The sequence below is a fragment of the Haemaphysalis longicornis genome, unplaced genomic scaffold (assembly GCF_048455015.1).
Source record: "Haemaphysalis longicornis isolate Haplotype H1 unplaced genomic scaffold, Haemaphysalis longicornis Haplotype H1 scaffold_3, whole genome shotgun sequence".
Lineage (NCBI taxonomy): Eukaryota > Metazoa > Arthropoda > Arachnida > Ixodida > Ixodidae > Haemaphysalis > Haemaphysalis longicornis.
This window is the reverse complement of record NW_027526335.1, coordinates 105,029,565-105,101,653: the sequence shown is the minus strand read 5'-3', so window position 1 is coordinate 105,101,653 and position 72,089 is coordinate 105,029,565.

Sequence of the window (72,089 nt, the reverse complement as noted above, 5' to 3'; positions counted from 1 at the left end):
TCAGTCAGCGCATCAACTTTCGACCATCGATATGCTCAAGGGGGTCTTACCTGTTAAAATTACCGTGGGACTTGTCAGTTCATGACCCACAAGCTAAAAAAAGTATCATGTACCAATAAGAAAACTTTACAACTTCTTAAAAATATCCCTAATGGCCGAGTTTGCTTCTTTTAGAAATATATCACTTCTTTACTGAAATAAAAAATAAACAAGAAATACGTTTCAATTGGTTTATATAGTTTTCATTAGGTAACGCTATCTGTCTAGCAAGTGAGAGTTTTGTGTATTTACTTCAGTACAGAAGTCACATATTCCTAAGATAAGCAAACTAGGCCGTTGTGAACGCTTCTATGTATTTCTAAGACATTTCGTATTCGTGCACATTGCTTTTTAAGCGCATGGGTCAGGAAGTTGTAAGCCACATAAGAAAGTTAACAAGTGTGCCCCCTTAACAGGACGGCTTCTCCCGCTCTTTAATTATCTTGCTCTGCGATTCTTGCAGCGTTACTGAATCACATGATGGTTAACATAGCCCTACTCGATTTCAACATATCAAAAGCATTCCATATACACACAGGAGTATTGTCCAAGGTTTGTTAAAATGGTTGTAAAGATAAATAGTTTCAATGCATTCAAGAATTCACGATAATTTTTCTTCCACTGCATTGTGCGTACGTAAAAAAACCGTGAATTCCACGCCTAAAGCAGCACCAAAGTCCGTGCTTTGTGGCCTTCCCATTGGTGCCTCGAAGAAAAGCACTATCGAAGTGCAACTTGACGAGAAATTACGGCCCCGTCTTCAAAGCCCTGCAAAAATCGAAAAGACAGCCATGAACAGTTGTGTTGACCTAGCATTCACCAACACAACAAATGATGCGATAAAGCATAAAAGCGTGCCATCAGTGACTTTTCAGAACATAGGGGAGTTTTAGTTAGTATATGAACAAAAATCGCTTATTACAGTGTCTATACTAATGGGCAAAAATAATTTGATAATCAAACGGGTGCCGTTGACATTGCGCCACATTAAGTTATTCTCTTGCGATTTCTCTTGTTATCTATTTGTTATTTTGCCATGAAATCCAAGCCTTATACGTTCCTAATTCACCTCCGTATTACATTAATGCGGCGTTTGTCAGCAAACCCCCTTATGAGATTTTGGGCTGTTGCACCCTTTGCTGCGGCCTCGAATCATTCTTGCGGTGGTTGTACAGTTAATCCTGGATGTAACGAACCTCTATGTAACGAATTCTTGGATTTAACGAAGTTTTTCAATTCCCCATTGCCACCCCTATTGAAGCCCATGTGTTTGCGACATCTAAGCAACGAAATGTCGCGGCGGTGAACCCTGATGTGACGAAGTCGGCGCTCTGATCAGCCATTGTTTTTTTTTTACGTTTACTAAAAATCGGCCGGAGAAACGTACTAATTTACCGAATACTAGCACTACCGTAACGAGCCAGGAGCAATAAAAACGTCTGGAATCGCCTAAACACAAAATCCGTCGGGCTGATGATGATGATGATGATGATGGTGGTGGTGGTGGTGGTGGTGGTGGTGGTGGTGGTGGTGGTGGTGGTGGTGATGATGATGATGGTGAACAAAGGGGCAAGCACAATACCGCGGCTAACGTAACAGTGACTTCTGGTGCTGCTTGTGCAGCATGACACCACACCAGCTAGCAAGAGTAACTACCCTTCAAATTTATTTTTTGCGCCCGCACCGCAATTGCCCATTTCCCCGAGCGAGTGCGGTTTCGTTTGTAGACTTAGGGGCACTGACACAAAAATTTTGCATCTTGTTTTTTTTTTTGTTGCGATAAGTAGCTAGTGACCTACTTATCACCTGTAGAAACCTCATTTGCTTCAGCGTGCAACCGCTGTTTAATTAGAGGCATTTTGAAGGCGGCCAGTCGCAGTTTCTGTTTCAGTGGGTGCCGCGAAACGATGGATTTTGTGTGAACGAAGCTGACCACGTGACCGTCGGAGGGATATCACAGAGCAAAGCTGCCGTAGCCCTGTCGAATCCGTGTCGCCGGCAGTTTCTTCCAATGCCCCCACGTTCTGATCTCGTGAGCCGCTTAATTAAAAAGCGACCGTGGTCGTGACGAGGCGCTGCGAGTGCAAATGCTGCCGCTGCTAGAGAACGACGCGCGCTGGGAGCAGCCGGCCGGTCTGCCTACAGGTCCGCCTACAGATGTGTTCGGCTTAGCACTGCGGCGGATATTCGATTGCCGCTCTCGTAAGCGGTGCAGATGACAATTTTTAATGCAACCCGCCATCGCATCATTAACTCCTTTCTCATATAAACTGCCGTGGTTGGGACTTGGGTGCAATTTCGTGCAGCTGTAACAAGCTATCACTCGAGCTACCGGCGCCGGCCTGGGCCACTTCGCGGCCGTGGCCGCCGCCTGCACAGCGACCGTGCGGCTCGCTCAGTGGGCTTTTCGTGTCTCCGCGCATTTTCGCGTCCAATGTAAATCAAAAGTAATAGAAAAAGAGTGCCTGGAATCGCTGTAGAACTTTGGTCGCGGCAAGCTGCCCGATGAGCTGACGAATTCACGGCGCCTCCGCCGCGAACGATCGGGTCGTCCGTTCTCGAGAGCAGAAGCTCCGCCCTCCGGCCCTCCGATTGGAGCGGCGAGCCGGGCGAGCCAGCGAAAAGCGCCGGCAGTGCGGAAGCGGCAAACACAAACTCGTGACGTGTGTGGATGTTGTTTATTTACAAAATACCCACGGGATGTCGATTGCGCGTGGTCCTCTGCTGGCTGCTCGGTTGCGTTTCTCACACTTTAAAATTGATTTTAAATATGTTCTAGGCTGTATTCGCCGCTGATATTTTGCAGATGATGTATATCTGTCCACACCAATCTGTTTCCGCAGTTATCTCGCCTTCAAAATTTTGTGTCAGTACCCCTTTAAGTTTTGAGGTGCTAGGCCGTCCTGCCGACGTGTAGTTGCACGTCTCCACTTCTATCGGTGGTATCGGTTCGTCGGTGATGAGTGATGCTGTTAGAAAACGAAAAGTTGTGTATTTTCATGAAAAGCGCACAATTTTGAACGCCATCTCCGCAGGCGGGAAAGAAGAACGTCGCTGCCCGGTGCAGTGTCCAAGCTAGCCCCCTCTCAACAATCTTGAATGCGGTAAAGAGCATAAAGTTCGCAAAAGGGCACCCTTTCCGCATAAGTTCGGTCCTTGTAACGCGTTAAGGCGCTCAAAAGTGTCAAAAGGCAAAAGTGATACTTAAGTTACGCTTGTTTAAACGGGGGTGAGTGACCTTGCTTCTTTGGAACGCCGTGTAGTGCCTAAGCTCGTGCGAAAGCAGGAGGCGCAACTCGCGGAATTTTTCTCTGTGAAATAAATACATGAACGGTTAGTTCACTTTCACTGATTTCTAGCATTTTGGCTTCGTTTCTGCTTTAGTCCTGGGAGCTTTAACTCGAAACCTGCATGTAACGAAAAATTGCGAACTTTGTCACATTCGTTACATTCATGTTTAACCGCATATCTAGCTGACGAAGGCGCAACACAAAAACACCAACGCACAAAAGCTTCTGGCGTACGGTAGTAAGTGTTGCCAGTAATAATGGTCGTGCCTTGCTGTGCGGCACGTCCCATGAAACGAACAGCAAATCGGATTTGAATAGTTCGAATAAGCTCAAAGTACCGATGAAAGCTGCGTCACTGCGTATTGTGAAAACGCGAAAGCTGCTCGACAAAGAAAGCAACGCACTATAAGCCAGTAAAAGTTTACCAGGTTTGACCCCCCGGCAAAGAAACGGCGCCGAAATCCGTGCAAGCACAAACCCGCTCAACTCTTATTAGTCTCTCCTGTTCCCTGAAAGCGAGGGTTTCCCTTTATTTGTACGTTATTTTCAAGAGTGGCCGGGATTAGCCAGACCAGAGCATTTCTCCGTTATACGCCATTGCTGTATCCGTCAGGATTACTCGCTCGTCGTATAGGACACAGAGGACCGGGCGGGCAATTTGCATCGCGCTACACGCCAAGGATGAGGTCAAATAATCTCGAAATTCGGTCACCCTACAGCGGCCTGGCGACGATGAGGTACGATATCTGCCCCGTTTTATACGCCGGAGTTCACTGCCCACCAACCAGTTTGGCTGAAAGCCACAGGGCATGGGCGGTCAACGCGGCGACTGTCGCCTCGTACCGCAGCTTCCAGATCTGCCATCATAGCCCGATAGCCGCCATTATTAACGATTGTCCTCTGCTACTGCGACGCATGTTGCGTGGCAGGCTGCCTTCGCGTGTCCTGCTTTCTGCAATAATTACGTTGCTTTCTGCTCTCTGTTCGGGTTGGTGTTGTACTTTACCCAACCATTAGCTGACTGGGCCAGTATTTATGCACAAGAAAACGAGTCCTGAGATTTGCCAGCAAGCGGTTGCAGTTTTAGTTCAGCGAAGAACGACACATCTGCACTTTTCTAAGCATTGCGTCAGCGCTGGTCTGATGCGGTTCTGAACTTCCTTTTAAAGACGATAGTCTCTTGTTGGGCTACATGAACGGGAAAATTTCTGTCTGTCTGTCTGTCTGTCTGTCTGTCTGTCTGTCTGTCTGTCTGTCTGTCTGTCTGTCTGTCTGTCTGTCTGTCTGTCTGTGTCCCTGGATTCAGCCACCAGACCAAAGTTAAACAGATATTGAACAAGGCGTTTATCAATCCACAACCATTTTTTTTTTTCAGGAAGTCTGCAACGGCCGCAGCAGCTGTACCTAAAATCGACACGAAATACACAGAAGTCCGCGTAAGTAGCGTTGCATGCCCACCTAAAAACTGCCAACACCCATCGAGGACTGAAGCAGGGATGTCCTATGAGCCCAATATTGTTTATGCTTTACATGGCAGGGTTAGAAAAGAAACTAGAAGAAAGTCAATTAGGGTTCAACCTAAGGCATAAGTTGCAAAGCGAAGGGGTACAACAGCGTACTCTTGGAATGTTACACGCAGACGACATTGTTCTTTTAGCTGATGACCAGACCGATGCGCAACGACTCATAAATATCAGCGGTTAGGAAGCCACCGACCTCGGGTTAAATTTTAGTGCAAGAAATCGGGAATTATGGTTTTCAATGACACTAGCACTAACGCAGTGTCAGTCCAGCATGGCGAAGTCAAGGAACATAAACATTTGAGAGAGTGGATAAACGAAGGGGATACCTACTTAAGAACTCACGAAGAGCAACTTCCGGGCAAGGGAAAGCGAAACGCAGCTATAATGACGCATAGGGCTCTGTGGGGGTATAACAAAATGAAGTAGTGACAGGAATGCAGAAAGGTTGCTGGTCTTACATTTGCGAATGCGGTACTCGGCTTAAAATCACACGCTCTAGCAGGCTTTGAAGTGAACCAGAGAACCGTAGGCCGTTTGGCCTTAGGAGCCCATGGAAAAACAACTAAGCAGTGCAGGGAGATATGGGCTGGGCGTCGTTTGAAGTTCGAGAAGCGCGGAGTTAAATATGTTTTTAGAGGATGTTGAGAGCAATGGATCAACGTAGGTAGACACCTAAGGTTTTTAGTTACCTATACATGAAAAGCGTGGACACGCAATCGCTAAGGAAGACTAGAAGGCTAACGATGAAATACGGAAAGAACAGGGGAAAATCCATGACAGCAAGGTAACTACAAAATGGCCGCGTATCTGCTCCCTTCGTTGAAAATGTCGACGAAAGACGATAGTCGTCTGCCGCCCTTGCCAAGTAAATGCTTTAGTTCTCTTTCCCGCCCACCTCTCATGCTGTTGCTCTCCCATCTCGTTACTCCTAAGATAACAAGCTTGAGGTTTACTGAAGTCAATTTAAATTTACCGCGTTCCACTGCTCGAAGTCGGATGCCTCGATGCCAGCGCTGCCGTACGGCGGAGACATGCGTGAATCAAGGCACTGTACTACAACGTTAATAGAACTACGTTGCACTACTCCACGAGCGTTCCAAGCGGAACGTAGAACCTATCTAGTGGAACCTTTCGTTGCTGTTGCCGTTTGATTTCTTAAATGCTGCCAGGAGGTAGCGCGACAGTTTTCTGCAGTTGATGTAGTATTTCATTTGCTATCGCAAAAACAAAGCATCCATGAAATTTCTAATAAAGGAACACTGCAAATATCACTTATGCATTGATTTTCTGCCTTATGTTTGATTGATTGATTGATTGTAGGGTTTTAACGCGCCGACGCAATGCAGGCGATGAGGCGCGCCGTAGTGGAGGGCTCCGGATTAATTTTGACCACCTGGGGATCTTTAACGTGCGCCGAAATCTCGTACACACGGGCGTTTTTGCTTTTCGCCTCCATCAGAAAAGCGGCCGGCGCGGCCGGGAATCGAACCCGCGACCTCGTGCTCAGCAGCGCAACGCCTTAGCCACTGAGCCACCGCGGCGGGTCTTATCTTTGCGTAATATCTATCTTTTTCTTTTTAAACAATATTGACAAGTATGAACATTGAGACCGGACTTCCACGTTTAGAGTGGTTTGTGTGTATATAAGACTATTGCGCAGCTTCTGTTTCTTTTGGCTCTGTGGGCGAATCTAGTCACATACAGACACAGACAAATAGACAGACGTACAGACAGACCAAAACTTCCGCGTTTGAGTAGCCCAAGAAAGACTATCGTCTTTAAAAGAGGCAAGGCAGTCAGAAACGAATAAATGGAGAGAAAAAAATAGAAGATAAAAGGTCGTTAGAGATGTACTGGGCTGAAAAATTGGACATCAGAAAGGAAAATTTCTACGATAATTCCAAGGGCAGTGCTTTGCTTTTGAAGCGTAAGCTACACTGGCCGAGGTTGAGCAGTTTCACGTGGGCCGTGAAAGCAGCAGTAAGCATTTTAGCAGCAGTTTTAGCAGCAATAAGCATTTAGCCACAGTTTTAGCAGCAGCAGTTTTAGCAATCGTTTTAGCAGAAGTAAGCATAATCAGCTAATCCTAGACAACCAGGAAACCTACGAATAACCAGCTGAACCTTAGCTCACGCTACGTATACCCTGGCGTAGCCGAGCTAAGCCACTGCTAATATTTTGAGGCTAGGGCAGGTTGCTTGCGAATTAAGAGCTGGGGTATGTGTGATCTCCAAAAAGAAAGAGAAACTATGCGTCACATAGTGTTAGAATGCGAGGATATTGTAACGTGGCGGCAGAGCAGATGAGACGAACCATGGAGAGGGTGAACAATCTATTTACAGTATTTACATGGCGTAGATCACACAGCCAGCGCGGGGTCCGCCAGCACCTTCTTCAGCGTCGTCGTCGTCGCTAGTGCTTACTAATGTCGCTGAGGGGTATTGCCCACCGCTATGTCCCGTGACATTATCCATACGAATCAACATAAGGGAAATATTCGGCTTCGCGAGAAGCCCTAGGATTTAAGGGTAGCACAGATGGGGTTAACTTCAAGGCTGTCGAGGTGACGAAAAGAAGATTAGAATGCTGGTGGACGAAAAGCAGAGAGGCGAATATTGCCCAGGGCCAGGACAGCTACCACCTGAAACGGGAAAATTAGTATTTTGTGCCTAATAAGTTTTTTTTCTATCTGCCATAAGAGCAGCGCTAGTATTAAACAGAGTTAAAACATAGGCATATTGGGTTTTTTTTTTTTGGTAAGATGACATGTCATCACGCCACTACAAAGTGGATAGCACATAACTCATCATCTTCATCATCACAATCATCATCATCATCAATACTCAAAATCGCACCAAGCCTACCCGATGACGCCTCGAAAGCAAAACTTCCACTCCAATTGCATCTATATCGAAATTGTTGATACGATTTCACTCTCTACAACAGCCAACAACAGCCTCTTGCCTGAATGTCGCTGTCTTTCGGAAAGATGCTGTAACGAGCTTGTCAAAACAAGCTGAACCAGTGCGAGTTTTTAATGTTACGAAGACTAAAAGATCGCCAAAGGCAATTCAGGCACAGTCGTAATGCTGCAGCTTCCACGCAGTGTCGACAATAGGCTCTTGAACTCCCGGGTTCTCCCGCCGGCCGACAGATGGCAAACATTTTCCGGGCGAAACGAACGTGGAGAGGGAACAAAGGGCCTTGAACTTCCATAAACGTGAGGCAAGTCCAGCGGAGAGGGAGAGAGGGCGCACGCGTGGACAGGGGTGGAGAGGGACCGGCCGCAGTCAGTGGGTCAGTAAGCGAAAGGACGAGGCCGCTGTAGCACGCCCTCTCCCTCTTTCTCGCTGCGTTGTTTGCGTCGGGGAACTTCCGAGCCGCTGCATCACGCCGGGCCGCGTGAAAGTGGCGTGGCGTGCGCCGTCCGCGCACTGAGCTGTGACACGACTGTGGCTGCATCGGCCTTTGCTTTCACCACCTCATATAGGTGCCTTATTGCCGGCTGTGTGGGAGATTGTTTCGGAAATTACCTATAAAGTATAATTTGAGGAACTGTTGAAAACGTGCTGATGAGCTGGACAAGAACAAAAAAAGAACAGACTAAACAGCACTGTACTGAGATTTAAGCTAAAGGAACTCCTGACCTGAGACCACGACAGTCTCGTCCGAACAAATGGGTTGATCATACTGGCTATTATTTCGCGAAAATATCTTTTCCGGGTGTCATTTCGCAACAATCCTTTTCGCAGTACTTCAGACGCACCTGCGCTGAGGGCGCTTGGTTAGAAATCCGGAAGACTCGCCCTCATCAGCTATGCCTTCACATTGATTGCCGCGTGACGACTAAATATCTCACTATCGTGGTGTTGTGGTGGTGCTATAAATAGAAATGTGGTCTCTGGAATGTTTCGTGATCAATTTTTTTATTCATCCTGCATTAGTGTAAAAATATTTCTGATGAACGCACACCTGGTACTTTGTACGATCATTCATCCATGTCCAGCATCATTTATAAGATTCGCATTTACATCGAGATTTTGTTTCAAACGATAGAAAAAAACGCGAGTGCTCTATTAAACGTTTATTCTCGCTCTCTCGTCAGTGTTTCGATAAAACAGTTCTTGCTCAGTAGACTCTTCGGTGTTTTGTAGTGAAATGGCGTCAAAAGGCACTATCGTTAGCTCTAGATAAACACTGCTAGTGAATACTGGCGCACTCGGCAAAAAATGAGCATAACCAAAATCGGCATAAATGGAGTTTGGATATGCAAACATAAGCAGAGTTTGTACGGATTAAGAATTAATCCGAAGGGGATATCAACATCGTCACCACATCACCCTCCTCACAATTATCACTATCATCATTAATACACCAAATGAAATCATGTGCCCTCAATTGTGTTCATCCGGTGCTGCTCACAGGGCCAGTATTCATGCTGTTCTATGTTCAGAAGGATTTCTAGTTGGAACGGCACATGCCAAAGTCATACCTGCCTCATTTGAGGCGAGCCGTAGGGAAGGACTAGGGATTAGTTTGAAACGCCTGGCTATCTACAAGGTGTGCCGTACTGCCATACTCCGGAGCCTTTTTGTTCTGACTCGCCTTCAACGCGAAAATGTCCGCCATGGCTGGAAGTCCAACTTATGTCATTGTGTACAGTTGAAACAAGAAGTAAAGGGAGCCCGGCTTCGTAAAATTATAATATTTCTATTTTGCGAGTTTGCCTGCATAAACAGAGTATGTGCGGGCGACATTTGCAAGAATTGATTTCTTTAAAAGTCACTTCGAGTTTGCTGGTTGGGCACATGGCGGAGAAAACTCCTCCGAATCTAAAATCCGTGCTCAGTTTAGTTTTTGCTTCACCTGTACATCACGATGTTGAACCATACCGTTATCGAGCTTTCGTGTACTTTTTTTTGTCTTATATCGATGGGATCACCCCTGATCGCTCAAAACCAGGGTGTCAAACCGGAATCGAACCGAACGGAAAACCGGAACCGCACAGGTATTTTTGCCGGAAGTGAACCAGAACCCGAAACGTTATTTAAACCCGTTGACGCTGAAACGCGACTGAACAAAAACGAAAATAACGGTTACCGGTTCACGACGAAACGGTTAACCACCTGCTGTTGGTAATGCGCAGTCCTTATTGTTCGGGGTATTCTCATACAGCCAATATCAACTTCGCAACCTCTCACGCTCATTTCTCATTCGGAGCGCAATCACAGCAGTACCAACTCTCTACAGGTGGTCACAACATGGGGAAAGTTATGTAATGTGCCAATGGTATGCTGCTGCTGGTCGTGCGTTCAGGGTGCAAGCCTGAACGAAAGAAATGACACTTCCGGCGTCCTCAAGGCGATATGAAACATCGACGTTAGCCTTCCTTCACTGCGACTATATAAAAGCAACCAGGCAAAGCGGCTATAGAAAGTGAAGCGACTATATAAAAGCAGTGAAGCAAGATTGCTTCACTGCTCAACGGCGAAGGCCCACACCCTAAACATGACTCCTTGTTGCATTTCATAAATTGCTTTAAAAGGTTGCGCAGCAGGAAAGTGTAAATACTTTACATGTGTTATCCGCAAACGTGGTTCAGTGTCTAAGCTGCTGGAAAAGATTGTTTGCTCGTCGCCCATGGAGGCTGTTTTTCTGGCTAGATGACACACAAAAATTCCTCTGTGTCCATATCTTGACCTTCGTTAAACAATCCCCGGTTGTAAAATTTTAAAGACGATAGTCTGTCTTGGCCTACTTAAACGCAGAAATTTGGGTCTATCTGTATGTCTGTCTGTCTCTGACTCGATTCAGCCATGCGGCCAAAGTGAAACTGAGTCTGCGCAATAGTCTTATATACCCACAGCCAAGTCTAAACGTCTAACTCCGGTGTTAATGTTCCTACTTCTCAACATTGATGAAAAAGAAGAAGACATTACGCGAATATAAGGCCGAAAATCAATACATCAATGATATTTGCAGTGTTCCTTAATTTAAAAAATTCACGGATGCTTGGTTTTAGCGATAGCAAATGAAATACTACATCAACTTCCGAAAAACGTCGCCTGCTGTTGCCAGCGCTACCTGGCAGAATTAAAAAAAATCAAATGGCAACGGCAACGAAACGTTCCATTAGATGGATTCCACGTTCCGTTTGAAACGCTTGTGGAGTAAGGCAACGTGGCTCTATAAACGTTGTAGTAGGGTGCCTCGATTCACGCGCGTCTCCGCCGTACGACAGCGCTGGGTTCGGGGCACCCGGCTTGGAGCAATGGAAAGCCTTAAATTTAAATTGACTTGAGAAAATCTCTAGAGTGTTATCTTGGGAGGAACGAAACGGGAGAGGAACGGGATGAGAGGTGAGCGGAAAAGAGAAGGGAGGCATTGACTTGTCAGGGGCGCCAGTCGACTATCGTCTTTCATCCGCATTTGCGACGAAAGGTGGAGACACGCGGTCATTTTTGTCTTCCGCCCTGCAATATACCGTGCGCCTCGGAACGTGTGTGTTCACTGGATAACAAAAATAAAGGGCTCATCCCATGATTTTAATTTATTCCGCGAAGAGTTCGTTCAGAAATCATTTGGGCTGTTCTTCACTGCCTTCAGTCATCGAATGAGCACAAAACCAAGAGGCAGATTTTTCTCCAGAAGTTCCGTCATTTGTCCGACCTGCCGCATAACCAAAGCTGTCATCAGTGCGTGTATTGCCTGGCATAATGGGTAATTTTGGAGGACGCGTACAGCGGACAAGTCTGCACTGGCCATCTCTAGTCTTACGTAGACGTCAGAAGTTTGCCAAAAAACTCTAGTATGTAAACTCAATACAGCTAACAAGATCATTTTGTGAATTATTGCTACAAAAACACAATAATGCAACATGTTTTAAGGCATGCGATGAAGAACAACCTTGACTTTAGTTTGTGAACGTCGAAGAAAACCCAAGCTGGCCTTTTTTATATTGGTTTAAAATAAAGTAAAATTTCCGAGTTATCTGCAGTCCAGAGAAATTTTTTTCAAATTTGACCATTTTTGTTGCACGAACTCAAAATTATACAAAAAAATGGGAAACTCTGCGAAGGTAACACTAAAAATGTGAGCCAACTGGCTCTTTTTGATGCAGAAAAACAGGACTACACATTTCGGCAATTTCTGAAAATGTTTCATGTTTGTTTTTGATAGGAACAACTCCTTCTGGAAACCAGAAAATATTTACATTAAGTATTTTAGAAGAATGTGAAGACTCGACCGAGAGTATCTGCGGCGATAGCTGCAACAGGTCGTGTTTTACGGAGGTAAACGTTGTGAATTTCGCACGATTCGTAACGTTTGTGTGACCCGAGCTGTCATTGAGATTTTTCTTCTATAAAGGGAAAGATCCTTAGCTCTCCAAATTCACCTTACATACCTTAATCACTCTGCGCAAGAAGCTGCACCATATTTAAAAACGCCGGCTGGACACACACCTGTTCGACCACTTGAAAACATCCCAAACTAGTCTCTAAATTACATAAAGGCTGGGCGAGAAAGCGGCAGTAAATAATCACTACTTAGTCTGTTTTCTCTCTTATCGGGCCCAAGTGTTCGAAATTGCCTTTGAAATTGCACCGCTGTTGTTGGGAAAATTAGTATTTTAAATTCTTGTTTTTATTTTGTTTTAGCTGTTGCTTTAAACTACTGAAGATCTTTTTGCTACTTCGCTGATAATTCAACACATCAAACCAGTCCGCGAACCATTTCAAAGTTCCCGAACCGGTTCGCGAACCGTTTCGGCATGTGATTTAGTCGGACCGGAACTGCACAGGAACGAAATGAACTTGCCCGAACCCGAACCGTAACCGAACCCCTATTTTATTTGTTCAACACACATGCTCAAAACAGCTAAGAAATGTGGGAGGTGACATGAAATTATGCGCCGGCTCATGTTTCCACTTCGAAATTACGAATGTATGGTTGAATGCCGCGGTGGTACGACGAAAGTACGATGCATTACACAAAGTTCATTACACGTCCGCAGGATGACGGGGCGAGGTGTAAAACAGCTTTGCCAGCTTAACAACTTTCTGCTTCAATAGATATGTAACCAGGTGATCACTTTTCGTGCCACATCTTGTTTTGCATCGGCTATCATGTATTCTATAGAACCGACATGAAGTCGTGTTGGCTTCGTTATCAAAGAACAGCAACGTGGATGTGCGCGACGTATATTGCCAACGAGTAACAATCAGCAAAAGCTACCAAGCGTACACGATCGAATATGATACAAAGCCACCAGACCACGATTCAGAAAGCTGGTCGACTGGCTGTCTGCCCCGGCATTAGTTGTCCTAGGATGCGCCTATGGGCAAGGTGAAGGCAGGAAGATCATGCATGAAGATCATGCAAGTTGACAATTATAGGTAGCATTTCGCTGCAAACCAACCAATTTTGAGATCCGAAATTCGCAACACTGCAGAAGCTACTCCATCCAACCTTATATCGTAATAGTGGTGATAGTGGTGGTGGCGGTGATTCTGTTTATTAACGGGCTTACCTAGCCTTGCGTGGTATGCCTGCAATTGCCCCCCCCCCCCCCCATCAGCATCTTTTTACCGCTATGCGCGGGAAATTACCAAGAGTCACTGAGGCTTGTGTCCCTCAAAAACCGGAGGATCAGGCCCGCAGAACTCCAAAGCAAATTTCAGCACCTTGCCCGTACTGATGAACCGCATATACCCTGCGGAATACGATACGCTCTGTCCGCTTTGCAAAAGAGAGAAGGGCACCCTGCCGCACATCTTGGCAGAGTGCACAGAAATCAAGACCCCCCCCCCCTCCTTCCCTTCCCCTCAACACTCCCAATATCCAACCCCTTGAGCGATGGGAGACCTTGCTGTCCAGCCCCGCTTTGCCGACTCAGCTCGCACTGACAGACAGGGGCCAGGAGCTGCTGGGAACATATGGGTCCCTTAACTAGGGAACCGCCCCGTCTGGTGCCAGCGTGCACCACCGATTTCTTTTTGGGCTCAGTAAAAGTTGATTCCTCCACCTCCTCGTTACTTCCACTTGCAAGAATTTATTCCACTTGCAATTGATTGATTGAATAAACGTTTATTGAGACCAGCGGACGACGTTTTTAGGCGCAGTGACGTGGGCCTCTCGTCGTCCCGGGAGTGGTGTTGCTACTCGGCTAGGGACTCAAACTCGCCGTTGTCGGCTCGCGAGCCCCATGCCTTTCGAGTGCCCCCAAGACCTGCTGGACGACCCATAGTTGTTGTAGCTCATAGGTGTAAGCCCGTACGGCTTCTTCGAGTCGTGGCTGGATGGCTCCTGATGTAGTTGCGTTGGGGTGCTCGGTACATTCCCATAGGATGTGCGCCAGGTTGGCCCTTCCCTTGCGACAGTCTTGGCATTCGACGGTTGGGTACGTCTCCGGACACATGTGGTTAGTAGTGCAGGGGTGGGTACCGATCCTGTCTGTATACGGCTTCTGTTCGACTCAGACCCGGGTGTGGGGGCGAGAATGTTCTGCGGGCCAGTGAATAAGCCTTGGTTATTTCACCGTAGTCGGTCATGCGGTCCTTTGTGCCGAACCATTCCACCGAACGGCTGGGGGAGGCGCGGTGGGTTAGTGCTTGCGCGGCCGCGTGTGCCGTGTCGTTGTGTTTCGTGTTGGTCCCGGACACATTCTCGTCTTCATGGGCGGGTATCCATTTGATTTTAATATTCCTTGGGCTCGCTGCTGGCCAGTGACGTAGTATGCGCGCCGTTTCCGTGCAGATGCGGCCCTTGGTGAAGTTTCAAACAGCCGTTCTGGAATCGCTGATTACTGTCGTGCAGTCTGCGTCGGTGATGGCCATGGTGATGGCCACTTCCACTTGCAAGAAAAATTCCCTACAATCAAGTTTGTTCGCGCGTGTTTGTTTAACATGAAAAGCGCGTTCATATTTATTGGACACTCCGGCATCTTAATGTATAAAACTCTGTTCAACATTAGCGAAATTAGGTACATTCAGGTTCAGGAAACCAAATACAGACCCACTGCGTATTAAAGTTGCCGCGTAGGCTGCTGCGGTAAGCCCGGTAACTTGATAAAAAGGTGAAGGACTCGACCCCAACACACACAAAATGCTTGTTCCGAACGATGGTGACGTGTTTACATGTTCTACCTACCAGAGTCAGGCTAGAAGTAATCAAAAATATTTAACTACCCTTTTTACGAGGTGATGTCGCGCAGCGAGCTGCATAGAAAGCGGTTTGTTTGCTTCTTGAAGGCCAGGCAGCTATGCGCATTCATTCTGGTGATGACGCTACGCTTTGCCACAGGAAAAGTGGAAGGGTCCCTAAATATACTCGAAAGAAAGTAGATTTTCATCCTGAGCATAAATTACATGTATCAACTGCTTGGCTGTAGTCTACCCGTCACGATCGGTCCAGCTTTGGTGTCTTCCGGCCTTCCGCATAGAAGCCACGTGCATAATTTACATTGAAATTCTCGTTACACGTCCATGTATCAAAACATTGCCTCTAGAATAAAGTTGGTCGTAAAGGCCACACGCGATACGGAAACTATCGTGTAGGGAAGCCAATTATTCTACCCGAACATGCAAAGACCATGCTCCGCCGTGTCGTAGTAGGTAAACAAGCAGTTCCACACCTATCAAGGTCCTTCTTAGGATTAAGTTCTCAGTCCAGCCTGGCTGAAGCCGAAGTACTACGATTTCACGGTTCCTCGCTCCGCATTTATATTTTCCGTCTCTTGGCAGGAATCTGCCTCGCCGCATGCAGTCATCGGTCAAATGCGTATGCACTGCGTATGCATCGGAAGTGTCTCTTGGCACAGGGGAAACCCTATTGGTGAATTTGCATGCAAACATCCGCATCGAATACGATTTGGAAGGGTGGGCAATCTGTTTTGTTAAACAGGCGCCCTCTCCCCACCTTTTGCGCGCAGCCGCGAAACGGTGCGTAGCACCAGAAGCGACAAAGGTCAGATCCTCAGACACCAATCCCAACGAGAATCCTCTTCGCCCGTCCACCTTCTTCCAATTCTTTTCCCTGCTCCCTTTCTGCCGAAACCCTCCGCGCACCATCCTCTCCTGCTCAATAATGCGTGTAGAGGCACCGGAGAGCGCCAAGGCGAGCCTAGGCGAGTTCGGAGGCAACTGTATCATTTATAGGTTTATAGGGGACCCATGCGTCGGGCACACGCCCGACTGGACTTGTTCCAAGACGTGCTGCGTGCCACTGTTGAGACTACCAGCTTGCCTACTGTCCGCGGTGACTCCCTCCCGCTCTCTCTCCGCTTTTCGTGAACGGTCAAGGCTGTTTCATTATTAAAGGCCGCGGCTGTGTACTTTTCCTTTTACTCGGATGCGGAAACCGCGGCGAATTCTCTTTTCTCGGAAGCCGCCGCTGGCGAGTGTGCACCTCAGCCGGGCAGCCTTGATCGGTGCTTAGCGTACTAAAGCCGGGGGAATGTAAGAACCAACAACATGCCAATGATCCTGATAAGAAGCAGCCAGGGCGAGGGAGAGGATGTTCGTAGAGGCGGCGATGGGGAGCGGGGGTGTGACTGGAGACTGTCGCGATGTAGCGTTTGATATATAACGCTTGTCCATAAATAAATATCATGTTTTCGTGGCAGTGTCTCTAAGCTTCGGTGTGGTGTGAACGTGACGCAACCGCTTGTTTCTGATGTAGCGGAAGAGGTAACATGTTCGGAACGCCTAATTTTTGGTAAGGTGTTGGATATGCACGCACATATCCCCAAGCCAAGTTTTATCCTGCCCGGCCTTTCAGGAGGAAAACCGGAGGGGTTTCAGAGATTAGTTGAATGAGCATTCGCGGAAAGATGCATGCCGATGAAGCGAAGGAGGAGGATAAGGCGATCACTTTTACTGAGGAACAAAAAAAGAGATATACTGGGTGCGTCTTCAGTTCAGGAAGCCACGCGCTTCCGCAGCCCTGGCGGCCCGGTTGATCAGGCGTCGCTGGTCCTCCGCGTGCAAGCTGGTCAGAGCGCATTTCCACCTTTTAGGGGATGAGGAGTACATAGGATTGGGATGTATAGTGGGCAGAACCATACAGGATGGGCTGTTGCGGCGGGGAAATTGCAAGAGTGGCAGATGTAGGAGGAGAAGGAGGAGCAAAACATTACTAACAGTGAAGCCTAGCAGGTTAGTAGGCGGGGTACTCAACCATTGTCACTTAAAGCCTTGCTCTTCTTTCCACCTACCCCTACCTCTGTCATTGAGACGGCAGGCCACACCAATAGAAGAGGTAGGGGAAGAGGAAAAAATAACGAGGTTTTAAGTGGCAGTGGTTTCAACAGTTTATTGTAGAATACTAGGCAACGGAGTTGATAACCCTTTTTGCCAACGCTCCCTAATGAAGTACGTCCCCAATGGTTAACGATAATGCGAAAGTTTTTTTAATGCCCATATAATGTGTTTTTTTTTCTGCAAAGATGAATAAGCATCCCATTTCTGGGCGAATCAGCCCAGAAAAGCTCATTATGTGATATTTTGCTTTATATAAAATACGTTCAAGTTTCACGTTATAAAATAAATAAACGAAGATAGCCACTTCAACTAGAAGCACAATTAGAAAACATTTTCCTAAACGTCTTGAATTATCCGCCTCCCCTGTCGTTCAAACGTGCTGAGCTGGAAGGTGTTTTCGAACCTTGATTTAAAGACTTACAGGGGGTGCTTAAAACTTTGTAAATATGGGAAGGCGAAAGCCTAGTTGGGCCTTATGTTGGTCTACGGTGGCACAAGGCCTGTGAATATGCTGCGGCATCGCAACTTTATTGTCGGCAGTGAAGTCGCACCGGTAGCAGGTGACGTCGCATGCCTGGGCGTAGAAGGTAGGACAAAGCGTTACTGGTGACGAACAGCCGACGAGAAGTCATTTGGTTGCACTTCGTACTTTCGCATGCCAACTTGAATTATTTTCGCACTCAGCTGTCCACGTCCCCTCTATTGCCCCCATCATCCCTGTACCTGCCCCTGACTACAGAACGTGACCCACTGTAGGCGGCAGAGGCGTTATCACGACCCCTATTTTGTCAGACAATAACGCGTAGGCTGGTAATGGGGTACAAGCAGCTCTCTCGCAAGGCAGACTGGAGTGCCGCCTTAGCATCGTGGTCCTTCTTGAGAAAACGGGTCATGCTTTATACCCCGAGAGGGCCGGGGATTTTCATTCAACATTCTGCGCACCGAATTGTGACCTGCCTCCTCAGGAATGACGCAGACCTGCCTCTGCTCAGAGCTGTTTAAAGAGCAGTAAACACGTGAGTGTGGTGTTCCAATGTGTGCGTACCCCTATCAGCTGTCAAAGTCCATTATGTTTCTACCAACTCCTTAGAAGGCAGAACCATGGAACTTTACCCTTTTTACGAACCCATTCAGGCGACGAAGGCGACAACAAAGACAACAACGCGCGGATTTTGCTTCAGGAATACGTGCCAAACACTTAGAGGTTATCATCATCACCACCACCACGGATTTCGCTCTTTTGAAAGGATATTTACGTTTGCCGGAGCTTCAGAGGCCTTCGAGAAACACCAGGGAACTAGAACTTGATCACTATAGGGTGACGTAGGGAGTAAACTGATCCTTCTAAGCAAAACTTAGAGGTCCGAGCAAGTGCGATAAGTTTAGCTCATTTCATTCCCGCGAAACAAAATGTGTTTCATCGTGTTTCCGTTTTGAGGAACGAAGCTGCCTGTGGATTAAAATTATAGAAAGGCAGTTTAGTCGTCTGTTTGCGAACACAGGTCAAATAAAGCCGCGTGCAGTGCTAAAGCTATCAGCAATCTGAAAAGGAAAGAACAAAACCGCAGCTTTTCACAACGCATCACAACGCTTCACAAATTCAATTCTGTATCTACTTGCGGTCGTAATCCTTCGGTGTATAATGTTATATTTAATTCGGATCCCAGGTGCGCAAATCTTTCTCCAATATCTATGTTCCTAAATTCCAATCCGAGACGCTAAGCTCTATTTTAGATCCTTGCACAAATTCTTTTTTCTGGCTGTCACAAGAACAAATTTTGCTGGCGGTTGCCTCTCCGGGAACGTAACGGTAGATGCTAAACGTTTTTAATTGTACTGTAGGAGAAAGTGATAACTACTGCAATCATTCTGTTAAGTAAATCCGCTACTGATTTAAAGATGACGACTGATATAAAGAAAGAAAAGGACGCGTTGGGAATTTTTGTCTGGTTTCGTTTACTTTTATACGAAAAATATTAAATCCCTGCTGAGCGCTGAGTGGACCTTGAAACCAAATTTAAGCCTGCTGCCGAATTTCAACGGCAATTTTCTACTGTTGTGCAATACTGATTTACAGCCGCAGAAAACGATCCCTCGCTTTAGGTCGAGCCGCAGGAAACACGTAAATAGAAAAGGAAGAAACGTGTGAAGTCAGTGCAAGTTTCTCGTAAGTCGCCTTTATGTGTTCTGGAATGGTAGGTGCGCTGTACAAATTTTTGTTTGCACGACTCAGGACGACGCAACAGCTTTGCAATGATAGAAAACGGCAGCTGTCCGCACCATCAAACGCGGAGTTGCAATCTGCGACGCAGAAGAAAAATCAAGCATAACTATACCGACGAATGCATTATCAGAGGTTAATTGCATAGAGGTCCCCCAATCATTATTTTTCTGCTAAACACAAGTGTCACCACAATGAATTCCTACCGAATGGTGGGTTTTGGATGTTCACTGGAAACCTTTTCGGTATGTTTGTTTCCATTGAAAGGAAATTTGTGCAGTGTTTTTCTAAAATTCATGCATATCAGAATTTTGTTGTAACTTCCGGAAGTAAATTGCTTAAGAATGTCTATTTCTTCATTGTGAAATTCAAGTTCGGTCCAGAATGTTGTTTCCGCTAAATAAGGGTTTCTACAAGATGTTCTTGCTACTGTTACTCGCAGACATATACCGTAGCAATATTTCTGCTGTTAAATGTAATTTTCTACAGCGTATTGCTGTCGTAGTGGACTGCAAATTTCTGGTATATGCTGTTACTGGTGACGTTTAAGGAGAATTTCTACAGAATCGGCTGTTGTTCCTAAAAAGGCTTTGTACGAAATGTTCTGTTGAGAGCATATTAAACGCAGAAAAATAGGTTTAGAGCCGAAGGGTTCTCTGTGTGTTATTTTCCTGCAGAAAGATAACGTGAACTTGAAATGCGGTTCGCAGCCGTCCTAGTAAAGGTAGCATAAGGTACCCTCAGTGATTGCAGCCTGGGTTTGTTACGAAGACGTAGGAGTGCATAACATTGTAGAAAGAAGGTTAGTTGAAATAAAAGAAGCAAATTGAACATTGGACGTGAACCACAGCTGCACGCACATACGTGGAAAACAAAAAGAAACCATCAAAACTCTTGAATTTTTCTTGTTGTAAAACGTTGAATTTAAAAGCAAGCCACGTTGGCTAAATGGAAGAGGCGGAAGACGGGGGGTAAGGGGATTACAGCCGCTTTAGGAGGCCCGTCTTCTTCCCAAAAGCCAGGAGCGATTCCGGTGAGCCTAATGCGGGCCGGATGCAGGTCCCGTTGGAAGACACTATAAAGCGAACACTATAAAATAGCCCGAGTAGCAGACCATTGCAGAATTTCGCATACACCTTCCTGTTATCTTTTTAGGGCCTCATCCAGTTTTAAGACTTGCTAGTTCTAAGACATGCTGCGTAACTGGCAGATTCACTTACTTGTACACAAACTGCACACCCCTTCCAATTTATTACCAGTCCAACTAAATTTCATGACAGCTCCACGTCACGTTTTATATTCCCCTTCCCTTTATTTCTCCGTGCTCGCAATAGTTATTTTATGTATTTCCTTTTTGTTTACACTAATATTTGAGGTGCTGCTACACTGCTTTTCTTTGTTTTTTTCTTCTTAGTGCGTGGGCATCACTCTTGCACTTCTTGGCTCTGCTGACGAAAAACGGTGTCCCCAAAGAAATCTAGCCAGAACACGACACCTAATTAACATTGTCTGCGACAGCCTAACACCTAAGATGGCTTCAGTTGGGGGGGCGGGGGGGGGGGGGGCAGCAGTTGTCGAAGCTCACCGCCAATTCAGCAATTCCCATGTGGCTACGAACGGAGGTATGCGGCGGGTGGACGTCCCTCTTAGTATGTTATAACACGACGTTAGCCCTAACGTTACGCTTTGGGGTTTAACATCATTAACCGGTACCGCTGCTTGGCCTCAAATGAACTTGATGTCGCTTAGCATGTCGTTAGTCTCAACGATATGGTCATTTACGTTAGGCTTGAATACAGTCCTAACAGCATAATCATTCAGGTTGCATGACCATTGAAGACGATAACAACCGTCAGGAGCTCAGTTACAATTCATCGAATTCCATTTGGCCGCGTCAACATAACGGCCCACAATTCTCAACATCCACTAGCTGCACTTGCCAGGGACGATTACAGCAGCCGACGGGGCCACTCTGAAAATTTCATTTGGCAGGGGGCTGAATTCCTGCCAACGTATGCATTCTCGAATGACGAGAGAGAAAGCTTAGCGCCCCCCTTCACTTTTTGATTTCTGATTTGTGAAATGTTTAAGTTTTTGTGTGTTTTAAGAGCGAAGCTCTTTAGCAAATTGTAATTTTTCGAGCCCGCATTTAAAAAGGCCAAGAAAGTGCCGAGTGCGTGCTCGTGAGCGCGGGCCTCGGGGCGACCACAGGGCAGTTAACAAAACCAAGAAAATGTCCAGTGCTCGTGTGTGCGTGCCTTGAGGCAACAGCCCAGCGTCCTGGGCGCCCGTTTGTCAAGCCAAGCATACGCACTTTAGGGAGATTGGCCAAGGTTGCGGCGACCGCTCGGCAGTTAAAAAAATCAAGAAAATGCCAAGCGCTCTTGTGTGTGTGCCTCGCGGTGACCGCCCAGCGTCCCGTGCGCATGTTTGTCAAGCCTAGCATACGCACCTAGGTGGATCGGCCAAAATTAGTAAAAAAGAACGCAAGCGTTCGCCATAATCGTATCAAAACTTGCTCGTAACAAGAAAGACTCCAGCTTTCACCGTATTCGTGGCAACACTTGCTCGGAACAAGAAAGAGACGTCATAGCATACGCCCCTTCCTGGGTGACGTCTAATGATTACCACTTCCAAAAAATGAGAGGAGCTCCAGTTAGAGTATCAGTGATGTAGTAAAGGTCGTTGCGACAGCGGAGAAGAAGCAAATCGGCTGCAATCGTGGACTTACACCATCATGATGGTCATGATGGTTGCGTACAGCTTCGCTACCTTCCCGTCTTACGCGTTAGTGTGAGTTTCCTTCTTTTTTTTTTTTTTTTGCTCTTGTTGGTGGCATTGGTAGTTTCATTGAATCAGGCGGTTCTAGCCTCCAAAATATGGTGTTCAGCGGCACCAGTAGCATAAAAATTGCTATAATTTTTTAAGTGTCTGCGAGTTCAGTAAACCGGAGGATGTCAATATGCAGTTGCAACACTGAACTGAAAAGAGCCCCTTTAGGGAGATGTCGTCCACCGAGGTTTGTGGGGGTTGCTATATTCCGCATCGCCGTAAGCAAGATTTTGCAATCTACAGCCTGCTTTTGGCAGCACATTATGCAGTGGTGCACATCTCCTCAAACCGCACATTAGTAAATATTCCATCCAGGCTGTCGTTTCACGGAACATGTTCGTACGCTACATGGCAATGGTGCATCTGCTCTTGTTAGCACCATGGTGCGCCATGCTTGATGTTTGTGGTCCCATACTGCCTTGAAATGGTCGGCAAGTTCTCGTGGAATAAAGTTTTATGATCTAAAGAAACATTTTTCCACGAGCAAACGACAGCCTCTTGCGTTCCATGCGATAAGAGTCTTGCTGGAGTCCAAATTAAAAAAACTGCCACTGAAACCCGATTTCAAAACCCCTACTGATGAGGCATTGCACAGTCCGCTCTGAGCGCAGGGAAACCTTTTTTCATGGGGTTACCACGCTGTAGTGCTGCTTTTGTATCTGTCCAAAAAGCTAAGTTGGTGGAATGCAGCCAGGACTGCAATGCACTCGCTTTTTTGTAGTGTAAAGTACGTGGTCTGATCGATCAGCCCAATCAACCTCTGCGACTGGAATGGCATACGCGATGCTCTGGCTCCTCGGTGATGATAAACTCAGCCATACGTAAATATTTGCAAAGAATTCGGAGATACGTTTCCTCTAAGTTTTCAAGGGCTGGTAGTGCTATGGAATTTCATGTCATTGTAAGTATGGTCGTCGTTATTGCGTTGCTGTACGGTCCAGACCCTCTTACCTTTCCGTTGATTAGGAACGCCGAAAAAGGAGAATATTTATTTATTTATTTATTTATTTATTTATTTATTTATTTATTTATTTATTTATTTATTTATTTATTTATTTATTTTAATACCAACCGCAGGTTTACCTTTTGCGCTGAAGAGGTGGTTGAAATCAGAAATGTAAAAAATTATAAAATTGTTCTAGGTAATCCGCACACGACAAAACTCCCAGACCATCTCCACTAACATGAAACCTGAGGAGGAGCGAAGCATGCAATGTATATTGTATTCTTGGCGCCTTGGCGTTTTTACACACGCAGATGAAACCGCAACGCGAAATCTGTTGAGGGGTGAAGCATGCAGTGTATAAGCGCATTCTTGGCGCCTTGGCGTTTTTGCCCACGGCGAGAAAGCAGTTGGGGGCAGAGGTATGCAGCTTTGCTGTAAAAGTCTCGTGTCTTTGCTACACGAAGCGTTCTAGCGCGAGGCATTGGAAAACGAGTGTCCCGGTGTGTTCTTTCAGTACGCATTGCGTTCTAGAGTGAGGCGTTGGAAATCGAATGTCCTGGTGTTTTTAGTACCGTGCCTACATGAAACTACGACCCCATGAGACGCCGGCAGTCGGAGCCACTAAGGTGCTTCGCCTCTAATATTTATTTATTATACCTTACAGGCCCATTGAAGAGCATTGAGTAAGGGGGGTTACATTTCTGAAAGAACACCAAAAAAAATAGTGGGGAAAAAGAAGAAAAGACAAGTACACAATATAGAGTTTGGGTAATCGGCTTACAGACGTAAATGAAACACATCATTCACGTTTCTAACAGACAATGATCACAAACGCACAGGGTTTTTGTGGAATAAAAAACATCACAAAAACACAAATACAAGGGGGAAACACCCATGAACAGTAACAATAATATTCTAGCAATTCATCATTACACAATTACTAGAAAAATATCGGTGCAGATTATCGCTAAAGCTATCATGACTAAGTATGGATGCAATTTGGTCAGGAAGATCATTCCAGTGCATGATTGCTCGAGGCAGGGCAGATGAATTGAAAGCAAGCGTCTTGCCAAAAATTCGCGTGAAACTGTGACTATTATGAAGGCGTCGTGACGTACGTACTGGGGCGTTAAGAGGAAGTGGGTTAGGTGTGACGCGAACTATGTATTTATGAAAAAGGCATAATAGCGCGATAGTGCGACGGGTATCTAGCGGCTGAAGTGATAACTCTTGTTTGATTTGGGTAACACTAAGATGACGGTCGTACTTGCGTGTAATAAATCTGGCGGCTCTGTTTTGAATAGATTCCAGCTGGACGATTAGGTAGTTTTGGTGAGGGGACCAGATCGCCGACGCGAATTCTAGCTGTGTATATTGCATTCTTGTTGATCTAGCCAACAGCGTCGCCTTGTCGTGATTCCCCCATCCTCAGCAGCTGGCCTTCAGTCTACAACTACCGTGGCCCTTGGCCTCTGCTGCACTTCCCCTAGAATTGTCCCTCCTGCTAGCATAAGTCGGTTACAAGCATCAGTGTTCCTTCTGGAGCTGCGTATTATTCCCTTCCCTTTGCGACCTCCGTAACACGCTATGGCAAAAATCCCACCCTATGACACAATCTGTGTAGAATGTAAGGATATTGCGAGATTGTTGCTGCGGCGGAAAAACCGAACCACGGAAGTCACGCAGGAAGGTGATAAAGGATTGCAGTCGACAGGGAATTCACAGTGTGAGCTGGGCATGGAAGTGGGTTTTCCCCGACATCGTCGTAAATGTTCCGTTGTTGGACCCAACCAAGACTTCGTATTATATATCTCAGTGCAATTTATTTTTGATTGACGGGTCTTTGAACAATAGGTTCTATCATTTATATCTTCTTGAGCCACTTTTCTGCCGCGACAGCGGTAAATATGAAGAGTTACTACAGGGAAAGCACCACGAGCGTCAATCACGAGAAACCAGTGCGCGCAGTAAGACGTCTGGCAAAGTCTCACGTACCCACAGAATACCACGTACCAAAGAGGAGTATTGGACTGCACTTTATGAAATGGCTAGTCAATTCAATCATTTCACCAAGCAATCATACACATAGTCACTACGTTATAGGTAAGCAGTGCAATAATCAAAGCGGCCGGGTCAGTTTTATCGTCTACTTTTGAGTCCAACAGCATTAAAAAAATTGCAGGCCAATCCACCGTGCGGGGGTGTTTGGCCAATGAAACGCACCGGTGCATTCCCAACGGATGACACATTCGTTGACAATGGGAGGTCTATGAACGACCGCCGCTACGTTATTGATGGGCTTGGATCATGTGCTGCTCTGTGGCTATGTAACACTGATATTTGCGGATCGCACGAAATAAAAATGGCGCAGCTCGCACTTGTGCTGCACGGCTGGAGACACCGAAGAGCTGGCGGCCCGTCTCCATTCGTCAGACACCCGGCTGTCGCACCTCACATAGGTTTTCGAACGTGTTGCTAAAAGTTCTCTATGACTCCCAGGCCAGGATCGTTTTGCCTGTACGCTTACAGATCTCTCCCAAAGTGGACCACATTAGCACGCGCTAGAACCCGCAGTAAGTGGCTTCGCTAACTCGGCGTCTGTAGCGCGAACTCGGCATCTGTGCTCCCCACTTCGGGCGCAAACGCACGTGAACTGGAGAGCAGATGTGCACGCGAGAGATCATGCCACGAACGTTCGGCAGAGTGTTCTCGATGGTGGAGCTGGCCGACGCCGGGCGCTCATGCCCGCTTGAGCTCGGTATTTTTTGGCATTGTTTTTGCGAGTTCCTCGCGTGACACAAGCCCACGCGCAAGCCTGGACGATGCCGGGCACTCCTCGCGGGGCGCGCGCTCATTAGCGCTCGACTGGGCTAAGTTTTCTGTTGACCCTCGATGGCAAAAAGAAACGCTTATGCAGCTCTGCTGTTAAAACGTTACCATCGCTTCCTAAAGAAAGTTGGGAGAGTGCGAAAGCTTTCTCAAATCAGAACTGCGTCAAGAGGGCGTCAAAACCCTCGCTAGAAGTGCATCCAACCTTTGCTGATAGTTGTTCCAATCGATCGTGAAACCTTCAAAGACCCAAATTGCAAACGAAGAAGGAATCATGCAACGATTTTTTCTCGCACTAAGCAAACGCATCTACGAACGATCTTAGTGTATACCAGCGCGCAGTTTATGAGATAAAGATATATTGTTATACTCCTTCTTCCTGACTGATGCGTTTATTTTCTTATACAGAACCGTTCCTTTTAGCGATTTTCAAGTAACCGTTTTGACACAATGGAAGTCCAGTTTCACGCACTCGCCGTGTGTCCAGAGATCTTATAAGAACTCTTAGTTCGACCAATCGGTCTGTGGGGAAATGCACAAGTCTTTTGACAGGATGTCATCGGTCCCATTAAGAAAGCTTTCGCTTTAAAAAGCCGGGAAGTAAGCGTTGGTCACTAAACCTCCAGGGAATTTGTTCCCTCGCACAAAACAAAAAACTTCGGGACGAGCTTTGGCGAATACACCTCCGCGGTTATGTGCTGTGGTCCTTGCTAGGTTCAACGGGGTATCGCCCAAACATTGTGCCTAACGATGTGCTAAGCAACATCAAAGTCATTGCACGTCATGCTGCAAGCATCTACGAGCGTTGTCAGGCCTCCCAGCGCAATGTTGGGCCTAACATTTGGAAATTCCTGGTGAAAAGAAAACGCGCATGCTCTGCTTCGGGAGGGATATGGCTATGCCACGCGATGAAGAGGCGAAACACAGTCTTTCGAATAAAAGCTTCATTTCCAGCTGCGCGAGGCACTTTCGAAGGGGATGACACGTGAGGTGGCGCATACTTTTTTCTCGCAGTTTCCGTTGGTGTGTGCACAATATTGTGCCGCTGAAATGTAGAGGTAAAGGATGCAGGTAAAATGTTCCTATGATGTACTGAATCTGAGATCTCCAACTATTTCTGCGTCTATGTCTCAAGTGTGCATTCTCATTCGCGCCGCTAGTCAGCATCATAACAAAGCAAGAAAACTTGAAAAGAACTCTGCTTCTGAAAATTTCCCTGGAAAGCGTGCGTGAAGATGAGCTTAGCCAAGCGATTTCGCTTTCGTTTCGGTTCATATTAAGCCGTTTCGGACAAAAATGGAGGTTGCACAAAACCAGCAAGAAGCATTTGATAATTTGGATATTTGGCAACAGAATATTGTTATCATGAACCGTAGTTTTGCCGTAAATATGTGCAAAAACTATCAACTTTGGGACAATTACCTTTCTCGAGAAAATCACAGTTGTGCCTCTCACATGGTATACTGCACACAGGGCAAGCTTCTACATTCAGTGCTAATTTTTTAGGAAGACCTTCCTGATCAACCACGAACTATTGTGTGACTTGTCATAAAGATATGCGTCTAAATACTGTCCATGCATCATCACCACTTCCTTACAGTGTGCGCCGGTTGCCCAATCCCCTCCGCCCAAAAGTTTCAGACAAAGGAAAAATGAGCTGCAAATTACTACGTCAACGCTATTATTATATATATATTGCGCGGTTGGATTGCGATGTCCAGCTTCATTATTCTTTTTCCTGCTCTGCACGTGTCGGCAATTACTCAAGGGGCACTGAACTTTTCAGCAAGGGTTATATCACGCCATTCTTGCAGTATGTCTCAATGGCGCGCGCTTCCCTAGTGTCAAGCGAGAGAAAAAGTTCTTGCTTGCTGCAAACTTCACTTTTACACCCTTGTTCACGTTTCCGCATTGTCGATGAATTCTCCGATAACGAGGTTTTGATCCAGCGGACATCGGTACATATTTTGCCCTTACCGTCCAGAGTTGCAAGTTTTCCGGGGATCTTTTCAAACTGTTGCTCGTTTAAAAAAAAACCAAAAAAACCAGGGCCATCTCCACTAACGTGAAACCTGGAGAGGGGCGAAGCATGCAGTGTATAAGTGTATTTAAAGATTGTAAGGCTCTTTCTTGCCACACGGCGCGCGTTGATATACGCGAAAAAATTAAACGAGCTATGATGAACGTTTTACTGCTGGGGCTGTTTTTATCGATTTTTCCAAAGCCTTCGATACCATTAATGACAAAATTCTTCTGCGCAACCTTCAATCATTTGGCATATCGGGCCAACCTCTTCAACTTATTGAAAGCTATGTAACCAACCAAACACAAGTTCTACAATTTAACGGAATTTCTTCCTCCGCTAAACCTATTACAAAAGGCATTCCCCAAGGATGAATTCTGGGCCATTTAATATTTCTACTCTTTGTGAACGACTTACCTAAATTACTTAATCACATACAATGTATCTTATATGCAGACGATACTACTGTGCACACGCCCCGCAAATATATAGCGGCACTCCAATACCAGCTTAACAAAGACCTGGGGCGCTATTTTTTAGAAGGCCCGAGATAGCTTTCTCCCGAGTTTTCAGCTGCTCTAGTTAACAAAGTAGGGATAGTACAGCATCCGATAAACCTCAAGCGACACCGGCGCAATCGCGCGGAGCACGCTTGGCATTATCAGCGCTCCCAGTTGAGGCAGCTCACGTTAAAAAAGCACGGCTTGTGCGAAAATCAACGTGCAGCGCCGTCTAGAATCGAGCTGCAGTTTGCACTCCATTCCGTAAAGTAGTTAACCCAGCTATTCCTTTTAAAACTCAAGCCTGACACCAGCCTTCTTTTAAAGCTTCGCCCTCTAAAAGCGGAGCGGGGCGGCTCCTATTTTCTCGGGGTCCTGTTCTTCTACTGAAATCTGTTTGCTACGTGGTTCGAGTGTGCCTCCAGTGCAGCTCAACGCAAGCCCACACCAAGTAAGCAAAGAAGTTCACTGTAGCGAAGGGAACACGCCCTTCTGCGGACTGTCAAACGTGACTGGCTTTTTTTACGTGCGGATGGCGGGCGTAGTATCAGTCATCGCAACAATGTAGCGTGTCACGAGCGTGTTTCAGCATTTTGCGAGTGCGCTTTAGACGCGGAAGTCGTGTTATATATGTCGTCGATAGCGTTTTTGCTTTGTATGAATACGGCTGCCATAGGAAAATCTTGTCTTCGCCGCTCCTATCGTTCGGACTAGGGTGAACTCTTCGTTCGGACCGAACCGCCCCCCCCCCCCCCCCCCCCCCCCCCCCGCGACTGTGGCAGCATTTGACTGACGGTGGCCTGGGGACTTCGATCGTTCATAGTTCGCTGGTAAGCTTCGTTACCGGAGCATCAAATGCAAGTGATTTCGTGGCTGCGACGCTACCCCACCGGCGAAGTGGACGCCATGGCAGCCATTGTTGGGTGGGGCTTCGGTCGCTAAGCCGCTCCCACGAATGGGCTCGGTGTGTGTGATTGACGCGAAAACTCGGAGGAAACTCGGGATAGATATTGCACGGCCGAGTTGAACTCGTAACGCTCATGTCGTCGGCATCTGTGGCGTGGTTGCCACGGTCGGGCATATATCTATCCTGACAGAGTTTTTTCTTCAGCTGATGAGCCATTTGAAGCCATTTATCGTCTCTCAAAAGTACTATGCTTTGAATGTGCAGCCACCTGGCGGCCGACCCTTTTTGCGACGGCTTTGAGGTGGCTTTCGCTCCATGACTGCCGAGGAACAAGTGTGCGCGCTTCAGTGTTACGCGACGGGCACCGTCCACTGACCGCCCGCAGTCGACAACCAGCTGATGTGTGCGCAATGGATTACTGCAGACATGTTTTTCGCCTTTTTTAGGTAGTTCACCGGACATGGCTTCGGCAGCTTCTACCATGCGTTTATCTCTCTGCAGCCAAGGCGTACGCTTCAGTCGCGAATACCCATGGAAAGGAGGTTTCAATCGAGTAGCCGTGTTTCAATTATCGTCTGCTCGAAAAACTTTGCAACGTGGCGTTGCATGACCGTGCACTTCATTTGTCGTCAGCGCGGCAGATGGTTTCTCTTGAGGCGTGGGGTGTCACACCATTTTTGGGAAAACTTTACTCTCAGGATGGTATATAATCAACGGCGTTTGCCTATTATCGGAGGCAATCTTTAAGTATTCCAACGGGTTTTGTCCTGCGTGTTTGTCGTCTGTCAGGAAGCGGAGCATGCAAAGCTTGTGAAGGGAAGAGCTGAAACCCAAAGAAACAGCGTGACACCAGAAGGAGGGTGAAGGTATAGAGTCCATAAAAAAAACTAATGACTGTAGAGAGCTTCGTCGAACAAGAGCTGTGAAGAACAAAGTGAAATAAAGGAAACAAATTTGAAAAGCTGTGGTTGTTGCTATTCCTTTCTTCGTAGCGCATGGCCAATTGGGTGACTGGCCCGCAATAGCAAGGTTTCAGAGGCGAATGGGCTCGGTTTTGAAAATTCACAAAACTGAGAATTGGAAAAGTAAAAGTTGTAGAATAATGCGTGCCACGTGACACGTGAACTTGATGGCACATGAGAAGGACAGGTGCAAACCAGCCGCGCAGAACCTCGATTATAAAGAGGCTGTGGTGTGTGCCAGTCTTGCTGACGAGTTCACTGCGAAATTAAAAAGCAGAAACTGACGCAAACACGGTATAGCAGAAAACAAGCCGGTTGAAGTAATGCCGAAACTCATGCCGAAAGACAAAGAAATAAAATCGAGAAAAAATACGCAAGTGTAATATGTCAGTTAAGAATTATCGCAAGTACAATTATCAGTTGTTGATAAGTATCGCCAAGCTTTCGCCTTCAAATTACGTAAGCAGGCTTAAGTGCCCCTAGGAAATTTTGTATCTAAAAGCGGAAGGACAGTTTCGATAACACCGAGCGTCAATTACTTTGAATATGGCACGTTTCCATCACCCGCTTTCTTTTTTGCAAGTCGCATTTAGTCACGTGATTCCATTGTCTGCCACCGACGGCAGAAATGGGAAGGACCTGTTTCTTAGGACGGCAAATTTCAAACAGAAAGCTCATAAGAACGACTAAAATTAAAAATAATTGAACTTTAGTGAAATAAGGCTTAATTAAATGCAAGCGCGATAAAGTAATGTAGTTGGATTTGCTTGCGCCCAGTAACCACCAGTGCAGACGTGGAGAGAACGCAGTGAAAAATGCGCCATGCCCTAGTCGTGCCTCCTTGGAACGCGCTTCCCTGGACCGGTTACGTCACCCCTGTAATCATCAAATAGCATGAATTGCATTTTTAAAACGCTTGAGCTCCGCCTCGAAATATTATCATTACGTTACGCGGGCGTCGGTAGAGCTCGTGCTTCCCGAGTTCCGCTCAGTCTCGGGCCTTCTGGAATAGCATCAGTGAATAACGTTAACCTATGGCACCGCCGTAATCTTTTTTCGCATGAACGGTACTAAAACCACTTTTATATTATACTACTGCCCTCAAACTGTAATAAAACGTCACCTTTAATAACAATTCACAGCCATATTCTGTAGGTCTCCGAGACATCCAAGTTCCTTGTCGTCATCCTGCACAAGCACCTGAAATTTAACTACCATGCCAATTCTCTCCTACAAAAACTTTCGTTTGGAATTCACATTATTACCAAGACACGTGCGTACTTTCAGACTCATATCATCCGATACCTCTATTATGCTTACATTCAGTCACCTGTCATATCGCTTGCCATATTGGGAAAACACCTACACAACACATCTTGATACACTCCGACGCCTTCAAAACCAAGCCGTCAGAATAATGACATTTAGTCCATTGATTTCTCATTCCCAACCTATTTATCATCACTCAAACATCCTTGCCCTTCATCAGTTATTCAGCTTTAAACTATTAGTAATTATGTACACTCATTTATGTGTAAAGCACACATATACGGAGTCACTTTACCTTGCCAATACTAATTACACTAAATTTTCAATGCCCAATAACCTCTTACCTAAGGCTAGAACTAATTATGGGAAGCTCACTACTGTATTTGCTGCCGTATCAAGCTGTAATTCCTTGTCCCATGACATTAAAATATCCTTTAGTCAACGCATATCCATCACCATGCTAAAAACTATTTTGTTCAATGTTTAAACGATCTAACTGCCTAAGACCTACTTTGAGTTGATCTTGTCCTTTATCCGTAGCACCCCGTATTATTCAATTGTTTATTTCGCCTTTTTCTGGTTATTTATTGTACGCATAATTTTTTTCTTTATTGTGCCGTTTGTCACCATATTTTGAAAACCAACTTTTATATTCTGTAACACATATTATTTTTTTCTATTTATTGTACGCATGCTATCGTTTTTCTTTATTGTGTCCTTTGTCAGCATGTCTGGAAACCCATATGTATACTTTGTAACCTGTTATGTTCGTGTGACAATACTTATAATGCATCAGTTTGAGTGTTTCTACACTGATGTTGTTTTTCACTCGTTTTGTACTAGTCTAAACCACTGAACCTTTTATCGCACAGTTACGCCACCTATTAGATATAGGAGGTCCCCCCTACAGTCGCCGTTTTTGGGACCTCCTCCTGCAATGTTTTGATCGTGTATTTTATCTTTATGCTGGGATAAATTCAATCCAAATTACGAAGACGGATGAGAAGTGAAATTCGAAACAGAGAGCTGCAAATTTAGAGATAAAGCGAGTACGGAGCTAAATAGAAGCAAGCGCACCAGCGCGAACGAAATACGAATGTCCCTGCGTGTTTTTTTAGTACGCGTTTTTGCCCATGGAGATGAAATGCTCTAGCGCGAGGCATAGGAAAACGAGTGTGTCGGTGTGTTCCTTTAGTACGCGTTACGTTCTAGCTCGGGCCGTTGGAAAACGAGTGTCCCGGTGTTTTGGTACCTGCTGCTCAGATGCTTCGCCCCTAATATTTTAACCCGGTAACAATTGGGCTAAAATTATTAGCTGGCTATATACCTCGACGCTGCGTGGACTAAGGACATACAGGCCCCGGAAATTCACAGAGCCATCGTAAAACTTCGGTTCCTCGTATGACGTGAGCTTCAAGGAAGGCATGGGCGCCATAGAAGGCACGCAGAACGGCATTGGTCGTCGGCCTTCCGAATTCTCATCGAAATGCATCGGCCTCTCAATAAGCGATGCTCACACATGATCCAGCACCAATCACCCAAAAATCCCTAGCCCTCCGGCTGCATGTTTGTAAACACTGAGCGCAGCCGGTCTGTTTACAAACATTCCCGTCACGTTCTTTTCGAGAGGAACCTCCGTACACACATCCCGTTAACGGCGGCCGCTACGCACGGTGCCCGGTTTTCGATTCTTCTCCTATCCTGTTAGCGGCGGCAGACGGGAGCGTGTGTGCGGGGACGGGCCGTGAGGGGGGTCCCCCAGTGAACTTGGAGGAAGTAGGGCCGCCCGACTGACTTCTTCGCTCGGCCTGGCTGGGACGGCAGCGACGACGAAGAGGGTGCTTGGTTTGCGGCGCCTCCTCGCCCACGTTGGGGACGCCCACTCTTGCGAGCCGCCACTATCCTCAACGGCTGCGCCTGCGGACCGACCGACGCGCGGCTGCGCCGAGACGCCGCTACGAGAAAGCACTGCACGTGTTTCTCTTGGGACTCCCGCTTCAGGGAGAGCTACGCCTTTGGACGGACAAGCGAGGCCCTTCTGAGGATCAAAGCTACTGTTCGCAGTGCGTTCGCCACTGACGTTCGAGGCCTGTTGGCTTTAATAACAGCTTCGCTCTTTTCCCACGAATTTCGGGCAATCCTGGAGTGTCGGGCCTCTCCCGGAAGACGTGTCGAACCTCCACTCTCCGAGACTCGCACGTTGGGCCTTTTTGTGCGCGTTCGCTACGTCCTCGGTGTGCAAGTGCTCGTCGACTGTGTCCTGCCTAAACTTGTGACACCGTTTCAACGTTTGAGATTGTGCATGTGAGTGACACGTTCTGCGACACTGGTGGCCGGTGTGGTGCGTTGGTTTCTCTTCTTCGTCGACTCGGGCTTCGGCACTTTCTCCGGAGAGTCGCCTCGGCGGCACGTGCGCGGCGACCCCGAAAACCACCGATGGCCAGCGGTGCTTTGGCCGCTGGGCCCATGCTCGGTGTGACGGAGTCTGGACACATGGCGCAGACACCTCCGCCATCGCTCCACCACTACTCCCACGCCTCACTCGGACTTATGGCGCAGCAGCAGATGCAACAGCAGCAACAACAGCAGCAACAGCAACAGCAGCAGCAACAACAGCAACAACAGCAGCAACAGCAGCAGCAGCAGCAACAAGCTGCCCATATGCAACAGCAGCAACAACACGCGGCCCAGATGGCGGAGGCCCAACAGCAGCAGCAATTAGCCGCCGGCTACCATCTCGGCGCATACGCTGGATACAACGGATACAGGTGAGTTCACGCCGGCCGATGACCGCGCGGCCTCGAAACAAGAGAAACCGTGCGTGAGACTAGGCGGGCCATAATGAAACCTTCGCAATGAGTAGTTTCTTTTTTTTTTTCAACTTATGGTTCATTTATCTTCCTGGTGTTTTCTGTGTGGCAAAAGTTATGTACAGAAAAGTGGCATGTCTGTCTGCGATTTTCAGTTATTAATACTGACCTCAACAGCTTTCATGCGCTCCTCTCGCGTGTGCATGTGCCTGTGTGTGCGTGTATGTTTGTGCATGTAAGTGTGTGTATTTATGTGCGCGTGTATGTGCGTGTTCATGCTTTCGTGTTGGAAGGGCAGTGAGGTTAACATGCCTACCAAACAAACAAGCAGTGGGTGGCTGTCCGGGCCCTTCTTACTATATGGTGTCGCTTAGGCGGAGCTACTGCCGGCAGCTTCCCGCAAAGCTAAGTCCGCATCAGCAAACACTTACTTGCAACCACCCGGACCATCCTTTTAGTATCGGCAGTACAGCCTCCGCAGAACTTTACGCACTCACAGAACCTGCCTATTAATCCCCAATTTAGGTGCCAAGCACCCACCTTGATAAATTGAAGGCGCGCCTCCCCGCGTACGCGACGTTCCGAGGCTCCAAGGAGAAGATAACGGCCGAACGTTCTCGAAACGCGGTGACACACATCGTGACCGAGGAAAAAAGGCAAACGCCAGGTTCGGTCCAGCTGCTCGAGGCATTTATTCGGCTCGGTACAACGCTTGTGATCGACGCAGTGTCGGAGCTCGCAACCTTGCATGGGTGTCTTTGTCGGCGGCGGCCGAGGAGACGCTGCAATTAAGATGCGTAATTTCGCTGTCACGTATGCATTGCGCGGCCGATGTCCCGCTGCGGCGACCCACCTGCTTGCCCAGAGGCGAGGTGGAAAACCCGTAAGCGGCGAAGCGTTTTAATATTACTTACCATACATGCCGCGGACACGGAGTCTTTAAGGGCTGCAACGTCCTGCTGAAAGTAGTAAGAATACACAGGCTCCCATTGATTGGTCTGTTCGGAATTCGGATGACTTCTCGGGCAGGGCGTTGTGCTGGTGGAACTGAGGTGTGTCGCGGGCAAACATTTTATTTTTATTTCCTGTAAAGAGAGAAGAACATTGATGCATATTCCACCTTTTTTAGGTATTCCGGAACATGGTTCCAATGAAGCTATCGCTATAGCTTACGCTTTTTCGACAAAATTGAGTTTTGTCAGACTGCGTATGCGTGAATCATGAACGTAAAAGTTTGTACGGTAGAATTGGTTATGTCTCTAAATTGCTCTCCCCACGGGAAGAAGAAGCTAGCAGAATCGTTCGTCGTTAACGAATTTTCCGATTTTTATTTCACGTCAAACACTTATCCAACTCCACACAAAGGTACCCGTTATTCTTTCTATCATCAGAAGCCGAATTTTATCAGCTTATATTCCAGGCAGAAAATTAACCCTACAAAAATATATAAAATGGACTGAACGGGGTTCAATTTATTTCCACGGTTGGCTGATTTAGTCGGTCGCTTGTGGGGCCTTCGGGGACAGCTGCCCATTCCCAGAAAATACAGGGCAAGTAGAATATATACGGACCCTGAGAATAGACTGGCGGGGAGTGTTGCGACCGTGTCCTGTCAGATTGGTTACCGAGACAGACAAAAAAAGAATGGCCAGGAGAGGAAAGCTGAGACCGAACTGCAATTGGGCATGGTCTACTGTACTTTGGTCTTGCTGAGACCGAACTGCAATTGGGCATGGTCTACTGTACTTTGGTCTTGCATGGTTAGCGCACTACGCTGGTCGACGGGAGGTGCATTACGTTCTTCGTATATTCGGTTTGTAATGGCCGTCATCGAAGCCAATTTATAAGCCGACATGCTGCGCCTTTGCAGTGGTTACAGCAGAAACGCCGTGAATTCCCCACCGTGAAGCACCTTCATTTGCAGAGCTCAGCTAAAACATGGTTCGTCGTAGAAAGGAACAGTTTAAAACGTCGGCAATCTTCCGAGCCAAGTTTTTTTATATACAGGGGCTGAAGATAGTGACGCTTTTTCCAGAAGTCTCAGAATCGCCAATACCAAGCGGCGCTACGCTGTTACACTGCTTTTCTGCGTGTCAAGAAACTACGTAGCACACGCTGTGGTTTTTTTTTCGTAGCTTCGAGCCTATCTAGGAAAGCACAATAATGTTGGTACGCGGAGTTTAATAGTATTTCAGACACCCACCGCGGTGGCTCAGTGGCTAAGGCGCGTTGCGCTGCTGTGCACAACGACGCGGGTTCGATTCCTGGCCGCAGCGGCTGCTTTTCTGATGGAGGAGAAAAGCAAAAACGCCCGTGTGTACGAGATTTCGGCGCACGTTAAATATTCTTACTTGGTCAAAATTGTTGCGGAGCCCTTAACTATGGCGTGCCTCATCACCTCCGTTGCGTCGGCGCGTTAAACCGTAAAATCAGTAGTATTTCAAACCAACTTTTAAAAAATTAAGTGTGTGCGGGATGTTGGCGAAATGGGCCGGTAGTACATAAAGTTGGCCTCGCTTTCTGATTTAATTGCTTTTTATATAAAGTTTATAACGCTTTGCAGAGAATGCAAAGTATACGCGCTGCTGTATGCAAGGTCGGAATCCTAAGGAATGAAGAGGCAATTTCTTTAATTTAAGCAAGTTAAAAAGGTTCACCAGAAGCGGGCGAAAATGCGTGCTACTCGCAACACCGCAAGCTCTACTCGGCTGGCACAGCCTTTTTTTTTCGGATAAGTAGAACTGTATGATTTACCTACACGACGGGGCGAGAGTACTCTTTGGCAGATGTTTCAGCGGTGCCAGAACATCATGTTTTAGCAGCGGCTAAAACATGACCAGTACAAGGGCGTGCTGTTAACAAGATAAGTTCGCACTCTAAGTAAAAATAAATGGCATAGTCTGAACAAACGCACTAATATTTGCAGCAATGGCTCTCCAAGTCATTCTAAGTAGGTATAAAGTAACCGGCTGAACGTGCGCAGCTGCATTAAATGAGACAGGTATTTGTGAAACTTGACGCAACCCTTTATACAATGTCATTGAGCCCACTGTCTGCTTCGTTATGAACTTGTCTGTCCTTTAGAATAACTGCTCGTAACCTACTTCCTATTCTAGTCTCCCTTGCTTGCCGCCCCCGCAAACAACTTTTCTGGGATATGCTTTGACTTAACCTCTTTTTTTTCCTGGAACATTCTTTGCCTTTATCGGTTTTTTTTCAATTCGTTAAAACAAAATTTCTGCAGCCCGGTGGAAATCTATTCATAGGCATATGGTAATCGGAGGCGAAATGTAGCGACATACGCAGAGATACAGAACAAGTGCCTATAATACTGTTGTGCGCTTCTCGTAGGGTGGGCTTCTCGTTATTTTCTTTGCACGGGAGCTGTGGGGGAAAGTGTGATGCTGTCGACTATCAGTTAACTTTCCTTGTAAATTACATTCAACGGAGATAAACCCTTTGGATAGCTTTCCCTCCTTCTATTAAGCCACCCCATTTATGATTAATGTTTACCGTCAATTTTTGTGTTATTTTTTAATTCACGGTGGGAAAATGGCTCAATCAAAAAATTCCGCAACTTTTTCGCCCCCTTTCTATGGCAATGTGCAAACATGCATAATGCATTTGCAGGTTTGTTGCTACCGCACAGTAGTCGTTCGTGATTTTTGTGAGACTGGTGGGAACTCACTCAACCAATACAGTGGTCCCAACTACTTACGTGATATCGATTCTAGGTGAATATTTGAGGAACTGCAAACACAGCCCCGTTAAGCAGTTAAGCTGTTATCATTAATTTCTTTTATCCTAACATTGAAAGGTTGATATAGTTCCGTGCTTCCGAGTGATTAATATTTAAAGGTATCGCCCCTCAGCTGTGCACTTATTTTTCTAGAATCGAAACTGTACATCGAACGAGTGCCCGGCCAGGTTCCTCAATGTTCATATTAGGCTGAGTAATGTAGAATGTCCCCCACACCTACCTCTAGAAATGTTCGGCTCAACATATGAATGACTTAATGATCCTGCATAATCTTTCTTATGGTTCTTCCCTAATCAAACATCTGGAACAAACGTTCGCTATGTCAGCAAAATGCTAGCATACATGGAAGATTTTGTGTGAATGAAGTTTGACAAGAAATCATAATTGCGCAATAACAATGCTGTCGTTCTCGTTGTGTGGAAGAAAAAAAAGAACCTTGATTATTATACCATATTATACCACACAAACGGGCAGCTGCGTGATTGCCGTTGCATCATGGTGAAGCCCTCACATTTTTCATACGGCGTGCAAGAATATTAAGAAAGCACGCTATGGCTCGAATTTTTACCGGGGTCAAAAAATCTACAGAATTTCTAAACTTCTCAAGAATGCCCCCGCACAGCGAGTAAAGGGGAGTTTAGGTCGCGAGGGTGCCTTAGAAAGTCGCAGGTTGAAAGGCACCTCTACGCAAATCAAACAGGCTGGCAGGCTTAGGCCTCTTCCATCTGAGAACTCTCTGGCCGTCTGCCTGTAAGGCGTAACACGATGGGCCCCGTAGTTGTACGTGCGTTTATTAGAGGGAGTTAACATGAGCTCCTACGGCCTTCCTACTTTGATGTAACAATGCTTCTAAAAACAATGCCTTCCCAGCAATGTAAGCGTGAATAGATGTGACGCCGATTTTGAAAGCAAGGAAGCCGCTGAATATAGTAAAGCGAATAGTATGGAAGCCGCCCTATGTATAGCAATAACGCCCCTATACCGTAAATTAGTTTTTTAATGTTCGCTTTTGCACACTGACTTCGGTATTGCAGTAACGTATTACGACAGTAAATAAGCTACGGAAGAAAGCTTAGGATCACTCTGTGTTGGTGCGACGGATGCTGAATGCTCACGAACTCTCGGAGGAGTCCTTATAGGAGTTTCCTTGTGATTTGTAGCAACGTTTTACCCAAACTGGAACTGCAGGTCATAACGGAACCCATGGAAACCAGAAAAAAATGTGTAAATTTGGACAGCTTTGTGTAGGGTATTCGCCACGCAATAGTCATGGAAAACCAAAACTTGTATTGGATGACATTTTTTTCGATGCTGTGTGGATGCAGTGTGGATTCAATATGGATTGGTTGCGGTTATGTAACAAAAGGTTTGAGGCATTAGCATTTGTTTATGAATTGCATAGTTCGCTCAAGTGACGCCCAGTCTAGAACAAAAAAAGCGTATTTTTGAAGTAGTCATTGAGGCGAAAAACACAACAGGCGTTATCCATACATGACTTCTTCAAAATGAATTCACCGATCCGTACCATATAACCACGAAGGGCAACTTGGTGAATTTCCGTTATGTGGGAGAAGCAATAACTTAGACTTTGTACTTCGTCCGCTGTCCTGGTAGATCTGCCGTGTCTTCAGCAAATAGCTTCCCGTCCTTCTCTATTTCAAACGTGTCAGCATTATATCGGCGGCGAGAAACTTCTCCCCTATATTGACTTTCATACACGTCTTTCGGCGCCGTTTCTGGGGCTTTCCCCGAAGTTAGGCTATGTTCAGGCTACCGACGCAAAAACCCTATCGTGATCTATGGACGTAAAAAACGGCAAGTCCCGCAGTTCGGTTGGCTGTAACGTGAAATGACGTCATTCTTTAACGTTATTACGACCATGGCGGCAACAGTCTGAACCCGGCCTTACACTAAAAAATCGCTATAGTTCGGTACCCCGCACCATTCTATTAGGACAAATAAACGCGACCGAGTGGTCAAATTTGGGGAATAACGAGGCCGAGCTCGAGATTTGACTAGAAAATGGGGTCCGCGTTGGCACAACACGCAGGACGTGCGTGACTTTGGCTTTGCGCTTTGACCTAAGTTCTGCAATGCATGCAAAACATTGCCAATTGGGCTTCTTGTTGTGGACGGGTATGTATGCGGTCGCTTGCAGAGGTGCATAAGTACGGGCGTAGATGAGTGTGAGCAGGCATTGATTGTTCGACTTCAAATCGCTTGGGAGCCATTTATTCGACTTTTCAGGAGGATAATCTTGCCTTGATAGTTTCCGATAAGAAAAGCTAGTTTGTTGTTGTGAATAGAAATATTTTCAATTAAAATTATAGTCAGCCAGTTGTCAAGGATATTGTGGCATGGGGAGCAGTTGCAACTTCTGACTGAACCACTTAGGAAGCAGGAATTGCCGTAGTGCCAAGAAATGAACGCCTTGCTTTCGTGAAAATTAATCAAGTAAAGTTAAACAGTTTGATGAAGACGTAAAAAGGGGTTCCAGAAAGGCATCATTGATGAAGGGCATTCCTGCCAAGACGGGATATCTGTATTCAATCAGGATCGTTACTGACGATCGACGTCTAGTAGGCTATTCACGAAATGTTGTAGAGAAAAGGTACCCCTCATCAGTTCGCTGATCACCTGATTTCTGTTTTTCTTTAATTCCTGTAAGGATTGGTTGCGTTATATATCACAGGGGAATTTTTTGTGGCATAAGGGATTACACAGATAAATTGACTCCCATGGTTTTCCAGGGCTGTTTATGTTCAAATACTGTAAACTTCAAGTAATCTTTAAGAGTTTATATTTCGCCTACCGTTCAATTTCCAATAGACATTATTTATTAAAAATTACAGTGTGTCTGGAAGCTGTGAAGCACCGATTTTACGTAACACGTATTCATCCTCACTTGACAAGCAAATTGTGTTTTCGTTGAAACCGCTGTATGAACTCAAAATTTAAATATGTTAATGATTTGCTCGTAATAATGAATGATGTGGTGGCAATAATAGGTCCGTTGCTGGGAAAGACGTTCTGCGTGTTTTCAAAATTGGCTCGGACAAGCTCAGGTTCTCACAGGAGATGTAATGTAGACGGGACGCTTGCAGCTCCTTGATGTTTGTATTATATTGAACCCTGATCTTACCTCCCTAGGCTGAACTTCCATTACATGACTATAGTTCCGGTCATTATAAAGAGGTATACCTCGTACCTGTCTTCGGGATCATATTAAATGATATGTCACGTGAACTATATGACAGCGGGAAAAGGCAGGTCCAGCATCTGCTGAGTGCTGCCTTCCGCACAGAGATTGCTATTCCTGTCACTCAAAGTATAATTAGAGAATCCCGATGTCGGGCTCCACGAATGAAGACACCTTGCTGCAAGAGCGTCCAGTAGGTGTGGCATACATTCTAAAGCTCTCGCAAAACCTCAACAAGGTAGCGGGACGGTGGGACAGACGTGTTGTTGGCGCGCATCCCTGGAAGGTTGACAGCTTGTGCAACTTCGTCAGCGACAAGCAAAACAACGGCAGCAGTGCTTGTGTTGCCGTCTTCTTTTCTGTGTCCTGCTTTGTTCGCGCTGTTTAACTACAATGAATCCGTACCAACTGGCCCAGCACTCGACTTTTCTGGGGCAAATCAAACCACGCTGTGGTAAAGATCTGGCACTTGCCTTGTGGAGTGTAACAGCAGTGCGAAATATTCTTTTATACGGTAGTGTAAGAAATCAGTAGGACACTTGGCTGGCAATTGCACATACAGTGGTGGACAGGTGCTTCCCACCTTCCGAAGCAACCCGTGTCCTTCACGGCTTCTCGCTGTAGATGAAATGAAAAATTTCTAAGCGTTGCCCATTGTCAGCGAACGCGATAAGAACGTTAGATCTCTCTCCTTGGCTGTCTGTAGGAAGAAACTGAGTACTTAGCGCATCACCAGTGAGCGGGACGTGTTTATATGTCTTACAGTCATTAGCGTGCGTGCATACGATGCATGCTTTGCAGCTGGGCGGGTGTACCCTCTCAAGTGAGGAGGTAATTGAAGGCTATCTAGCGCCTGGCCTTCTTATACTTTGTCCTTTTTTATGTCAAGCATTCTTCCCGACTTCACCAAGACAACGCCGTGTTTCTACCCACTTTTACGGAACAGAGAAAGAAGTAGCGAGAAGTTCGTTGTAACGGGAATCCTTACATGAGGTGTGACGCACAATGGCTTAACTCTGCCCTCCACACGTGCGGAGAATGTACCACCCCAACTCTCGGCACTTGTACGACATCACGCGCTGGGTCAATACCATCACTTCTCCCGACGCAACAAGACTGACTGGGAACTTCTTAACGTACCGACGTCCCTCTAGGACCTTCTTCCAGGCAAGACCCAGGCGTAGTACCCAGGCATAGCACCCAGTCGTAGTACATCAGTGGCTTGAAGGTCGCGGTTCTATGCAAGAGCGGGCGGGAAACACCGCACCCAAGAGAAGATCCGCTCAAACAGCGCAAAAACAGGACGCCCTGCTGGAACAGCGTCGAAGGTCTGCGAGTAGCAGCGAGTGGCTCGAGCCACCGAGTACCGCCGCTTCACGAGGCGCTCGCGCAACACTTCACTAACCTCGTTTAGCGCCTGCTACAAACTCAAGTAACCTCCCCCCATACCCTCCCCCCTCCCCACACCCCGGACGCCTAAGCGATCCATGATGCACAATGCCGTCCCAATACCACAACCGAGAATTACTGGCCATAGGTTGCGCTGGACTACCCGACCCTTCGCCCTTAAACGGGAACTCCTTACATTGGCAATTCTACCATAACTGGTTTGCAAAATTACCACATCTGGAGATGGGCATCCGCAGTGCTTTAGTGTTTTTGAAAAGCGGTAGGGACAACCCCTTGCTTGCAAGGCAAAATGAAACCACGTTCTGTGCTGTCTGTGGGCTGGTTGATTGCTACATCATAAACGTAGAACAAAGGACTGGAACGATATATTTTATCAGCAAGAGCATGCAGTCTTCGAATTTTCGGAAATCAAACAGTGAAGAATGCGCTTGCACCAATTTCAGTAAAAGCAAGTAAACACTTCCTGGCCACATACTCCGGGCCTTACAGCCACCGCATGATTTTAGTGGGATGTACCGCGCTATAAGCGGTAAATAATTCTCTGGCGACGATCACAACGCAAAAAACAAAAACCTAGCCAGCGCTGTTTTTAAAATTCCTGGCACGCAAGTGTGCGTGCCGAGCGACATCGATGTGTATATATAAACCTTTTTTATACGAGATAACGTCCGCACCGCGCTGATAATCCGGTCTGTTGCTTTGTTTACCCTTGTCTTTTGAGCCGATCCGTCTGTATCGTGTTCGGAGGTGGCGCCGTTGCTTGGCGATTCCAGTCGCGTTGGCCGCTTGTCCCAATAGAAGGGTACCCGGGCCGCGCGTGTTCGCCTGGTCTCCGAGATATCATCTCTCTAGCTTCACCTATTTTTGCTCCTTATCTGCACAATACACCGCGTTCGTCTGATTCCCTTCGCGTTTCTTTTTTTGTCGCTGTCTTTCTCAAAGGCAACGTCAGTTCCCTGCCCGCTGTGGAACGAAACAGGAACTACGCTGGTGGTCTTATTTCAGAGTTCCTAGAGCACGGTTGTCCTCAGGAATGTGTAGCGGCAGTGAATGGTTTAATTATTGCATCTTCTGAACACCCTTTACGCAAGGGATACCACCTTGCATGACTATAAAGGAAACATTATGAGGACTATAGAAAGACACTTCGGTGCCTATCCACATGAATTCACAGGCATCCTTCCTGCGTATGTTCAGCGAGTTGAACTGTGAAATGAATACAAAGGATAGCGTTTGCACGAAAAGGAAATTAAGGGCGAAACCATCGAAAACTTTGATGTCAGGAAGTAAAATAGAGGACGATAACACTCCTTGGATAACATAAAATTGTAGCCTTATATTGCTCGCAATCTTGGGCTATCGGTTTCGGACATTGTTCCTGCTTTAATAGGCGGGAAAAATTCAGTGCATACACAACTGACGTCCATATGCCGAAAGAGAGAATGGAAATCCCGATTTTGCCTGGACACCCTTAATGAGTCGCATTTCTCAGTTTTCCCGTCGTTTGACATTCAAAATCGTACAATTGAGTGCGTACAAACACAAGCAAAACGTGAACCGCTACTAGTTTGATGGAGTACGTACGCGTCATGCGGAATTCAGTCTTTATATATGTCTCGATGGCAAATTTGTATATGACGTGAAAATAACGTGTAGTGAGCACTCACAGAGCAGCATGCACATTTTCCCTTACACATTGTTCTCACAGGGATTAAAAGGACACTGAAGGCAACCAACAAATCGGTTTGAAACGAGTGTCTGACCCCACCATAGCCATCTGAGCGTTCGTTCGGGCCGAAAGATGCCTCATTTGTTGAGCAATCGCTAATCAAACAACGTCTTTGCTTTCCTCATTTCCCTCGCAGCGATTCAATGAGCCGCAGCGACCACAGCGGCAGCGGCAGTGACTCAGCGGCCACCGCAGCCGCTGTTCGCGTCACGATAAACCGTAAGCATGTGAGGCAGCTGTGGAGTATAGCGGCATGGAAGCTACCGAATACAACGCTTCCATGTACCTAACGGTTTTGTCAATTTCGGTCAAACCACTCGTGCTTTCCCGAACTTCCTGGTCCTTTGCAACTCCGGACCACTAAGCCAAATTTTTCTTCGTGGGGCCCGTGATCAGCACGGTACACTTTGCCCAATGTTAAATAAAGTGGCTACTACTACTACGTGTTGAGGAAAGCGTGTTGTCCTTTTCAGGCAGCGCGCGCATTTTGGCGTCTGGTCAACTGCTCGTGCGTAGTTTCCCGCACGCCTCCTCTCGCAATGGAACCGCCCCAATGTGGACGAGTAGCTCCATCTAGCAGCAGTTTGGAAAACGTCGCGCACGCTAGCCAAAATAAGCGTTCCCGTGTTTTTTTAGCGCAGAAAAAGCGCGCAGACGATCATAATAAATGTGTTTATGCCCGTACAATGGCTGCACAACTATCTGGCCGAGTATTACACTAGGTATTGCACCGAAACCCAAACGAACTTGTTGCCGTTTGCGATCGCCGCGTGATCTATTGGCTGTGCTCTCATGGTATTGTTTCTAGCTTTCTTTTTTTTTTTTCTTAGACGTTCAAACATGATATTTCAAAAACTTCCACTTACGTTTTTGTAAACTTGTGGATACATATTGCTAAGATATTGGTCACGCAATTTTAACCATTTCCGGTGTACGTTGCGTGGTATAGCCAGAAGTGGTGACGCCTGTCTACGTTTTCGCTATTTTCTACCTTATTTTAGAAAATCTATGCGCGAGAGTGGTATATTCGTGTTCTCGGTAAGCTAATCTATTGATGTAGTGCAACTTGTATTTTTTCTTCAGTGTCTCTTTAAACGGTCGTACCGGCAGAGGAACAAGCATTCATCCCAGTACGAGTACAAAAGCATCAGCCTGTAAAAACAAAATCACCCTTGGCCGCTAGACGTCACAGTGCGACGTTGCCATCGATCGCTCTATTGAATCCGGCAGACCGGTATACACGTATAAAAGACAGGGTCCTCAGAACTTTTTTGTGCGTTGCGCATTCACCAACGCAACTGTTCATATTTTAAATGAGCTCCAGCGTGGACTCGCAGAAAATGCATACCTCGATACAGTCCCGGCGGCCCCTAGAAAGCAAGCGATAATTAGGACGTGTAAGCCAGTCAAATCCTACCCCCCGGTTGATAAATGGCGAATATAGGTGACGCCACCAGCGGTGTACAAAGGGTGTATTATAGTTCCAAAAAATCGCGTTAATATTGATCAGTTCTGTTTTTTTTTTAAGTATGGCTGTCTGGTTGTTTGCATAGCGTCGTATTAACGAGTTTGGATCCATGAACCTAGTTTTACAGCACATTATGCTCCCTAATTTTGTCAGTACATCCCAAAAGTTATTAGCCTATGTTTCTTAGCATACGTTTTCGGCCTAGGCCTTCGATGTCTTACAATCAATGCTAGGTAGTATACCTTAGTGGATATTTTGACAGCGTGACAGTTTTTTTGGATGAGGTTTGCTTCTGGTACTTTTATTCTAAATGTCATTGTGCTTTCGTTAATGTTGCTGGTATTAGGAAGTTGTGCATTCTCCCGGTTAGTATTTTCTCCAACTCGATGAAAGTTAGTTGCAGTATTGCCGTGTCAGTGAAAATATCTAACAATGGGGCGGTGGTGGACGGTTTTTACTGTAATATAACTCCGGCTGTTAATAGCCACGTAATTGGTTTTGTACATTGCAAATTGTTGACTTTCACTTTGTTGATATCTCGCCTTGCATGCCGTACTGAAGTGCTTTATATTTAGCCGCGGCGTTTAGGGATAGCAAACACTACATTCCATTACAACAAGACTTGTAGTTGGACTGGTTGGTTACTGTCCATGATAGAAATCGCAAAAAACGACGACCCCGAGAAAAAGTCAAAGACAAGCTTTGCTCACAAACCTACTGGCGGCCGCCAAAAAAAAAAGCGGAACTAGAAAGCGGCGCGGAAAAACTATGGGGCACATATCCCGGCCCAGCGCCTGCTGCCGCGATAGCTGAGTGCGCATGCAGGTCCTTTCCTAGTCAAAGCATATCAATTTTACAGATTTCGGCCGCAGCGCTTCGTTTCTCCCGAAAGCAGCATACGGCACGCGGCAGGATGAGCGCGTGGCGCGTTCCGAGCAGGATGCAGCATGCGCCGAGGTCCTAGTCCCGTGGAGCGCCGAAGTGAGTTCGTCATGCGCCCCTTAGTACGTGAGCATTCTTTGTCGATGAACCCACAGCATCCACCGTGTAACGCCCTGCATCTGCAGAAAAAAAAATTCCCGCGCCTTCCCGCGAGGGGAACACGAGTAAATGCAGAGCATTGGGGCCTCAGTACTGATTGAAGGCAGTCTTGCTTCCATAGCTTCTTCCGTGATGCTGGAGTAGCAGACACGAGTAAACGTGGGCACGAGCGTCAACCAAGGAAGGAAGGAGCAACGCAGTGACTGAAACACGAGCGAACGCTAGCCGCTATATTTGCAGCGCGCGCAGTAGAGGGAGAGCAGTACGGGGGGCGAACGGGCTGACTACGACGCATGCGCGCGCCAGCTGCTGTTGAGAGAGAGGAGGGAAGGAGAGGCGCACCTGCTGCGGACGCGGAACTGTTGACACCGTCCGACGCAGGAACAGGCGAGGCTAAGAAATGCTCTGCATTTAAAATGCGGAGTTGGCGAACACGCATCGAATCGTTATGTTAGTGAACATGTCGATAACGGGTCGATATAAATTTGAAAAGCAGTGAAGCGTTTAGTTCCGGAGTGGAGCGTTACCAAAAAAACTCAGCCCAGCCGAGCTCACGTGAGCGTGAGACCCGTGAGGAGCTCCCGGCGTCGTCTATGCTTGCGCGTTGGCTTACGGCACGTGAGGAGCTCGCAAAAAATGCCATGAAAAATACCGAATGCACGTGAGCGTGCGACTCGTGAGTAGCGCCCGGCGTAGGCCAGCTCGGCCTTGAAGAACCCTCTACCCAGCGTTCGTGGCACGTTCTCTCGCATGCTGTTCTCCTCGCCAGTTCAAGCGCGTTCGCACGTGAATTCGGAAGCAAAGACGCTGAGTTGGCGCTACAGACTCCGAGTTCGCGAAGCCGGTTGCCGCTGGTTCTAGCGCGGGCTAACGCGGTCCAATTTCGGAGAGATGTGAAAGGCCGCGGGCCAAACGGTCCGGGCCTGCCACTCATGGAAAACTTTCAGCGGCAAGGTCGGAAATCCATTCGAGGTGCAGCAGCCGGGTGCAGGAGACGAAGGGAGAGGGGCCGCCAGCTCTGCTGTTTCTCCAACCTTGCGCCACTGGTGCAAGCTTTACCAGTTCTTTTTAAATAGAAAAAGAGTACAAAGTAATACAAATGAACTCACTATATAAAAATGAGCTTTTATGCACAGGCATAACAAAATGGAAGCGAGAATAAGAAGCCCCGGAAAAACAAACCGAACCATGAATAACAAATATCCTAAAATTGACCAATCATGTAACGCCGTGCATGTGTACAAGAATGCATGATTGGCGAAGTTAAGGCGTTGAATTGCTGCAACAGTGTAAATGCACATAGTCTGTCGAAAGAAAAAGAAACTTAAAATGCAGAGAAGCGACGCAATATGCCTGATAGCTGCTGCTGTAGGAATACTTCTGTCGTCGTAGGTTTTTGAAATAACCCAAAAGAAGCACTTCGTTGGTTCGTTCGTTAGCTGTTTATTCTCACTTCTCTTTGGAGCCAATTCGAGCAGTCGCCGGAGCGATGCTCGTCCGTGGGACACTCCGAGTCGTTCTCGTTGCTTGCCCCGCTTTGGCGGTCACCAGGAGCCGGGCCCCTCCTTTGCTTCCCGGAATTCTCCGAGCGGCCCCCTCCCTCCAGTCGTGGTGTCCCGTTATGGCCAGGGGCGCCTGTTAATGGCTTTTCCTTTTCTGCGCCTGGCCGTTCTGTCGCACCTTTGTTCTCTCTCTCCACGGCTGGACGGAAGGTCCGCGCACAGTTCTAACACTTGCTTGTCACATACCCACCGTAAACCATTCAGTCACGCACGAGGGTTTGCCGTCGAACTGATGCAGTAGCAATCTGCTGTAGAGCCAACAAAATGACAACCGAGCTCCTTATGCACGCAGTATCTCAAAGCTTAACATGAGGCCTTACACGGCTTCTGTACATGCTGCAGGCCGGCTGCTGCAAAGAATCACGCCGCTCGCCCGACATGCGGCATAAGGCTCCACCGGGTTTCTTATTCGAAACCATGCGCTGCCGCAGAAACCAAGCAAATTTATATGTAGAAACTGCCTAGCGAAGGACCTGCATGCGTACTCAGCTATCTCGACCTAAAGCGCTGGGCCAGAAGGTGTCGCGCCGATAGATATCGCGCACCGCTCGCTTGGTCCGTTTTATTTGGCTGCCGCCAGTACATGCATCCATGACCAATGTATTAGTGACAGGCTTTCGCATTTGTATATTGCCTCCCGCGATAAAGTACTCTGATGATATCTTGTGGACAGGACGTGTGTTACACCCGAGTGGAGCAGGCGCGCAGCTATGTGGGTATGAGATCTTCGCTTTGTTAAAAATAAAGTTGAAAGTAACATTAGCCCTTGTCCACTTTCTCGTGCATCCATTGTTTTACGCTCCCCATCGTGATCCTAAAATCAATGCGAGTGCCAAGCTAATAATTTTTATTCTCCTACTATATATTTCAGTAAAGGGGTCTCTTCTATTACCAAAACCTAATACGCTAAAAGCTGAAATACGGCCGCGAAGCAGTCACATTTCGGGCTTTACGTACTAAAACTACACCTGGCGTTTCGAATTTCGAATTTGTGGTGTATAACACGCCGACGCTACAGCTGGCCTATCATGCGTGCCCTGATGGAAGGCTCCAGATTCATTTTTACGATCTCGGCTTCTTTAACGTGCGCCGAAATCTCGACTTTTAAGTTCGAAGGTTGCATCGCCTAATTTCTAAGACTGGCTTGCACTGTTTTTTTTTTTTTTTTTTCTTTCATTTTCGTAGAGGCTCGGACTGAGCGTCAACTAGCCGGCCTAGAGGGGCCAAGGGGTGCGACGAGCCGAAGATATAAGCACTTTCTTCCAGTGAATTTTTTTCTGTCTTTCTCTCGGGGCGGCGGACCCCGCTTAGTGCTTCCGCGGCAACTGGGAATCGGTTGGCCCTAATTCTCGGAAGCATGCGAGGGGCCGGGGCCTTGTGGTTTCGCACCGGGCGCGTTGAATGTCCAGGCTGCGGCGCGGGAGTGGCAGCGCAGCGGTCGGGTCATAAATCGCTGGGTGGACTCGTCACGAAGACGCGGAATGTCAAGGCGGCGGCCGCGGCGGCGACGGCTTTCTTTGAGACTGTAACGCGCTATGGTTTGTTTTGAAGTGCGTAATTCGGGGATGACCGGAAACGGAGCGGCAAGTGGACATAAATTCTCAGAACCGTTGGCCGCGGAAACGGGCATGGTGCGGCGGCGGCACCTTTGGTAAACAAGAGGCGACACGCCGCAGGCGTTTGTTTGCATGTGGAAGGTTCGGGGAGTGTAGGCCTTGTCGGGCCTTTTGAGGCCACTTCCGAAGTCGGTGTAACAACGCGTCAGACTTGGTTAGTTTGTTTTTCGTCTCGTGGCTTCTGGTGCGAATCGTTCCCGAGTATTGACGTCTAGTGTGCGTGGGAATGGGGAAGGATTTTGGGACAAGGGGTGGTCCGATTGCTCAATTATGAGCTGCGCCTGTTGCGGCTGTGTGGCCTATGAATGGCCAGATGTCTTCATTATGTGTCCTTCTCCGTCTCTTTGGTTCCGCCTTCCTTGGAGGCGTGGTTTTTTTAATAAAACCAAGGTGATTGATGTAGAGAGAGAGGAGAGAGCCCCGCTTGATGCGGGCTCGTCTCGAGCTCGTCTCTAGCTCGGATCTGCGATGTCAGTTGTAAGTATAGATATTTCAATAAAATGTACAGTTTGTGGAGTACACCGTCGTCAGCTATGTGCCTTCGATCAGCGGGCCATTTTCAAAATCAACATCATCATCGACCGATTCACCTATACCATCCTATTTCAACTCGGGCGTTTCACTTTTCGCCTCCATCTGAGAAGTGGCCACCGATGCCGGGATGGAATCCGCGTCCTTACTTTTGGGGCTTTTTGGGTCGCGTCATACTGGGCTGCGGATCAATTAAGAAAACCACCTGGGGGTTTTTAGCGTGCGTTGAGATCTTGACACACGACTGTCCTCATTTTTCGCCTCAATGAAGAAAAACAAAATGGCCACCTCGGTGGGTGCTGCATGGAAAAGCATCGCAATAGTCCTCCTAGTTTGCAATTCGAACCAGCATTACTACAGCCTGCTTGGGGCAATTCTTATCCCAACTGATCTAAGCAAAGCTAGCCATACCATTCGAGGTCGAGATTGGGGGGAGGGGGGGTGTAATATTAGTTTTTGGAAATGTTAGTTCCAGCTGAAAGAGGCATTGGTTACTCTAAGCAATGAAGCAGTGAAAGTAAGGTAGGCGGCTGTCCTAGGATATCACGAGGCAATGAAAATGACACTAAAATTGAAACTACTAAAAGATCCTACCCCCAACAAAATGCCATGCTCAGACTACAGACGTTTAAAAAACGTTTTGTTTCCGAATTGTATGGGTGCGTATGAACCAGCAGTAGTGTGGTCAAGAACGCCCGTGTGTACGAGATTTCGGCGCTCGTTAAAGATCCCCAGGTGGTCAAAATTAATCCGGAGCCCTCCACTACGGCGCGCCTCATCGCCTGCGTTGCGTCGGCGCGTTAAACCCTACGATCAAAATCTAGTCTGGTCAAGTTGATCAGTTGATCTGCAGGGTAAGGTGGCAGTGCGTGCAAAGTATTGTTTTTCTATCTAGTTGCTATACACGGGTGTTTCAGTGTGAACGTGTTTAAATGTAAACTAACTGGCCTATAAAGCAACGCTCTTCAATTTAAAATATCTTTCAGTCATAGAGACCATCGCTTTGTGTTTATTTTTTCCCGTCTTATCTTATAGGTCTCCTGGGTTTATTTATTTATTTATTTATTTATTTATTTATTTATTTATTTATTTATTTATTTATTTATTTATTTATTGTACCCTCAGGGTAAAATACATTGTAGAGGGGAGGGGCAATAATAATCAAGTAAGAAACTATACAAGCACAAAATACTTCGAAAAGAACATTAGTGAAGAACATCAAGTTTGTATGGGCTGTTTACTGGGTTACAACTCAGTGCACAGTTAAAACATAAACAAAACAAAAAAAAAGCCTTGGCAGTCAAATAGAAACCTTTGAAAGACGATAGTCCTTTTTGGGCTACTTAAACCCGAAAATATCGGCCTGCCTATCTGTATAACTGCCCCTCGATTCAATCTTACGGCCAAAAAGAGTACTTGAGCAAGGGTTTGATGAAGGCAAGACTTTTCCAAAACACGCTTCTTACTTCTCAACATTGTTGTTCAAGAAGAAAGCATTAGGTATATTCGAGGCAAAACAACTATACAGAAGTGGTATTCGCAGTGTTCTTCTAATTGAATCTACTGGGTTGCTCGATGTTTGCGATAGAAAAAAAAAACTATACGTTTAAAAAAATATGCTGACCCCAAAATACAACAGGCCGTGTCTAGAGTGCCGTCCGACGGCATTATAAGCACTGCACTATATCGACGTCCACCGGCGTTTTATAACAAAATTACCGCGTATGGCACTATATCGCTTCTAGATAACCTAAAGCTAGGCAACTTAACCTAAACATAACTTAACATGACCTAACGCACTCAAAGAAATCATTTAAAACAATAAAACTACACCTAAGCCATAAAAATTATAGTTCAATTTTAAGATAAAAAAAAAAAAACCTGAGGCCGAGCGGGTATTGAACCTCTGTTCATTGGATTACGAAGCTAAGACAGATCCTCTGCACTAACACGCCAGACGCTTTGGCCGGAGCTTGCCTACTCTTATATATTCGAATGTCGTCGGACGGCACTCTAGCCATGCCTGCAGCGATCCGCTAGGGTGCCGTCGGACGACACTCTAGACACTGCGAATACAAAAACGACTCGTGCCCGTGCTAGACTCCTGGCGGCATTGCAAGAAGTGCCACAGTAAGGCAAGGTTCCACTAGATGATGCGCGAGCTCTGAAACGCGGCAAAATTGAATTGACTTGAGCAAAACTCCACCGTATTTATCGGGGGAGGAGCGAGACGGGAAGGGAAGAGCGTGACAAGTGGGCTAGAAAGAAAAGAAAAGTATTCACGCAGCAGTGCTGGCACAAGACTATCGTATTTCGACGACATTTGCAGCGAAGTGGGCAGATACGCGGCCATTCTTTTAGGTTAGGAATATTGTTTTGCAAGAATTATGAAACAAAAGTGTTTGATTAGTATTTGCGGTTTCTATGTATCAACTGCAGCCAGTACATTTGTCGTATTGGTTGATACATTTTTTTTTTTTCCTTTCTTCTTTCTGAGTACCCGCAGTTGTACCCGCAGTTGTACGGTCTCGAACCTCTGATGACAACCGATGTGTTTGCAGCTACGAGTGAGCCGCCTTCAAAGTTGTTTCAGCAAATCAATACTTTAGAAGTATCTTGCTGGATAACCAAAGTCAGCATACGCAACATCTACACGCTCGCCAACCATTTTCTTCAAAGGCTGGTGGCACCCGCTATTCTGCAAAATAAAAATAAAAAATATGGCATTCACCGCTTCATCACCGCTTCGGAAATGAGGCGAGCGAGGAAACACGCATTACGGAACTCACATCCCGATCTGTGAACTACCACGTATACACGCGCAAACACACGCCCACTCGCGCCTAATGGTAGGCGCGAGTCAGTGCGCTGACACCCATCCATATGTATAACGCCTCCCTGCTACGCGGATAATCTCTAATAAGACATCGACTCCTATGGCAGGTGACAGCATTTTGTAGAGTGTAGACTGGGGCCACAACGCTCCTACTCCACTTCTTCGTTTCCTCGTCGCCCGAACCGCAGTGACTTACCCGCGTAAATTGAATGCACCGAATACATTTTACAATACAGCTGGTATTTTCCTTCCTCCAAGAGGTTCCCCACTATGCGTGATGCAACTCCAGGAACTGTGCCGAAGGGATGTGAGCTGATCGTGATTCCAAGGTGGGGGTCGTATGGCACTCTGGTCGGCGGTTATCAGGAAAAGGGCGAAGCGCTTGCAATGCGGTCGTCAACCGGGTTCGAGGCCGCACCCTGTAGTTGGAACCTGTGCTGGTCGTAATAACCTGAGGTGTTGTGAGGGTTAATGCTTTCTTTTACTTTGCGTGCGTAATTTGAACTTACAAGCAGGATGTTTCTGGTAGCTACGTGGTCGTGACCTTCCGTTTTCTCATGGGTCACCGAATTCGTCCGAGAAGATCGGCTTTGTTGGTCGAGTCGATGCCGGGACGTGGAACATTCGTGTAGCGGGACACGCTATTTTTTTGAGACGCGAGCGAGCAACGTTGCATAGCAGTGCTGCCCATTCCAGAACGAAGAATTGGCTTGTCACACTGTCTATGCTCGTTAGATATTAATATTCCCCCTAGTATTTGCATAATACTTTGGGTTGGGGTGTTAAAGTTTAATTTCGGTTTTACGCAGCGAAGCAACAGCTATATAGGATTTAAGGCGTGCCGGGGTGGACAGGTACGTAATAATTTAGACCACCTGGGTATTTTTACATGCTGCGTAATCTGGACAAGCGGGCTTTCTTTGTTGTTGTTTTTCGTCTCTATCAAAATGTAGCCGCCACTGGGCCGGCAATACAACACTGGACCTTTTGCTTAGTAGCACAGCGAGAGCCACTGAGCGGCCTGGCGGATTGGGTGTGCAGTACAAATGTAAATGCAGGGAACAAGTAAAAAAACACCAAATTCGAAGTTCGGTTTCCCCAATGTGAAGTTCTTGGCTGGGCGAAAAACCAATGTTTGAGTTTACAGACAATCGACACCCCACATTATCAAATTGTTTTCAATGGTATCAGATTTATTATCAAATTGGACTGTCTAGCTCCGCGGGACACACATGAAGTGTTCAATCAATCTGAATGCCCTCTTTATGCGCTCTTTCAACCACAACGAAGCCTTGTTGGAAGCAATTCAGTGCTGTCCGCGGCTCATCTGTTAAAAGTTACACGTATGTTTTTAGACCAATTTAAACTGCATCCAGGCATCCCGAATATTTTCACGAGAAGAAGAGAAGAGGGCACCGCTTTGATCACAACCATCGGCTACGAAGAAGCTATGTGTGCTGCGCAGACTTCACAGGCTTCATAATGACCGCCATCTTGTAAACATATCGCTTCACTATACTCGGGAACAAGTTAAGAACGGCAATAGCTCACGTACGGTATCACTCCGCCTAAGCGACGGACCCGGATGACAACGGGCGCGCGCGTTTTGAAAGGAGATTGGCATGAATGCGTGATATCGTCTGCCTTTTCTCGCGTAGTTTTTTTGTCGTCGCTTTGGTCGTTTAAAAACATTATAAGTCCAAAAAATCACGGAAACGGCTCGTGCCATGTTCAAAATCTTCCCAGTAACGCGCTACTTGCGCCGCGCGGAGTAACATCCGTTTGCGGTGATGAGGCACAGCAGCAACTTCCGTGGCCGTTCATAACTTGTAACCGGGTATACCTACCATGGTTCGTTTCATTTTTTCTACCGTTATGTTACAATCTCAAGAAAGGCGCTTAATTTCAGCGCATAGAGCATTGAGGCTTAAGTTTTTGATCTCATCGCGATTCGCGTAACTCGCATGAATACAAGACTGCTATGTTGTCCTTAGAACAGGTTTAGTTATCGCGCAAGCCATAAATCGCTTCATCAGTCTGTATCTAAATCAACCAATCAATAAATTCTTCATCCGGTCAGATCGCTAGCCAGAATCTATTATCTGGCGCGCTCAAAAAATAAACGACACGACGTTGCACTGATGTACACCTCAAAGGGCTTTAGAGATCGGGCCTACGTAACCTTCTTGCCTTGCACAAAACCCCACGTGAAGTGTCAAGCCAAGGCGGCGGCATTTTTCGTTGGGAGAAACACAAAAATTTTCTTTCTTTCGTTATATGGCGTGCGCAGAGAAACGTCAGATGGCAATAATTGGAGTGAGCTGCAGCGTCCACAGCCCATACCTTTATTCGGCACATTCGACGCCAAATTTATGTTTCACCCAGCACACTCGTGAATACAGAGGAAAGGACCAGTGCGTCAGAGCAGGAACTACCACTCCCGGACCATTCCCGTCCGCATACGCACACGAGCGTCCGGCAGTGACGGATAGACATCACCAGGGGCGGCAGTATACAGCAGCAGCAGGCGGGGGGCGGTGGACCATTGCTTTCGCGCTGCTCCCGTTTAGCGGAAACAACAGCGGCTGCTGCCCGGCACCGAGTGACGTCATTAGCAACGCTCGGCCGACCGGCCATCGAAGCGCCACACGCGGGAACGTGCACTCTCGGCTTCTGGAAGCGCGCGCGCGCGCTTCGCTTCGGGTGCTCGTGCATTTTTAGGCGGCCGCGGACGCTGCTTCCCGGCAGTCGCTGGGGCTCCACCGAGATTCGAAACGCTCCACGCTTCTGCTGCCCAGATGGAGGTGGTCTTGGCAGAGCTCTGCGCAGCGTTCGCACAGAGGACGCATGAGTCGTTTTGCTTTCCTTGGCTGGACACGCAGATCCGTGAACCGTTTTTAGTTTCCTAGCGCCAGTGGTCGACCCCCTCCTCCTGCGGCGGCCCTCGTATTTGACCTTAAGCTGGTCATTGTTGTAAGCGTCCTCGGCGAACACCACATGCCCTCACGGCGATCTATAAGGCAGGCCCACTGGCGTGCCTTTATGCGGTCGTAAAGCACGTTCAGGAGTCATCTGTTGCCGTGCGGGTCAAATGGCCTGGGCCTTCAGCTGCTTGCAGACTCACGGTCATACTCCGAAAAGTGGACGGCTGGGAAGCAGCTGCACACTACACATTTTGGTGGAGATAGCCCTTTTTGGGGTAAAAATGGGGCTCCCGACGCCGTTATTTATGTATTTGGAACAGAAAGGTGATTGGCACTCGCTCGCTGAAGCGGAAGGTAGAAAAGTTCTAACCATACTGCAGGTGCGCCTCAACCAGCGAGTGTAAAAACGTGTTCGGATGAGGTGGAGAGCTCAGATAACAGACGCCACCACAGAAGGGGGTGCGTCTTACTTTTGAGATGTGTGCAATAAAATGGTTACCTCGACGCAAGCGAACAGAACCGTCACCAGGCACAGATAACGCGGTGGCGTAGTGCTGTTTAAACACCCGCTCAACGCTTCATTCGCACGGAGAGCGTTGCCATAGCGATGCATCGTAGAGCAGTTCCGCCTGATTCGGCACGCCATCACTTTTCGCCGTCGCATGCCCGCCGCCGCTTCCTTCGGTAAATATGCCGAAATAAAAAAAGTGTGGAAGGCTCACATCAGGACATTTTGTTACGTGATTGTCAGAAGTGCCTCCAAGAGATCCGCCTCTACATTCTTAGAAAGTTCTACACGTCCTCCATCAGTCCTTTTGTTTTGTGAAAATTTAAGTTTTGTACAAATTCAGTCATGTGAAGGCATTAAAACGTTGTCTGTGGCATGAGGCACTTAAACGATTCTAAATAAAATACCGCATTAGACCTAAACAATATATTACTAATTACTTTTCAGTTTTGGGGCATATTTTTCTTCTTTCATTCCACCATAAGTATTGCTGCGTACGTCTTTTGGGTACGTATCATGCTTAGAGTCGTCCAAATATTCATTGGAGCGACCTGATAACAGCAAATACATTTATGGAAAGCCAGCTTCATTTGAAGCGAACTCGCTCTACACTTCGAGCAGCACGTCGCATTCGCAAACGGCGACTCGTCGCGGTGCTTATCATCGTCGCGTATGTGCCCAAAGGCTGTGCGATATGGCTGAAAAACACCGTTAACCTGACGCACGGTACATGCGGTTTATTTACCTCTGGGCGCATAGCTGCTGCCCTTCTTTTATTTGATTTTTATTTCCTCGTTGATAAATATAGCATCGTGGTTTAAAACACTTGCCGTTAAAGGACGCGCGCACGTCTCCTGCAGAAAGGCGAGTGAGCCGTAAGACCGTCTGGATATCGCACTTAACCCTGCCTTGAGGTCAAAGCACTCGCGCCTCTGCGGGAGCGACCCCTTTCGTTCCTTCTCGATCTTGTTAATCTCCACCTCATTCTGCCTCTTAGTCTTTCGGAGAGAGCGGCCAAGAGAGAGAGAGAGGGGCGGGGTGAAGCCAATCTTGACCATTGGTCTCATTTCCAGCATGCATCTTGTACGCCAACACGCAAATCGGATCTTTAGCGCTAGGTAATGCTATGAGTTTAAATGTGTAAAAAGCATGGATTGCAACTGTCGGCTCTCATGGATTTTTACCAAGCATCAGATCAGAGCGACACTGCGCCGTCAGCTTGTTTGTCTAGCGGGCAGCGAATGCTTCCTCAAAGACGTAATTTACTTTTCCGTACCATTTTACACTACGCTCGGCAGTACTTTTTTTCCCTTGAAAATTAGCATCGCAACCCAAATCACCTCCATTACTTCTATCAGATCTTATTGCCATTATTGTTTTCTTTTTGTCTACACAAAATTGTCTCAAATCTGCTAAAAATTAGCCATGAAAGCCTGTCGACTGTTGTATGAGGTGAAAGACGCGACAAAGCTTATTGTTTACTTTCCCAACGGTAACGTGGTACGATTTTGAAAGATATTGTGGAAATGGCTAAATATTCAAGTAGAAATTCACTTTTTTGTTGCGAAAAGACAATGGGGAGGGGGGGGGGGCGGACAACAGGAAAAAGAAAAATTCAAGCAACCACAAATATACGGGAGTACTAAACTTTTATTTGGTTTAATTTCACTGGAAACTTCAAAATTCACTCCGGAGCCTCCTCTCGTGGCGTCGAGCGAGAGGGCCACTTGTGAGGGGCCAGTAAAGTTCCGGCAAACACAGTGCTGTGCATTACTCGAACTATTTTATGATAAAGACCATGTATATCCAAACAGAAGGACTCCTTGAATGACCCCGGCGTCGGATCAAAAGGGTACAAAAACGCAAGGAAGATTAGGAAGGCTGCCAAATCCTGCCGGCCGGGTGCAAGAGAGGATTGTTGGTTAGAAAAATTAATTATTGATTGATTAGTTATTGACAGTAATGATTTGAAAAGATAAATAAGGGTCGATCTATATGAATTAAAGTAAATTAATGTCCCACTAGTGATTGGTAGTAATGATTAGTAAAGTGAGATTACAAAGCATTCAGGTGGGTTAAGGCGTCTCAAGATGATTAGGTTGGATTAAATTGGGTTGGATTAAGATTAAATTATGATTAAATTAGGTTAAATTAGGTTGGATTAAGATGATTCGGTTGGATTAGGTTGGATTAAAATATATTAAGATTGACTAAGGAGGATTATGATGGGTTAAGATGGATTAAGGACGGTAAAATAGAGTGGCTAGCGTGGCCCTGTTCCCGTTACAACACCGCGTCAGGCTGTCGCCTTCGCAGCATTTAAGCAGATTTCAGCGCCCGAGTTTTCTTCTTTTTTTTTTTTTTTAGTGGGCGCAATGAAGTGTTTCATTTCTATATTAAGGAAAGGGTCAGATACGAAGGTGCAGTTAGCGGACTTTTGGCTAACTATACCGTAAAGATGTCGCACTGGTTTTGGAACAGATTGCTTGCTTTTGGCAACCTTCTAAATAATGATATTTGCCTGTCTCCTGGTTTCCTCAGTATTACGAGATTTTTGTACATAACGTTCAACTTGCTAGATTTGCTCGTAAGCTGTAAAACTCTGCCGCGTTGGCTGTAGAGTGGGGCGTTAACCAAAAATGCGGCTGGAAATAAACAATGACGTAATAGCTAAGGTTCATATAACAGTAAGGTGCTACTGTTGACTACGTTATCAAGAATTTTCTCTCTGTTGTCTGCTGAGAAACGTCGAATTCGTTTTTTCAACTTGAGCTGGGAAGCTGTAACGCATATGGGCTCGGTGGTTACACATTCATTGTACATTGCATCAGTATTGACAATGCAGAGTTTACATGTATGAATCTTTAAAAGTAAAAAAAAAAAGAGAGTGACCACGCCGAACAATTGCGGTCGTCCGAATTATGACACTTTCTACGTTGCAATTTTGCTTCCCCTTAGCTTCTGAACAAACAACTCCTGCTGTCCTGATGCTGGAAGCCAGATTTTCGCAGGACCCCTAAATACACCGAACATTCTCTCACCTATGTATTATTTTGGTACCAAATGGAAAGTGTACTGCAGCTTGTAGAGCGCACCCAAACCAGGCAATCTCCTGACCCTGAACACAGCTAAGGAATGATTATCATCATCGTCGTCGATGTCGACTGTCTGACCAAGGACTTCCACTACACTTTCAAGCGCTCCTATCCTCCTGAACAGTCATTAAGTGCCGCCCTGCTGCAGGCGTGCACAACCGCCTCGGGCTATGACCATCTTGACCACTTCGAACAAGCAGCGTAAAAGAGATGGGACAAAATAAGGAAGAACGACGACAACTCGTTCATATTTCTTTTGTCCCGTATCTATTCCGCCACTTGCTCTATATGGTCACTATGAACCAATTGGCCCCAGCTTGCACTCTTTCTGTATGACCATCTTCTCTTGTCGGCGGTGTCGAATACCAGCTAACACGCGTGTAGATTACACACAAGCTTGTAGCCCACAGGATAACAAGCACAACAACGATGTTCGAGCCATGGCGATTCGAATACCGCGCACGCGTCTCCCGCCAGGCCGCGGGCAAAGCCGAAGACACGCTCTCTTCAAGGCGCTCTGGAGAACACTCTCGCTTTCACAGGAAAAGGAATGCATTTCCCCGTCCGCCTCACTGCCCCGAGCAATAAAGTGCGCCCCGAGGGGCGCTCCAGTTTTCATTTGCAAAGGTGCCTTCATCACTCAGGCGCATTCCGACAGGACGCGCGTGTGGGCCCCCGTCGGTGAAATCAAATCGGCGACCTTGCCAATACCGAGCTGCCACTCGCTGCGCTCTCGCGTCCTCTGTGGCGTGCGCCGGTTCGTACATACACTGGTCGTCTTTGGCCTTTCCGTACTGCGCTTCTTCTTGCGTTATTTCGCCTCGATCCACCCAACTATAGCGCGTTCAAGGTTGCCCGATTGCCGCAGCGTCAAACGCGTCGTTCTCCCTGATGACCGACGGGGCCCGCCGGCCACCCAGAATAAAACATGTCGCGTGTTGCCCCACTCACGGTAGCAGCTGCGATGCGTCGCAAGACTTGGGCGCTTCAGTTCAAGCAACAACGAAACAAAATAAGAGCCGAAAGGCTTGATTTTCTATTCTAATGAAATTCTCCTTATTTTTATTCTCTTCTTGTGCATTTGGGGAGGGAGTATTGGGGGAGATGTTTTATTGCCTTCTGCAAAAGCGCAAGTAGCAGTAAAATGAAACTTCTTTCTTTTTCCTAATTTTTGGTTTTTTGGGGGGAATTAATAGTAGGGCAAACGCGTGAGTCCGTGACCCAGTCGCATTGACCTGGTTAGAACGTATGGCTTGAGGTAGCAGTGGACGGTTCTGGGGCAGAATTTGAGCGAACGCATCGGAATAAAATCCACTTCAGTGCATGGAGACCGCGCTAATAACGAGAGAGGAGCAGTGCGTTCGTATCAAGGTTTTTGCGCCCATGGAGGAGAACTCTTAGGTTGTCCTTGGTTAATATTGGGAGCTTAGATGAGCGAAAGTGGGCGCGCACATGTCTGACCCCGTATACCAACAGGCTCCCGAGGTCACGACCCTCCGCGCACACAACCGCAGGCGCTGCGTGCCGGCGCCTTTATACGAGCAAGGGATGGCCGCTTAATCTTGTAGGGTCCGGATGCAAAGTGTGTTTTGCTGCCCTCTGGCGCAAGGCTGGCGCACGTAGAAAGTCGTGCGCATTTGTTTTGATGAGAGGACAACTCGAATGAACCCTGCGGGCAAACCCATAGTTAGCTGAATGGCAATATAGGCTTGTGGCCAGTGCAGCGTCTCTGGCTTGCAGTGCGCTTGGAGAGAGAAGGTCATAATGATTGTGTGAGGAGGAGGGGGTGGTAATGGTTCATCATCACCATCACCATCGCCGCCGTCGTCGTCGTTGTCGCAGTCCTTATCACCCTCATCGCAATAACAGCCACTGCAGAACGCCTTTTGCACTGACTTCCAAATACTCCGAACCTGCGCTGTCCGAATCCGTTCTTTATCACCCAATTTACTTATCCCTTCTCTCAGTTCAGTTATCGGTCTTCGCATACTTCTAATTCCGTCTCTCCCAAAACACCCTAATGTACAAAAGCAACGAGTAGAATTCCTCTACGGAAAAATGTTTGCAAAAGAAGTGAATGGAGTGGAGTCCAATAAACGTTTATTTAGCCTGAGAAGCCGACGCGGCGCGAGCCTTGGCCCGCGTCACGTCCGTCGACTGGGCCTGGGTCGCCTTCGGGGAAGCCTCGGGACCGATCCTGTCGAGCCGTTGCCTGTCGAGCTTGCTGGACGGCCCTGAGTACGGCGACAGTGCCGCTTTGAGTCGCGGTGGTGGAGTTCCTATGTTTGCTTCTTCGGGATGCTTCTTGCAGTCCCGCAGGGCGTGCGTGGGAGTCGCCGTCTCCCTGCGGCAGACCTTTCACTGCTGTCAGGGTAGGTCTCGGGATACATCTTGTGCTGGAGTAGTGGTGTCGGGAAGGTCCCCGTCTGTAATTGTCTAAAGGTTACCGCCTCACTCTGTCCAGCTTGTCGCTGAGTGGAGGGAGCTTCCTTCGAGCCAGTCGGTATACGCCTTTGATATCTCATTGTATAGGTTACCATTCTGTCCTTCGTGCTGTACGAGAGTCTTTCTGCGTCTGCCTCGTTACCGGCGGCGCGAAGAGATAGTGCGCCCGCCGTGGCGTGAGCAGACTGGTTGCGATTTTCCCTTTCGTTCGGCACTTTGCCTCCGTGTGCTGGAAGCCAGACGAGGCTCTTCTTGAATCTTAGGTCGGGCCGATCGCTCCAGGATGCGGGTGGAGGTGGGCGATACCTCCCCTTTGGCATAGTTCAGTATGGCTTGTTGAGAGTCGCTGAGCATGGTGGCGCGGTCCCCTTCTGCGATGGCCACTTCCTCTGTTTCTTCGGTTCTGTTAAACTTGATGCTGGTGGCCGTTCTCGTGACTCACGTACGCGTCTACCACCGCGGCTGTGTAGCTTGAGCTTTTCGGGCATTCCACTGCGTTTACGAACCGTGCGCCAGGGTCCTCTCCGAACTTGTAGGTGGGGGCTTTGGCTCTGGCTCCGCGACTGCACTTGTTTTGTTCCGGGCTCAAGCAAAATTGTGGTGAAATCACTGAATGATCGTACCGTGGCTGCGAGGAAACGTTGTGTTCCCCTGTGGGTAACGTTGTGTTCATCTGTGGCCTTTCCCGGCCTTTCTTCTATTCACCCAGCGCCATGTAATGGTTAGATTTGAACATTCCCTCTACTCTCTTGACCAACTGTCAAAATTAGCCCGCCGTTCCGCTGGTGTGGCCTCGAGGTAGAGGCTCTGGTTGGAATGTTAACGACCTGGGTTCCATCTTCAGTGCTTGTAACAATTTCTTACGAATCGGGTACCGCAATCTGCAAAGAGTAAAGACCACGCTGCGCGAAGACGTTCGTCGAGCTCTACGCGTCGACACAATCCCGAGGAACGAATTCTGCATGAGGACGAGGAAATTCAAAATACGAAACCTTCCGGCTTCCTTTCAACTCATTTACGTAACGGCGTTTGGTGCCATCAAAGAACGTGTTATCACGCGTGCCTCGCAACAACGCGAAAGGGCGAGCGTTCTCATCATTAGCACCTTGGCGGCAGGTATCTGAGCTGATGCAAGGATGCCTTCTCACAGAAGCGATAAAAACTTGGTAATTTCTGAAATGTAAACATTGCGTGTAGGAATGCCGGGCAAATCAGCACTCGTGCCAATGCAAATCTCAGTGAGTGCCAGCGCTCGTTATACGGCAGCCTTGTTTTAATCACCCCTTTCGCCGCTTTTGCCCTGAATGCATAATAGGCGCGTTTTAGCTGCCAGACGTGATCTGAATGTACAGTGTCACGTGGGTTGAGCGAGGGTGTATAACTGCGAAGAGATTTAGAACTATATATTCTTTTTCAAGTGTAATAAAACTCCACCCCATTAAAGTGGCGTATTTGGTTACCTATAATAAACGTCGCACTCGCTGACGGTGTACCTGAGCAAATCGATAGACACTGTGGCGGCTTGCGGACCGTAGGACGCCGTATTACTTCACTACGTAAACAATCAAAAGACAAGTACACTTTCAAGTACACTTAGCGGGATTAATTTTGTGTAAATGTACCTGCCCCGTGTGTAAGTTGTGGTATAAAGCTTGGGTAAATCGTAGACTTTGGCTTGTTTTTGATACAAACAGGTCAACGTTGTATACTACATAAACGCACTTCGCCGAACTAATCTAAACATGGTAACAAAGAAATGGCTGAGGTGTACTTCTTGTAAACCTATAGCTAGTCATCATGAGTGAAGGCTGAAGCACGCGCGCTGGCGGCCCAGCCGGCGCCTCATCCGTGGCGAGGCTGGGCTACCAAGCGCCGGCGAAAAAGCTATTAAACACTCGCGTAGTCCCGTAGGGACGCATTGGCGAGGTTCCGGGCGAGTGTAGCTGCCACGTCTCTGCGCAGCGGATCACGTGGCGTGACATTACACCTGCCACACTTGCGCTCTGCTGCTCAAGGTCATTGCGACCCGATGAATGACATTGAGAGGCATGGCGTAGTAGATTTTGCTCTAAACATCTTGCTCAGAAAAGCACACTTGCTATCAGGGGCACATGCCTTCATTGTAGTCAGTATAGAACGGGTGCGGAAAGGAAAAAAAAATGAAAATTAGAGCAAGCGTTCCGGACCAAGCAGTACCTAGGGGCCCTATCACACGGAGGCGCCACCATCCGACGAACGTTTATGTTTGCGTCGGTCGGTACAGTGATGTCATCCGATTCCATGTACGCTGCAAGATGGCTATATATATGCCATTGTGATCGTGGGACTTAGTGTATGCCCGTCTACGAGAAAAAAAAAAAGCGGTCCTCGTTTACGTACGTACGTAGATGTGTACCGCATCTACGTCATCGCCATCGTCGGAATTCCGCTCCTCAATAACGTGAACCAAGGGAATCTCAGTCTCCACGACAAACAGCGACGGTTCATTCGCTTCTGACCTTAGATATCCACTCTCCGTCAACGCCAGCGTTATCTCACCGTTATCTGTCCCCCGCTGAAGAGCGAACCGGCGAATAATACATAAAGGTGTTTGACAAGTGACTCTGGTGAAACCCTTCATTCGAAAACAACCTCCGCTTCATGTTTTGTGTTCAATCTCGTTCCTCTCGAAAGAAAGGCTATGCTTCATTCACTTCTTCATCAGATTAGCAAGTTGTGTATGCATCCTCGCAATGTCCGCACCGTCACTGAGTGGGTGAGAGATGGCTCAGGGCGATGTGGACATTGGAGACACAAACTCCTTTTTGTAACATTTCACAGCAAGTTTTAGTGTTTTATTTTAATTCCAAATAAACGTCGTAGACCACACGTAAAGCTCTGGTTTCTCCATTCGCTAGCAGCTTTCCTGAGTGCACCAAAATCAACGCTGGTGTCCTCTCATATACTTCGGAACAAATGTAACGGTAAATCATGTGGATGCACACATCTCCCCATAACTTTGTGGGGCTGGGGAAAGGTTTGGGCAGCTGTCTGTTCACTCGTCTTTCAAGTCCTCAACTGGTGGGAAACGAAAGAAAAGCGCAGCTGCAAATAGTCCCGGTTCGGAATTGCTTCCTGGCGGGCATTTTCTTTCTCGCTTGTTCCAGGATTTGATCTGATACCGGCAAAAATGGCTGGCTGAATCAGACCTAGCGAATAAAAACCCCGAGGAGATGGAAGGAACAGCTCCACTTCGGTGGCGTCGAGGAAAAACGTTCACCGCCGACTTGGTCGTCCGCTCTTCGAGTCACGGATGCGTGATGTGCGCCACAAGATATTCTGCGCGTCCGCGGTCCTCCGTGAACGTCTGCACCCGACGGCTAGACCTGAGGAGGTGTGTGCCTACCGTCGTGGACGACTCAGCCGGGCGAGACAGACTGCATGTGCGCAGAATTTTGTGCCCTCATTTATATTTGCTCGTTCGTCGAGTACGCCCTGATTGCTTATTACTTTATTTTTGTATTCGCTCGTTCAGTTATGTTTGCTTCGGTTGGTGCGAGCTCGAAAAAGATTTTTCGGCTGTATACCTGCGACTTCGCCGTCATTGATAGCCCTTGTTTTGATAATGCGTACCACGTTGGCATCGAGCAAGCCCTCATTCACAGAGCCGTCACCTTCCCCGTCACGGCAGCGTCACGTCAAGAAACCGCGACGGAGACGTAAACGAGTAGCGTTCGTACTGGAGCTCTCCGTCAGATTAGAGGGTCGTCTGCCTAGTGATCAGTTTAGCCTAGAATTGAGCGTGCTTAATCTTAAAAGTAAAGAAAATTGTTTGTGCTCACTTTTCGCTAAATTTAGCCGTAAAATTTGTTTTCTGATTAGCTGGTTTAGCGCGGGGCGTGGCCCCGTCGCTTTAACGGAACAGAAACGTAGAGCTCGGCTTCTCGTCACCGTCACACCGTTTTCGGCGAGAAATCGCCCGAGAAACCGTCGCCCATGCCGGAAGACGGTGATGTGACGGGGTGAAAAACGGCTGTGTGAATGAGGGCTAACAGAACGTTTTGAGAAGCAGTTCTGCAATGGTGTGCGCCACTTCTAGTAGTAGTATTTATGGCTTTCGCCAATTAGTCACACACATCAAAGTAGGCTCCGGAAAGGTTTTGATAATTACCACCGCTGTAAAGCGCACAAGAGAACTTTATCTGCTCGTTAATGTATTCATTCGCCGTATTGTTATATATATATATATATATATATATATATATATATATATATATATATATATATATATATATATATATATATATATATATATATATATATATATATATTATTATTATTATTATTGTGTCTACGTTCAACAGAACAAGGCTTTTGATGTCGAGAATCAGTGCTTGCTAATTACAGTACCGTTTCTTCTTAGCGTAGGCTATTCTTTTCATGACAGTTCAGTAAGTTACTTGCAGTGGGCGGGCCTGCTGTGTGCGTGTAAACGGCCAGCAGTCCTATAATTATTACTGTTCCCGAAGTGGCGGCCCGCACGAGTCTCCTCCAGGCGCGTTATGTTTCCTTTAGTTGCTAATGACGTGTCTACCCTTGTAAGGCCCCCTTCTCTTTTACCCTGTGCCAATGGCATCAGAATGTTCAAGGAAGCTTTGTGCCTTCCTGATTGCAGGCATTTGACAGGAGGCGTCTAAGCATTTAGTCTTTGTAGCAAAGAGAACAAACTGGTGGTAACCGCGGCGAAAACCAAAGTATACGCAGAAGGCGGCCCGCCTGGCCTTTCAGTACTCAAAGTTTTTATACTTCGCCTGAATATCTACGGCCTTTGGTCTGGGTGTACTCTTTGATGACGGACTTGCCTTCACCCCGCTTGTTATACTTATGAGGTGGAGAGCTCCCCGGCGCTTGTGCGCAGTCCAAGGCGCCGGTTTCTCTAGGGCGGCACGGGAGCAACCCCCGTCCACACCAGTTCAATCAAATAGAGAGCTCCGCACCTCTGAGTCTTTCCCGAAGCTGTACTCAAATTTCTGTCGTTCCATTCTCGAGGATGGTTTGGTTGTCTGGAATCGCACGAGCAAATTTACTGGCGCCACTCCCAATAAAGTGAGAAGAAGTGGTTGTCGATGCTTGGACATTGCTTCCGCCGCAATCTTCCCCCTCCCTACCTGAGACAGCTGGATTCGGGAGTGCTGACCTCATCTTTCTTTGCACAACATCAGGCACGCCGACAGCATCTCTGCGTGCTACGCGCAAGCAGGCAGTGTATTCCGGTCCCCCACCTCGCCCTCTCACGTGAAGCCGCAACTGTGGTCCGGAAAGCACAAACCTCCTCTCTTATCACTCCATCCCGTATCCACTACATGCATGGCATCCTCTCGCGCCCCACTTGCCCTACACCCAACTGCACTTCCTGCCCATGAGTACGACACCTTTACTGGGAGTGCCATCCGCCAGACCTACCACCACACCGGCGTTCCCGCATCGCTTCCTGGGAGGACTGGTTGAACCCGGGACCTGGCGTAGATGTCAAATCGACACAAGAACTTTTGGCGGCCCACTGCCTTCGTGTTAGTGCGGACCTCTGGGAGCTCTACAGACCAGCCGTCTGCTAATGAAGAGACTGTGGCACGACGGCCCGGACTAGGGCTGTCTCTCTCTCTCTCTCTCTCTCTCTCTCTCTCTCTCTCTCTCTCTCTCTCTCTCTCTCTCTCTCTCTCTCTCTCTCTCTCTCTCTCTCTCTCTCTCTCTCTCTCTCTCTCTCTCTCTCTCATCCATGAGCAAAGTAGCTACCCTGAACTTCTTTCTCAGCTACGGTTGGCCGTCTCACTTAAAACCAGAAGAAAGTTCGAGCCGATTAGTAATTGCACCTTTTGTACGAGGCACTAGCTGAGACATGTTCAAGTTCCAGAGTTGCAGAGAACATATAATTTATATTTTACAGGCGTCATATCTTCAATAGTTACTCCATATGTTCAGCTTAGGAAGTTGCAAAGTGATTTTTTCTCTTATTATATGCTTTGAAACATATGTTGACTGAGAACGGCGCTACGTACGAAGACGAAAAGCAGACAGAACATACGCTGACTTCCAACTAAAGTTTATTTTGCGATCATTCAGTATTTATACATCACATGTTATGTGCACAAAACAGGAAAAGGCAAAAAAAGATGAGACAATCTTTTACAATATTTTTAATTTTACGTTTTACAACCTCTTTTATTTATTTCTCTATAGTAGTATAGTTGACTTACTGTCTAATTGTTTGTATGGTACGTTGCCCACGTTTTTGTTCTCACTTTTGTTATTATGGAATATATGTTTATTGCTGTCATGTCATTCATTTGTCTGCAATGGGTAACCGTCTCACTAATCGGAATAGCGAAATTGTTTCGTTTTGGGTGTCACGACAGTTTACTCATGTCGCGCTGTATGTATTGTACACATACCCACATCAACGTTTATTTTCTTTTTCTTTCTTTTTTTTTATCCTCGTGCCAGTACAAACGGCACATAATAAATTGCTGATATTTATATGTTCATTATTATTTATTCCTCGTGGCGACGGCTTGCACGAGTTCGTCTCTCGATCATCGCTAGTTCATCTGACGTACCACTTTGTACATTTCCTTGTTCGTTTTATATGCGAAGGATTTATTTATAGACCAAACGAGAAAACCTGCGTGTCCGTCTGTAACATAGAATGTGCACGCTTTCGCCGCCAAAGACTATGCTCTACAACAAAAAGTTCACAGGCATCGAGATTCGAACCTGAGTTTGTCTGAGTTGGTGCAGGCATTCGAAAGAAGCACAAAACTGCCCTTCGTCTATCGCGCAACCAGAGCGACACTGAAACCACAGCAACCATTCTGATAGAATTTTGCGCTCCTGTCACTTGAGTTGGTTGTCATCTCACATAATCGCTGCAGTCACGTGATCAGTATAACCCCGTCGCTATCTGAAGCAATTCACGCAGCCTGGAGGGATCGCATGGCGGAGAAGGGTGCAGTAGCTCGATACATACCGGCGCATGCCATTCGATCATCCCCTGACCTTGCCCCACCGCCCGCGCTGTCGTCACTGCAATAGCGCCGAGATTTATTTTATCTCGGCACTGCAATAGCGCCAAGATGACCGCAATCTCTTACTTATAGAGCACGAAAACGTACTAATGGCGAGCGAGGCTCAGTGGCTAAGGCGTTGCGCTGCTGAGCACGAGGTCGCGGGTTCGATTCCCGGCCGCGGCGGCCGCTTTTCTGATGGAGGCGAAAAACAAAAATGCCCGTGTGTACGAGATTTCGGCGCACGTTAAAGATCCCCAGGTGGTCAAAATTAATCCGGAGCCCTCCACTACGGCGCGCCTCATCGCCTGCGTTGTGTTGGCGCGTTAAACCCTACAATCAATCAATCAAGCGAGTGCCCCCGTATCGTCTGCGAAAGAAACAACTGAAGGATGGACAAAGTGTTGGCGCTTCTACCAACAATGACGTAATAAAAGAAAACGAATGCTACTGTTCTCTTGCAGCCAGGCAGCGACGCTAGAGGTCTACGACGCAGAAAAAGAACAGCAAATACAAGCGCGTGATACCTAAGACCATCGTGACCGACGAGCTCACTTGGATGAAGGCGAATCATGAATCATACACTAGCCAAATAGCGACAGTCACAGGGGACAAAGAGCTTAGCTGGATGGTCAACAAGTCCGGGTTATACTCGCATGTGACGCAGAATGCCACCATCCACAACTTTCACATGCCAGTCAACGCGCACAGCGGTGAGAACCTTATTTGAAAACAAATTTAGTAGCGCGCCTGACGTCTGCGACAGATCGTAGTTTCGGCCAGATGTGCCAAAAGCGCAGTCATGTTGCTTCCTCAGGCTACATGAAGCATTTCCCGACGATTCAGGATAAAGTAGAAGAAGCAAAATAACCAGAAATCTAAGAAACCTGTACACAACATAAGCGAAAGTTGTATTTTCCTCATTTACAGATGCCTCTCTCCATTTCAATTACGCCGACTTCCTCTGCAAGTTTCGACGATGCGCTAACCTTGCTACCAACCACAATTACTCCGCCCTTTCCTGCTGGTACGATTGCATTTCGCGTTGTAACCGCGTTTCTGAGTTCGGCTGCGTTTCTCGTCCTTACATTGAACCGTGAAGCATATGTCCACGGGCACCTGGCGATTACTAGCAGATGTTCGGCATCGTTTCCATAACTTCTAATGGTGTTTCTGCGTTTTAATTGATTTTTAGCCATTGCGCTTATTTTCTTGCAATTTCACTTACCCCCTTTCTCCATCAGCGCGCCTGTAAAGAGAACTTGAGACTTCTCCATGGCACGTGAAAAAAAAAAGGTTGATTGAGTGATTGATTTATTTATTGATTGGTTGATGCCTTTTATTTCTACTTGCTTTTAAGAGAAAGAGAGAGAGATGAAGAAGCTTTCAGAAGTACTGAAGAAGTTAATCCCACGAACAGCGAGGTTTGCTGCTTCAGATGGGGGTGAACGCAGTGAGTCGAAATAGGAAAAGAAAAGTGGGAAAAAGGAGGTAGAAACAAATAATTTGGTTTTCCCGTTACGAAAGTCCTACGATAGCTCCTACTACTGGTGCTTGGTTGCACTCGCGGTATAGGTGACGCTGTTTAAGCCCTACCTGGCGTTTCGACCATCGTGGGTGTAGTCTTCTTTGCTAAAGGGAGGTTCCTGCTGGGGTTAGGAAGGTACCCCTTCGCGCCTGCCTCGCTAAGACATGTTCTTCTTTGGTTCGGTGTGTGTGGTTTAGGATAAGCTTCCGGATTGTGTCGTAGATCTTTTAGTGCGATAGGTTTTGGTGGGACGGGATCTCTCTGGGGTTGGATGCGGTTGCAGGAAGCCCGGAGTGCGGTTTCGCGAGTGAGTCGGTTTTCTCTCTCGTGACCCTGCATTCTGGCATGTCCAGGTTCCCAGTACAGTCTTATCGTTAAGCCTGCGGCCTGTTGGGGGTTTTCGATTGTGTACGATGCCCGAGCATGCCTGCTGAGAATCACTTTGGATGCTCAAACGTATGATGGGGTGTGAGTATTTTTTGGATAATTGGCCAACGGCGTATATTTCTGCTTGGGTGCTCTGTGTTCACGGACAAGTGCAGGTTGTTTCAATTACCCACCGTGGTGGCGTCATGACAAAGGCATTGCGCTGCTGAGCCGAAGGACACGGGTTAGAACCCTGGCCGCGGTGGCTGCTTTTCTGATGGAGTCGAAAAGCGAAAGCGGCCGCGTGTTCGAGATTTCGGCGCACGTTAAAGATCCCCAGGTGGTCAAAATTAATCCGAAGCCCTCCATTACGGCGCGCCTCATCGCCTGCGTAGCGTCTGCGCGTTAAACATCATAATCAATCAATAAAAACCGCTCATTCCGCCCCTTGCATTTCGACGGTGAACCTCGGTCAATCCCGAATCAATTAGATCAGCCAAGTGGCCGAGCTCGGGTCCTTCGCGTGACTCGGGGTCTGTTGACAGTGGAGGGAGGCGGACCTTGTTAGAGCGGAGCCACTTTAGCCGTGGCGTGAACGGCGTTCACACCTCAGCGCAGGC